Consider the following 71786-nt stretch of genomic DNA (forward strand, 5'->3'; position numbering starts at 1 on the left):
ATTGATATTCCTGAAAATACTTTTTTCTCAGAATAAATTGTCATTTTATAAGATCAATAAAATTGATTTAGAATAATTATGAAAGAATGAAAATCAAGAGATTAATTTAGGCACATTTAAATGATTGTGTAGACATTTGGTCATAATTTTATATATCTTCTTATTCCCTTTATTTTATTTAAAATTTATAAAGTTAAAAATTAAAAATGACGTTGTGTTTGATTTAATTTTTGTAGAGTAAAAAGAATATTTCTTTTAAGACTTGTAAATATAATAAAATTGAAAAATAGATTTGAAGTATCTTTTAAATTTGAAATTCAAAATCACAATGAGTAGTTTTACATTCCGTCTTTTAGTTTTACATGTTTGAAAATGCTTTAAGATAAATATAAATTCAATCTAATTCAATTTCAAATTTTAGTATTTCTGAGCTATTTCATTTATCAGTATTATTCAGACTATCAACATAAATTCAGTTGGATGTATGTGTCACCCTATTTTCTTATTAAAATATTCCCTCTACTTCGTATTATGTGAAATTTTGAGGGTTTTCTTATTGTCCAAAAAAATTGAAATCATTCAAAGTAGATATTTAAATTCTTTTCATTATTAAAGTTTAAATTTTTTTAGTAAGTAAATTACAATATTTATAAAGTTATATTCATGATTTCAGTAAAAATAATAATAATAATATAATTTAAATTATATTTTTAAAAATTTATTTTAATAAATATATATTATCTTACGAATTCACTTAATATAAAATCGAAACTAATACGAGTAAAACGTAACAATCATCTATCCAAATAGAGTGATAGGGAAAATCAATTCCCAAGAAAGGTGCAGGGGCTCATTGTCCGAAAACAGAGCGCCCACACCACAAATCTGCCCATACATAAAGTCTTCCGTTGAACTTTGTCTCCACGTCATAGTGGCGAAGCCAGAAATATTACTGTATTTGAATTTGAATTAAAAAAAAATTATTTAAACAGACACCTATTATTATTACGTCAAAAATATAACTTTTGTAAAAGGTGTTCAACTTTAAATATATATTTTTTTAAATTTAGAATTTGACATTTATATACAACTCCATTTTCCGACGAATGACATAAAATAGGACCATTTAAGTAGCTCTAGCTACACCCCTGACTATAAGTAGGACCGTTTAAAATTGAATTGAAAAAATATATTGATTTATTTGTAATTTTGATTTTGTGATTTCGATAATAATTTTGACTTTATTATTAACGAGTTATCCAATTTTAATAGTTTTTCTTAACACATTAATCAATAGCTCATTGATAAGTTAAATAATTATATTTATACCGTGTTATCTTAGCCTTCAAATATAACACCATCACCCTTCACCTGACCACCTCATTAATGTAATTTTTTCATTACTTAACTCATGGATAAAATAATAGTCATGGGATAAAATTTTGGTTTCTTGTTTGGGATAACTTTGTAACATCTCGCACCTAGAAACGACTATAAAGAGATTAAAATATGAAAATATTGATTTTTGGAAAGAATAAGGAAATCTGGAAATTGTCTAAGTTAAAAAAGTGAGTTTTGGCCATTTTCAAATGTCCATAACTCCTAGCTCAGGAAGAGTTAGGAGCATCTATTGATATGGTTGGAAATCCCTTGGAGAGATCTTTCCAACGTCACCGAGTTTGCGAAATTCCGACATCCTATGAGTGAGATATGCCTTCCGGAAGTTGGGCTGTTGGATTGAGGAAAGGCTCAATCCGGATTTAGGGAAGGGCAAAGTAGTCTTTTCTCTAATTAATTTCCTAATTCGTTTTTAGGGATTTATTGGGGTAAAAGCTTATTTTGGTCAGATTGGAAAATTATATTCACGCTTAGGGCTTGGAGAAAAGAGCAAGGAAGAAAGAAAGGGAGAAAAACCAAGATTCAGTCAAGCTTGCGAGTGGAATTCGTCGGGGGTGATCCCTATTAAGGTATGTGAGATCTTTCTGTGTTGGGCTAGTACACCCACACACCAACTTATTTCAATCCTTTGGTTTGGAGTTGTTTACATGTTGAAAAGTGAGGTTCTGGAAGAACAAATTGTAGAATTATTGTTGGTTGAATTGTTAATGCTTGGGGGTTGATTTGATTCATGTTTTCGGGCTGTTTTTCGAGTTAGATTGATGGTGTATTGAGAGTACAATTGATCCTAAGTGTTTGAGGAAAGAACTATGGAAGATTGGAGGATTTAGAGATGAAAAACGAAGAAGAAAATCAGGAATTTTCTGGGCAAGGGCTTGGGGCGTCACGCCTGCCAGAGTGCCACAAAAGTTCCTCTGAACCTTGGCCTCTGGCGCATCGCGCCACCCAGAGCCCTCTGAAGTTTGAGGGCTGGCACCCCGCGCCTCTCAGAGAGCCAGGGACGCCAGTTCTCCCCATTCGTTTCCCACCTTTTCGTACTAGTTCCTAAGTGATGTACCTATGTTTCCTAGTCGATTCTAACACTCTAAGGTACATCTAAACATCATGAAATCATCCATAAACATGAGATCATGAACCTTGAATCCATAATCCAATTCAAAGAAAGTTAAGATCAAAGTCAAAGAAGTTAAGAGTCAAGTCGAGAAGTTAAAAAGCAAGTCAAAGTACAGTTTCTTAAAGTTTTCAAAAGTCTTTATTAAACGTTTTAACTTCGTTTTAAGGCTCAACTTTCAAGAAAAGCAAAGAGTAAGAGTTGAATTCATTTCTCATTAAAAGCTATTAAGGGACTAAGTATTCCCAAAGAGTTTATAAATGTTTTCACATTTGAGCAAGAAAGGGAACATCGATTCCAAGAGAGCCTTTAAGCTAAGTTTTGAGTAATTATCTCAATTCAAAGAAAGAGTTTTGTTTTTTACAAACATATGAGCTAAGTATATTTTGGGAGTAGTATTGAGCACCGATATGGGAATGCGAGTTCATATTAACTCAAGTCTCCATAAACCATGTAGCCATCATGAGTAGTAAAGGATCATACATTTTAGATGACTCCTTAAGATGCTTTTAGCATAGACTAGTGGATCCACTAAGTTAAGCGTTCTATATGACGACAAAGTATAGGACAGTTCTGGCAGCGTGGGCAAGACGTTGTATCACCACTTAGGCTTATAGTGGTGGTTGTCGGTTAGAGAATCTCCCACAAAAGTTAGATTACTTTTATATACAAGTAAAATTGAGTTTGTTAATGCTTATCTTTAACGAACTAAGTTGTTTACACTGTTTTACAAGCTTTTTTATATATATATATTGCATGTGTCTTATTGCTTTATATTGAGTTTAGTTATCCATGAGTTAAACAGAGCCAATGTAAGTGCTTTTTTGTACTCCTTTCAAGCGTAAGTTGTTGTTTAGCATTCCAACTCGCATACTCGTACATTCAATGTACTGATGCCAGTTGGCCTGCATCTTATTATAATGCAGACCCAGGTAACCAGGATCAGCATCCAGCATGCCGTTGATCCAGTAGAGCACTCCAGAGTCAGTGGTGAGCCTCCTTGCATTCCGGAGGACTCTTTCATTTCGCTTTCGTAATTTTCTTTATTAGGATGTTGTGGGGTCTGTCCCAACATCCATCTCAGTATTATAGAGGCTTCATAGACAGTCAGACAATTAGTATTGAGTCCCTTATCTATGTATTTACAGATACTTTGTTTTGAGACATAAGTTGTCATTTTGGCTAAGATGTTATCATTTAAACTATTGTATTGAGTTTATTCTGTTGAGTTAAGTGTTCCGTAGAGTTAAGTAAGTCAGGCCAAGGGTCCGCTTGGGGCCAACAATGGTCTCCGAGTGCCGGCCACGTCTAGGGTGTAGGCTCGGGGCGTGACAAACTTATCTCATCATTTATATCATAGTAATGAGATAAGTTATCACATATGCATGGTGAAATAAGTTATTCAAGGATAATTAATGTTAGGATAATTAATCATGGGATAACCTGTTTCCGACCAAACGAAATTTATTTAAAGACCTTAATCTAGTTTTGTACTCCCTTTGTCTCTAATTACTTGTTCACTTTTGAATAGACACCTATTAAGAAAATAAAGATTGATATGGTGACTTTACCATTTTAGCTCTATTAATTATGAAGTGAATGAATGAAAAATTTAAAATTTTCAAAAAGTTTTACCTTGTATAATAGATAAAAAGAAATATTTATTTTTAATTTGTTAAAATCAACAAGTAAAAAAGAAACATAGGATAAATAATTAAGGACGAGGGAATACTTGTTAAATAATCTAGAGAAACTAGTCAAATATCCCCTCAACCTATTATCGAATTTCCAACTACACACTTATGTTTCACGAGAGTCCTATCTCCCCCCTAGACTATTTTAAAATGGAATAATTACACCCTTAGATGCTGACATGGCACAGAGAGTGTCCTCACTCTCTTCGAGGCACGTGGAAGTCNTGTCTCTAATTACTTGTTCACTTTTGAATAGACACCTATTAAGAAAATAAAGATTGATATGGTGACTTTACCATTTTAGCTCTATTAATTATGAAGTGAATGAATTAAAAATTTAAAATTTTCAAAAAGTTTTACCTTTTTAAGAGATATTAACTAAGGGTATAATAGATAAAAGGAAATATTTATTTTTAATTTGTTAAAATCAACAAGTAAAAAAGAAACATAGGATAAATAATTAAGGACGAGGGAATACTTATTAAATAATCTAGAGAAAATAGTCAAATGTCCCCTCAACATTTTATCGAATTTCCAACTACATACTTATGTTTCATGAGAGTCCTATCACCCCCCTAGACTATTTTAAAACGGAATACTTACACCCTTAGATGTTGACATAGCACAGAGAGTGTCCTCACTCTCTTTGAGGCATGTGGAAGTCCGAAGAATTAATAAATAATATTTTTAATTTGACTTTTTGTTAATTATATTTTTTTTTTACTCTTCTCTTTAAGCTTTTTGTTTCTTTTTCTTTTTTCCCCTCTATTTCTCATTACTCAACATGCACCCCCACCACCATTTCCTCCACCTTGAACCAGCATCACTACACTAACCACATCTTTTTATCCATCTTCTAATATATATTTTTACAATTTATTTCACTATTTTCTACAACTAACACGGCAAATCATCAAATAATTATTAAAATTATTACTCATATTGCCTGAAAAATCAAATCGTCCTTAATCTCACTATTCCAAAAAAAAAATCACAAAATAAAGACTAAAAAAAAAAGCAAAAGAAGAAAGATAGGAGAAACAAAACCTTAAAAAAAAATAGAATTAGTAAACACCTTCCATCATAAAAATTCATTCTATTATTGAGTTTTTTTAATTATTGAAGAAATTCAGTGAATTAAAACAATTATGACTATAAAATAATTTTTTTCGATTATGAATTCCATAAAGCAAACTAAACATGAGTTTTAGGTGTCTAATCTGGGTCATCCATCTTTTTTCATTTTTATCAATCTCAAATTAGTTCAAAATATCAACATCATTAATCTACCTTTTCACCGATTTTAGGTCAGTAAAATACATCATCAGATCTTATCTTCAATCTCTATTGTTGTTTGGTGAAGACCCAAGAATTTAACCATCAACAACCCGTAAATAAAATATTACAAATTTGGTGTCATGAAGACAAAGAAACAACATAATAAAAAAATGCAAAAAAAAAAGAAAGATGAGTAATCAAGCTCGTCAAGGTGCCTGAAGGATGATTTAAAGTGATGAAAAAATGATAATAAACATAGCTTTGACTTTTTTCATGGATGACTAATTTGGAAGAAGTAAATGAAAAACAAAAGAGAAAAGAAGAAGAAGGAGGAATAAAAGAGTAAAGATATTTTTGTAATTAATGAAAAAGGGGATAAAAAGGAAAAAATAAATATAAATAATAAAAATAACAGCTGGGCAGCGAGTGGGCATCACTACATGTTGAGAATGTGGTTGTCTAGTTTTAGGGTGGTATATATTTTATNAAAAAAAAAATAGAATTAGTAAACACCTTCCATCATAAAAATTCATTCTATTATTGAGTTTTTTTAATTATTGAAGAAATTCAGTGAATTAAAACAATTATAACTATAAAATAATTTTTTTCGATCATGAATTTCATAAAGCAAACTAAACATGAGTTTTAGGTGTATGATCTGGGTCATCCATCTTTTTTCATTTTTATCAATCTCAAATTAGTTCAAAATATCAACATAATTAATCTACCTTTTCACCGATTTTAGGTCAGTAAAATACATCAACCATCAGATCTTATCTTCAATCTCTATTATTGTTTGGTGAAGACCCAAGAATTTAACCATTGACAACCCGTAAATAAAATATTAAAAATTTGGTGTCATGAAAACAAAGAAACAACATAATAAAAAAATTCAAAAAAAAAAAAGAAGAGATTAGTAATCAAGCTCGTCAAGGTGCCTGAAGGATGATTTAAAGTGATGAAAAAATGATAATAAATATAGCTTCGACTTTTTTCATGGATGACTAATTTGGAAGAAGTAAATGAAAAACAAAAGAGAAAAGAAGAAGAAGGAGGAATAAAAGAGTAAAGATATTTTTGTAATTAATGAAAAAGGGGATAAAAAGAAAAATAATAAATATCAATAATAAAAATAACAGTTGGGCAGTGAGTGGGCATCACTACATGTTGAGAATGTGGTTGTCTAGTTTTAGGGTAGTATATATTTTATTATTGAAAAATTCAGGAAGATAATAAAACCCTCGCAAAGTGTAAATGTATAGTTAAAAATTTGATAATAGATTAGGGAGACATTTGTTTTTCTCAATAATCTATTATGTTATATTTGAACAACTTAAACGTTTTGGGCAGACGTGACACGAAAAGTATGATTCACATTTTGTTGACGTGTGAATCAATGTTTTAATAGTATCTCTCCTCTTTTTTTTTCTACCTAACTTTTCATTCTTTAAAAAGTAAATTGTTCATTAGACAAACTTTCAAGAAAAAAAAAAAAATCATTACAGAAGAAAAAGATGAGAAAATCAAAAAGCTTCACTGACAAAGTGGATGAATGATGGTGGAGAGTCTGGAACCTAAATAATGAAAAAAAGGTGGGGAAAATGACCAAAATAACGTGGACAAACAAATTTACATTTTCTATCAATAATAACACACTATATGTGATATAAAAATAGGAAATATTTTATAAAAGTATAATTAACCAATTTACATTGATATATAATAAACATACGTCCGACATACAATAATATACAAAACTTTCATATTAAAGTACAAAAACATACTTTAATTATTCTATTTTATTGAGTTTTATATCTGAAGTATTGAGAGTATTTAGTGAAACACACCTAGACATTGACTAGACAAAAAGTGTTTGTCTAGAAATGCTTCTAGGTGTGTTTGTCCATAAAATCTTCATTTATCTGTTATATATAATGCCTCTATTTGCTGACATTTTAATTGAATTTTTTAAAATCCTAAACTCTCCCCTTTCAAGTCGGAGATATCGATACCACTGCAAAAACAAGACCACAACTAAGGAGGTGAAAAAGAAGAATTTATATGGTGAATTGATGATAATTTTAACCTTTAACCTGATATTAACCTACTTAGATTTACCACGGTAGAACAATTTCCCACGTGGAGTGCCACATGACAGAATGTTTAAACAAAGAAGTGAGTGTATACACATCAAAAATTAGTCGAGGCATGTTTCACTAACTATTGGGTGATACTTCAAGTATGAAACTCAAAATACTGAATAGCTTAGATGTGTTTTCTACCTTTAACTCTATATATTTTTATAAAAATGCTTAATAACTTTATATACAATATTATACACTCAATATACAAAGATTATACAAAATTATAATAGGTATTTATACATTCATATATAATAATATGAATTTAGTAAAACTTCACCAACTGATTTCTCTCAAACGACAAGATGGAATCTCCTAAAAAGTTTATGGAACGATAAATCTAATGATGACCTATCATCTCCAATTAGTGAGACATCATGAATCACAACATAATTTGATTGAGAAAGATTTTGAAAATTGTTGTCAGTTTGCTCTTTAGATTTTATTACAGTAATTACATCTGTAATTTGTAATTTTTTCAAGCTGTGGGTGAAATTTTGAGAAGATTATTGTTGTGTTGAATTTGTCTCAATAAGATCTATCACTTTGGCTTTGAATTTAAATTGAAAGTATCATTTTAACGTGCGACCGTTATAATCAAATTATTTACTCCCTACATTTTATTTGTCACTTTTAACATATCAAGTTGATCCCTTTTAATTTTTATTTTCTTTCTCTTTTTGTAAAATGACAAAATAGTCCCTTAGTTAGGTATTTCACAATTGTGAAATCTGAAGAAGTTGTGATGCTTCAATATTTTTTTAAAAAAACTTAGTGTAGTTACAAAGCTAATCGTGTTATATTAGTGCTTTCTAAGTTTTTATGGTTATATATATTGTTAGAGAGGCACATATAGCTTTATGTCTTTGCAAGATACAAAAAGCAAAAGGAAGAGAATAATCCCCTCTCATAATCGACCCGATTGCTCCTAAATCGGATAAATCTTCTACTAAGTCAAAATCGTTAACTAAGATCAGAAAATTCAACCAAAGAAGAGGAAGTTGAAACGGAAAAAGAAGAATTTGGAAAACTTGATTATGGAAGAACATTCTTTTGTTTTGGACTGATTACAAATGCCTAACGTCCTCTCTATTTATAGTTATGTTGACTATTCGAATTTCTTCTACAAATATCTCACTCGATTATTTAATACTCGAGACTATCTAGATTTTTTCCAAGTACAAATAATAAAAGAAACTCTCTTACAAAATTTTAATAAATGCTACTACATATCTAAGTTTTTTTGTAACTCCAAAATATCAACTTTAATTCTTTTTTAAAAAAAATCTGAAGACTTAAATCATTTACTTTTACAAATGAGTTTGTTATTTCAATTGCTTCGCCTAAAGGAAATAGTCCAATTTGTGATTTTTCAATTATTTGAAAATTAAAGGCATTCAGTTGATTTGTATCTGATGATGATGTTAACACTATTATCACTATTATATTCTGTTTTACTTATAGAAATATGTTAGACATTTTATTTTCTATGAATTTCTTTAATTTTCTTAAATCATTTAATGTAATGTCTACATCTTTCTGTGTTTTTTTTAAAAAATTAAAAATTAAAAATTTATGAAACTTCCGTCTTATCCCTTATTTAATACTTTTCTATCTATTTTTAATTGTCATGATTTTTTTAGAGTCAAACAATAAGAACTTTGACCAATATTTTACGATGTATTTTTTCATTATATTGATATGCAAAAAGTTGCAATTTATAGTACTTTTCATATCGTTTTTGAGTATCTAAATTTTCTGTAACAACTTGTTCCCGTCGTTATAGAAAAACCAACGGGAAAAAATTTTGGGCCGGAAAACTTTTTCGTATTAACTTGAAATTTCCCAACCTAATCCAGATTTGGACAAAATCGGAGTCAGTGAGGTCTAGGGAAATCCGGTAACAGATGGGAGATCTAATTATGAATTTGATCACATGATAGCTAAGATGCTAAGGAACCCGTACGCTTTACGGAATTGAATTCGGGCGAGTAGAACTAACGAAACTCATCTTAGCGTGATAGGGTAGTTCCTGAGTGTCATGGGATGAAGGTGTGTTGTGAAATGGAGGTTTGAAACTCTTAAATTAGCTCACTGTTTCCGTGCAAGCCGCCAAGGTGGGATTTTTCCCGCCAAGGATGGGCCGATGTAGCGGGATAGGATCCGTCACAACGAGCCAGTCGCGAATTAAGTCGAAAATAAATTTCAAAAACGCCATTATTCTGCAATTTTCGTTTTTGAGAGCTAGGAGACGACCCCAAGCGAGTTCTTGACAGTTTTCCACGAATTTTGGTGCTAAAAGTAAGGTTTTTGCTCCCCAATTTCGTTTTTCGATCCGTAGAACATAAAATCTTGATTGTATATCGTTGGAGGGGGGGGGGGGGTGAACGGTTTTGGATGGAGGGAAAACCCCTAATTGCACCTTAGGATCATAATTTGGGTTTTGGTTATTAGGTTTATCATAATTCGGGTAAATTAGACCTTAATTATTGATCCCCGTATTGAATTGTTTGTTTGTAGACCTAGAGCAAACGGAAAGAATCCGAAAAGGGAAGAATCAAGTTTCTTAGGAGGATTCAAGCTTTGTTCGAGATAAGTGATGGTTGTGATTTCATGTTGGTGTGATGTATGTTAATAATTACTTCATTTTAATGCATGTATGTATGCGAATGTTGCATTATTGATCACACTAATCGTAAATGAGTATGATTGAATAATTGTATGTCATGAATCAACACTTGATTGTATGAATATGAAAATGTACATTGTGATTGTGATTGTGGCATGTTGAATGGATCGGGTGTTACGTTCCAACACACTAACTTGGATTAGGTGCCACGTTCCGGCGCATATATGGGATCGGGTGTCACGCCCGACACACTAACTTGGATCGGGTACCACGTATCGGTACACTAACAGTTTGGGTGTGGGTTCCATGAGAGGACCATTGACTTGTTGTATTAATGTATTTAAGAATGTGGAATTGTTCGTTGATCCTGATAAGATGACTGGTATTGTACATGCTCGGTATATGCCTATTTTATTATTATGTTGTGATTATTTGCATATGTTTCACTTATTGGGATAGCTGCATGATCCTACCAATACATTGTGATTGTGTACTGATATTGCACTTACTCTTTCTTTGTTGAGTACAGGGAATCTTCAGACGGTTACTGACAGACCTCGTTTAGAAGACCAGTGATCGATTCGAATTCAAGGGTGAGCCAGTTCTTTCAGGCTGCCATGAGTTCTCGTTATGTTTAGTCCATTACTATTCAGACTTAGACTAGTACTTTAGATATTCGTATGTTTAATTGGGTTGTACCCATTTTCTTTAGACTTAGGGTTCCTTGTTAGAGTTTTGGTACATTGACTTTCATGTTCTAGGGAATATTTCCACAATGTTTTGTTAGTCGTTGTTAGATCTTTTGGAGTTTATGGGAACTCTACTTGACTCATGTGTTTAAACCTGCTTCCGTACCTTTAAATGCCTTAGTTTTTTATTAAGTTGTATAGTTCTTTGGTTGGCTACTTAGTATTAATGGTTCTCCCATCAGAGGGTTAGTGTGGGTGCAATCACGACGATCTGGGTCGTGACATTTTCTGTTCAAAATATCAAATTAATATAATAATTTAACTTTGAAAATTAATTAAATTAACTTTCAAAAAGTGTAATATGACAATTAAAAGTAGACGAAGGAGTACAATATCTTATCTCACACTTTCATCTTTTAAAACGTTGCTTAAACTACAAAACAATCTTTTAGATTTTATATATTTCAAACTAATTAATAATTGGAAGAAAAAAAAAGGTATTCAATATTCAAAGTTTCAAACTAATGTACATATTCTTTCTGTTCCTCAATCAAGTCTAAGACGTTAAATCCGTACATTTTTAAATTATTAGTAAAAGTAAGCCAAACTTTTAGAGGAGAAATAATAAATATAAATTATAAAAATATTTTCCCACGTTTGAATTTTTAATTACATGTATTTCCTTAAAATTAAATTATACATTAAAATGTTGTCGTCAAGTGGGACCTAGTGTTCCATGTGAACGCCACGTAAGTCGTTGGGGAGTCTATCAGACGGCAATAAAGAAGAGTCAAAAGTTCATCACTAAGGACCTCTTTGACTAATAAAAGAAAATTAAATATTCTTTCCGTTCATTTTTACTTGTTATTTTTAAAAATATACTATATATATTACCCGCCGTTCATATAACCTTTGCCCTTCGGATGAACAGTCTATGAGGAACATTTTGTGCACACGCGATAAATCCCTCACTATATAATAAACTGTAAATTATATTGTATTAGATAAATCTTATGCGACAGACTCGAATAAGAAGATATCAATTATTATTTCATAAGAATAATATAAAATTTAAAGTAAACAAGTAAAAATTGACGGAGCAAATACTAAAAGGGTCATTTTCTCAACAATCAAAGTAAACAAAAGAAAATACTCCGATGCTGGTACAAGTAGTACTACTAACTTTTTCCGATACTTTGACTGAACTGCCCCCACATTGATTTCAAGGCCCCTCTTTGTTGATTTTCGAGCTTTGTTTAATTAATTAAGTACTTACTACCACTAATTAGCACCATGAATTGACTATAATACCCTTACCTTTTCTATTTTTATTTTCTTTCAATTTCTTTTATTTTCTTCTCAATATCCAAATTTTAATTCTATTACTCTCTTCATCTCAATTTATAGACATATTTTCATTTTCAGTCTCAGTTAACAAAATATCACATATAATTAAAAACAAGTATAATAGATAAATGTGTCAGTTAACTTGACTTCGGCTTATATTTATATTCTTCAATTTTAATTGTGCATAAGTAGAAAATTAAACTTGTATAATGTTGAATAAATCGATATATTAATCCTTTTGTAGCGTCTTGCATGACCAATTTGCATCCTACGTGGAGTCTTATGTGTATTATGTCACATAGAACACATATATCTGTTTTTTCAATTTTTATACAAGTTTAAGTAACTACTTGTGTACATCTAAAGTTGGAGGGTATAGATTTCAACTGAGATCAAGTTAAAAAACATATTTATGCATTATGCCTTAAACATAACTTTACTTTAAAATATTATTATTTTTACGCTTAAAGAAATGATTTATAGCTACATGAGTGGTCAAGGAGTGTTTAAGATCACAAATTTTAACAAAGGAAAAAATTCTTAAATTTTGTGTCAATTCAAATAGTGACACATAAATTAAAATAAAGGAAGTGCTAATTTGCTTGCCCGATTTATGTTACAATACAACTTTTTTTTAATAATATTTGAGAAATGAAAAACCAGGAGATAAATTAGCTATTATTTAGTAAGTATATACTGTAATGGTACCACTATAAGAGAAAATCTATTTTATAGTGTTTGGTTTTTCCCACAAGTATTGTTTGATAAGTAAGTACAACTTAATCTAGTTTAATACAACTTCTCTCAAATTTTTCCTACTTTAAAATCAAAACCTATAAATTTAATCATATTTTGCTAAGTGAGGTCAAATGTCAATAGTGTGTGATTGTATTTTATTATATTATTTAAATTCATATTCAAAATTGTGTTTAATTGAATGTTGGTATTTTTTTAGTATATATTTGGCAGATAATCTTGCCAAACCCTACAAAACAAAAAGGGTCAGTAAACAACTTTGCTCAAACCATATGTATAATTATTTGAGAATAAAGTGTGTGATGTATTCTTTCTAGTAGTTTGAATTTTTAAATGAGCTAATTAAACACTTAAACATAATTATAGTGAGAGTACTTTCATCTCCAAACATTATCAAAAAGGCATAAGGCATAATACATATATATCATTTAAACTTGTATAAAATTGAATGAATAGACACATGCATCCTACATGGTGTTATATATGACATTTTACGTCCTATGTGGTGTTCTACTTATATTATATCACGTACTATGTACGATGAGTCTGTCTACTTATACAATTTTATACGTGTGTGTCTATTTACACATCCATAATTAAAGGACATAAATATTAACTAAAATCAAATTAAATGACACATTTAATTTATATATTGTGTGAGGGCAAAAATGTCATAAGGGTGAGATTTGCATTGATGCAAGTAGATGATACCAATGGTATATTTTCTTAATCTAAAAGTATATAATAATAGAAAATTGAGATTTTTAATAATAATTGTGTGGATTTTTGTTGGTTTGAGTTTGACTAATATTTCTTTCCTCTTTCCTTGAAACCACGTTCCCCCCCCCCCCCCCCCCCCCCCCCCCNGAAACCACGTTCCCCCCCCATCCCCCACCCCCTACCCCACAACCAACAAACTCCAGTCTTCTTTTTCCTACTTTCTTTTGCCTTTTTACTCTTAAAAGTCTCATCTTTTTGCCTTTCCACATTTATATTTCTACAACTTCTTGTTAGGGTTTCTTTCCTCACCCAAAATTTACCCATTCATTCAACAGATTTGATTGAAAATTCATTATCCGGGTTGTTTTCAAATCCCAAGAAATCAGTAAAGATCCAAACTTTGAGCTAAAAAAAAGTGTCCCAGGTTGGTTTTTTAGCTTTTCTTGATCTTACTTTTGTTCAGCTGAAATTTTTGGATTTGGGGTCTTGTTAAGGGAATCTATTGTTGTTGGTAGTTTAGATTAGAATGGTTTTATCAGTCCCACATTCATTTATTAGTGATTCTTGAAAAATTGCCTTTCTTGAAGTTAGTGTCCAATTTAGAGAAACTTTTGTGTATTTTGTGCTTTGAAAATTCAAGAACTTATAAATTAATTGAACTATGAAGGCATGTATTGACAATTATTGATGACATCACTTTTAATGGAAATGTACCAAAACATTTGAATTGTTTTCATTGATCCTCTTGTTGAGTTGAACCTATCTTTAGCAAACAAGAGACTTGATTGATTTCTGATTCTTTATTGATGAATATTGATTGATTGCTTTAACATCTAACCTATCTGCCTCAGGGTCTAAAAATCACTTGGTTTAACGGGTAAAGTTGTTGTCATGTGATAAGGAGGTCTTGGGTTTGAGTCTCTTGTCGAAATGCTGTAGTTTTAATCATTTGAAGTACTTACAGTGAATATAAGTTGATGGCAGCATTGCAATTGAAAATTGCCTATGTTTTAGGTCTATTTGGAAAGTGGAACCGAAGTAATTCAAATTCTGTTTTAAGCAATAGTAGGAAATCATTCAATATCTTAGGTTCCCAAACTAGCTTGGTTGGTGAAGCCAAGTGGTGGTATAATTTCTTGATTGCAACTTCGCCAATGATTGATTTTACTCTGTGATCTTATATAATGTTAGTGATTTGATTCCCTGATAAACCCATGTTGCTCAATACTTTAGGTTGTAAAGTGTTTCAGAATGGTTGTCATGTGTTTATGTCTTACTATTGATTTGGCAGGACGATATAAACCTGATAAGGCCGGATTATTTAGACATCAAGATGGGATGTTTCACGGTTTCAAAGAGTAAGAAGAAAAAATCTGAGCATAGCATCCACATCAAACGTGTGAACCCTCAGGAGCAGTCACCTACTGCACTGCCTGAACCCCAGAGGCAAACAAGATCATTGCAGTCAGCACCACCAAGTTTTAGAACAAGAGTGAAACCTGTGCAGTCAAACAATGGAGTAACAACGAGTAGGGCACGAACTCTATCCGCCCCATCAAGTCTAGACACAGCAGATCAAGATGCTCTAGCGTCAAATGAATGTGAGGAACATGAAGAGCTGACTAGTCGTGCTGGATCAATAAAGGAATACAGGTCATCAGTTCCTCAGCCTCTACCACTTCCATCACCTCAGAATGCCGCTGCTCTCAGGACTACGAAAAGCTTCAAAGTGGGGAATACAAGTAGCCCTCTCAATGCCTCTGGACCATTGCCACTGCCTCCTGTGCTGCCTCCTACTTTGCCTTCTACTGGAACGCTTCGGAACTTTGCTTTTGATGAAATTTCTGCTGCATGCCACCATTTTTCTCCAGAACGTTGTGTGTCAGAAGGTCTCTCTTCTGTCATCTACAGAGCTTCTTTTGGGGATGATGCCTCTGGTGCAAAGAAGCTTGAAGCCACTATAACTCGCCTTCACCCTTCTTCACAGGTAATGTTCAATTGCATTGGCATGTTTTGACTTTATATTATCCTAGCGGTGTGTCATCTGCTGATTAGTCCCTCTCTTATCTGTCCTATATCTGATGATGCAGTAATATTGTAATGCCATTCTAGTTTGGTGTCTAGGCTTGGCAGGGTTCATATTTGGCTAGATTTAGCAGCACTGTTTCTCTGTACTTGTTACCCTTTCTTTTCTGCAGTGATAAAGAATGGATATTGTCCAAATCAGGAATTTGCATGACAAGCCTGCATCAACTTTGTGGTTTATGAGGTTTTAACAAGTCCATGATATTTAGAAACCAATCTCACCATCTTTTTGGCTTTTTCAGGGTCTGAAGGAATTTGTCAACGAGGTGAACACCCTGGCTTCTTTGCAACATTCTTCACTTTGTAAACTGATTGGTTTTCATGCACGCGAAGGTTCTGAGCACAGGATGTTGGTTTTTGAGAGACTTTTCCATGGAAGCTTAGACAGACTTTTGTTCGGAAGATCAGATGGCCCCTCTATAGATTGGAATGCGAGAACCAAAATTGCCTTGTGTGCTGCACAAGGTCTTACATTTCTACATGAGGAGGGACCTTTTCAGGTATCAACACTATTATCTGCTCTATGTAGCCTGAGCTGTGTGGCCTTTTTTCCCGTCACATAAACTTGTAGTTTTTGGCATCATCTTTGTGTTCTATAACGGAAGTTCGTAATTTTTCATGTTGAGACTTGGCCTATAGTCATTTTTTGCTGAATTTCTTATCTCCACCAACAGGCAATGTTCCAAGAATTTTCAACCGGAAATATACAAATCGACAAAGATTTTAGTGCAAAGCTCTCAGGGTATGGATGCATTACGAATATACAAGAGGCAGAGATATCTTGCAATTCAATCGTAAGTTCTCTTATTTACTGTTGCAGTCACTCAGCATTTATTTTATCTCTGGGAAATGTTGGTCTTAAAATTTAAATATTTACCCTATGTTTTGGGAGGACTGGCCGAGATGGCTGTATTGTATAGTTTGATCATTAGCAAGCTGTCTGGCATGTAGTTAAGATGTATGTGAATAGAGTCTTAGTTTTGGAGCATGTCATGATAGAAATTGTGACCCAGAATTTCAGAGGATGTGGCTCTTAAGAGAAGAGACGTCAATGCATCATAGATTACTATTTATTGAGAAGCATTTTGCTTTCTAATTACTCTTGAGTCTAATAATGAGTTATGTTACATTATTTGCACTTTCTAACTTCTTGGGAGGTTTTAATTCAGGCCCTCGCAAATCTCTCACAGGAGACACTGGAGAGAGGGTTGATAACTCCTAAGAGCAATGTTTGGAGTTTTGGGATTGTTCTTCTAGAACTGCTCACTGGCCGGAAGAATCTCGATGGTCGGTACTCAAAGGAAGAGAGGAATTTAGTCAAGTGGACTAGGCCTTTCCTTGCTGATGATGGTAGATTATCGCTTATCATGGATCCTCAGCTTAAAGGACGGTTTCCCGCAAAAGCAGCCCGGACAGTGGCTGATATTGCCCAAAGATGCCTGCAAAAGGATCCATCTGAAAGGCCCACCATGAGAACTATCTTTGACCAACTCAAAACCGTACAAGTGATGAAGTGCCCTTCACGATTTCCTCTGCAAGAACCAGCGGTAGTTGGTGGTAAACACATGTCAAAGTCTCCAAGCATGAATGGAATCATCACTCCTGTGCCAAGGTTGAGTTTCTCCCCTTCCTTACCACTCACCCGAACATCGGCTTCTCCCTCAAAGGTTGCTACCCAACCCTCGGCTCGTCCTTCATTAACATGTTCCTACTCTTTCTCTTTGGAGGACCTTGATAGACTTGAAAGCCGAAGGTCATCAACTTCATCTTTTCGCAGGTCTAGTGTTGAAGGATTTTGATTGTTTATTCTTTAATTGGTTACTTCTAGCCCTCTCCTTTGACAAGTGATTACATGAAAATATATGAAGGATAAAGATGTGGTTTTCCAGCTCTTCCCATTCCTCAAGGAAGAAGACATGGGAAATAACATTTTGTAGATAAGGTTTGTCCTTTCGTTTGATTAGTGTTCTGTGAATCAAGATGTGTGGGCAGATGTAGATTTTCTTTAATATGTTATTCGTCAACCTCCAGCCCCTTCCAAGACGAAAAAACAATCCCCAGATTGCTGGAAAGCAATAAAAAGAGAAAGGAAAGGGATGATAAAGAAGAAAGAAAATTCTATTTTGTAATGATGTATATGTGTACAAGTATTCTTTTTTTAGTGTATCAAGAAATGTTGTATTTTGGGAACTTTGGCTTGGTGAGAAATATGGTTTCAGTAGTGAGGGTGATGCAACCTTACTCTTTTGATAGAGAAGTAAATTTCAGTATTCCATATTACCTGGAAAGTTTTGTAATCTAATGGTGAATGAAATACAAGGTTGAAAAGTGTCAGCTACAAAATCTCGCATATATTTGCATTAGTACAGGCTGCCTGCTCTTGATTTGTACACTATTTTTCAGACATTTCAAGCTTCTTTAAGCAATAGTTAAAAGTAATCTTAGCATTTGATGTAGATGATTAAGTTGTCAAATGTTCATTATCAGCTGTCTACTGGCTGCTATCTTCCAGGTGCAGATTCTTTTTCTTCCTCCTTTTCATATCAGCCGCTACACTTTCATCAAATTTATGGATCACATAGCAAAAATACATAAAACCAGAAACAATTTTTTTTAAAGCCACAAAACCAATTGAGGGGGTGGGATTCCCTTTAAATTACTTCAAGAGCAAAGAAATTGTTGAAACAATTCCAAATTTTTATATACATATTAGCGACTTTCTTTTCAACTCCTTTGTCCACCATGAGTGTATCTCATCAAAAGATCTCAAGCAAATACATCATGGGCGATTGCAAATTATATGACATTTAAAAGTTGTTACTCATGAGGGAAAGCATCTAAATATATTTTTCAGGACACGTGGTACAACCTATAAACACAAATATTTTAACATCCAATTGCTTGACACTCCTAATAACTACAAGATATCAACAAGGTAGTGGAAATCTCCTGTATTGTTGGTCCATCAAGAAAAAGAATAGAAAGGAGCAATTGCAAGCAAAAGGATTTCATGTCTCATCATTGGTCTTTTCCACTTTGATCTGGTTCAGAGCTTTCCTTAGCGACATCCTTTTCTTGCTCTTGAGCAGTAGAAGCAAGGCACAGATCCTCTTGGACGCGTAGGTCACTTTCTCTGGTGTCTTGGGGAAACCCTTGGGACCCTGAGCTCCCTTGTTGCTCAGAAACTAAGCTTGTTAGACCATTCTGCCTCAGATATGTCTCTAGCGGCAGACATGCTTGCTGAAGAAGAGACATCATGCTAATATGAGATGAACCTGTATCTTCACGATTTGGGTGACAGTTTAAGTCTAATTGCGACTTACTTATTTCAGGAAGCTTCTGCAATTGATTGCTGCTATGGCCCCTCGCCAGTGTCTCGCTTCCAGATCTTTCTTTGTCTGATGGATCAACTTCTGGTTTCACTTGTCTAGAGAAGCTGTCCACTTCAGTCTCTTCCTTGGAACTCCACATAAGCTGATTCCTCTGGCCAAGTTCCGCTTCACGTTCTGATTGACGCTTCTTTTTGCGCATCATAAGTGTCTTGAAACGACGTTTCACTGTCATGCAGACATTGCAAGTACATGTCGGATTATGCTTACCCTTCCCACTGGGAGGCTGGATGCACACAATGCAAGAACATCCAGGTCGATGCCTTGGGTGTTTAGTTGTTGTTGCAACTGATGCGGGACCAGGCTCTCTTAGGTCACCAGCAATGCTTATCCCATTTGCTTGAGAATCTAAATCAGAAGAATCATGGGCCTGTGTTATCCTTTGGCCTGCTGCACTTCTTTGTTTCTTGAAATCTGTACAACAACGCCAACAAAACTAAGAACCATAGTATTTTTGTAAAACTAAAAAAGTGTCCCCAACCAAACCAAGCATACAGTTAAAATGACTGCAAGTGGAATGACTGTCAGGCATGCAACATTGTAGCTAGAACGGATGGGAGGTAATTCGTACTATATTTTCATATCATATGTGCACAACTGGCTACTTGTTAATTATGTGACTGGTAAATGACATTTAGTTTAGCACAACTACAGGCTTACAAATAATGAAGGCATTACATAAGTATATTAAATCAAGAGTTCGTGAATTTTAGGACGTTATCATATAAGAACCAGCTGGTGCATGACCGAAATATACACTGAAACTAAAGCAACAAGTTATTTCACCCTTGTCCATTTTGAGAAGATTTTCAAGCTCTCTGGGTGTTAAATCGTCTGGGACGGAACAAGAGGACCTGAGAACATGAGCATGATTAGTGTAATTTTAAGTCACATAAGTGCTGTTGAGCAAAATTCCTTGAATTGCCAAGTCCTGACCTGCTATGATCTGAAATGTTGTCCTGACATGTCCACTGAGGAGGTAGAAGATAATCAGCTGGCAACTTTCGCCACTTAAAGCAATTATCACATTGAGCCCACTGCTCCTGCTCCCTGGGATCAGTGATATACCAGTAAAACTTCCAATTTGAGCAGTCTAGGGATTATCAAATGTCAATGATGGACATGAAAAAGAATCTTTAGAAAAAAAAATATATGTTTTGTAAAAGTATTTGTTGCAGTTGAATAGAACAAATTACAGTCTATAGTTCAAACTTCAATGGTGAATTGGTGATGTCATCCTATTCGGTGCCAAATTTAAAGCAGCATTCTGTGTCTATGCCCGCTCCAATTTCTTCCCATTATTTTGTCATATACTCTCTCTTTTCTGTTTTCTTAACCATTGGAAAAATAAACAGGTCAAAGAATGCCAAGGGAAGAGACATCACCACTAGAACTCTCAGCTTCCAAAATTAAGGTCTGAATAAAGGAAAAGCATAGTAGGAATATGACAGAAGAAAGGAGTCTCTCGGAGGAAACAGCCACTGTACAGAGAGCTATGTCTTAGGACCAAACTTTTGGGAAAGCGGAAAGCTCTTCTTGTAGCAGCAGAATCAGTTAGAATTTACAAATTTTAGGGACATTCTTCACGGTTTCATGCTGACCAAACCAGTTATTAACATAATATTGTTTCCTATCAGCCTTATAACTAGGTCGCCCGGTGCGTCTTAGATCGTGCAAAAGTTAAGCTTTTTTGGAGGATTCGACACGGTTGTGGCAGCTGTTTTGGAGTCTAAGCAACATAGGCCATGGACTCCTAGTTAGTGAAAAATATTCAGAAAAGGTAACTTATGACGGTCTTTTATTGCTGATGTCCTTTTTCACAATTTTTTAAGCAACACGTTGGAGTAGTGGAATACATTCTGATAAGATATTCTTTCTTACCCAGATAAGCGGACAGTAAATATACTCCTCTTCCCAAGAACAGGTGGTTGCTGCATTTTGAAGAACAAAGTTACAAACCAAAGCCAGAGTTTTTTAGCGGACTGATTAAATCTTAATAGCAATTCTCGTCGATTAAGATAATGTCAAATTCATCTAGTTCAGCCATAAAGCATGAGAAGCACAAATTAATTCAAAGATAAAGCTACATACTTCGTATTCTTCAAATTCTTGGTCCTCAATGGTGACAGTTGTTCGCTGGACACTCAGTGGTGGTCGGAGCATATCCTGTAACTCCTCCCATGAAAGCTTCAACTCCAAAGCATCATGGGCATCAATGAGCAGTCTCTTACTTTTTGACCCAATATTACGACTTCTTTTACGCTCTGAAACAGGCATTGAAGGGGAGAAGGCACCATCTGCATTCCTGCCTCCGTTCTTCTCGGTTAAGTACCAGCTAAAATCACCACTATTGAAATGCTTTGAGGACAAATTCACAGAAGACTCCCTGCTTCCTTTAAATGACTGAAGAAGGCCAGAGTAACCACTCATTAAAGGTAGATTCTCAGGCATTGCTGAGAAGGAGGTGGGTTCAGTAGAGAAAACACTCTTGGGTATGGCTGACAGACGATTTTCCTGTTTAGGCAATATAATCAATATTATATCCCATAAGCCACTAAAGTGAGCTCAGATGAAACCCCTATGTGGAATAGTTACCTGAGTTGAATTAACAGTTGATGCTTTACGAAACCCCATTAAAAGCTTTCCTTCTGGATCCATGCGGCTGAAAGTTACTGCAATGAAATGTTCTTATAGGATGAGAAATGAGTAGTAGAATCCTAAGTCTGAATAGAGAGCACAAAAACGAACAAGGAACAAAAACATAAAATGACAGGTATTAAAGAAATGGACCTTGCGCCTAACTCAACCCCAAAAGCTAGCTCAAGAGGTGAGGATTGCCCAAGATCATTTAAAGAGTCTAAATTCCCTTTCCATTGCCGATGTGGGACTCTTCACAACACGAAAATTTTGGAATTCATTCACTAGAGAAAAACATGTGTTTCTCCCGCTTTCTATCCATTTCTTGAGCATGTGGAGCTTATCAGGAGCTGGACCGACTCATGAGCAAGATCAATGCAAGAATATGAGCACAGAAGTCAGCAAGACTACACAGGTGAAACTCATGTTCTGTTTTGTTATCTTGATTTGGGAATACAAAATATTTTTGTTAGTAGTTGAAGGACTCTTATAAATATATTGAATCATCGAGCCAGTACACCAGACATTTTCAGTAAAAACCTAAAAGAAAACTAAATTCTTTCATATTAGATACCTAGAAGACAGGAAAAAGATATTCCATACGATATTTGCTTCTTCACTCTATTCGCTTCCTGGCATAACTTTCTTATATTCGAACCTGTTAGGAACCATACTAGAGGAGCAAATTTACTATCTATGTTAATACTATAAGTACTCAATGTGACTATCCTCCCTCTGATAGTGTATGAATTGGAAAATAGTTGGTTGTTACAAGGAGTAAATATAATTGAGGATCATCCTGTCAGACCAACTTGGAAGGTACAGTAGTTAACAATGAACTCATTGTTGTTTTATAGCTAATAAAATCTAAACTTGGAAAAGTGAAAGAAGTATTGGCCCTATTACCGTCATTCTAATTCCAGAATAGCTGACTGGCTTTAACAAAGAGTGATGGGCAAAAGCATGTATTTGGAGTGTCAAAAATTCAAATCTCATAGACACTATGTCTAACCTGACCCCCTTTATCTCAAATAGAGGTGGGTAATGAGTATTGACCTGCCAGCATCATTGTTTCAATGTTGAGTTAAAGCTAAGGCTGGCAAACGGACCGGTTTTTGTCAGGTCCAGTCCGGTTCCCGTACCGGTAAGACCGGTACCGGTTGAACCGGTAAGGAACCGGTCTTATAGGTACCGGAACCGGTACCGAAACGGAACCCGGATTTTTATCCGGTTGATCCGGTTCGGTAAGAACCGGTTCCGGTCCGGTAAAACTGGTTCCGGTCCGGTTCAACGGTCAATTTAATTTTTTTTTTTAAAAAATGTNAAAACCTGCCCAAAACTTATCAGGTTGGGCATGAGATATTTCAGAGTCCGGAGCCAAAAGGGTAAGAAAATTTGTCAAAAATTCCAAAAGGGCAACAAAATTAATTATAGAACCAAAAGGGCAAATTTCTGACGGAGAACTTGACGACGTTCAAATCAGGGCAGCCGCCGCAAGGCGCGGAATTCCATGCGCCTTGCAAGGCGCAGCCGTCATGAGCCTTGTAAGTCTCAGCCGTCATGAGCCTTGCAAGGCGCACAAACTTCAACGCCTTGCGGCGGTTTTTTGTTTAAAAAAAAGTTTTTGTTTAGTTGATATAAATTGATTATTTTTTAAAAGTATACTATTGGGCTTAATTTTAGGATATTCATAAAACCTTTTAATTATAGATAGAGTTTAAATATATTATAATTACTAGTAAAATAACCCGCGCTTCGCGTAGGAATTTAATATCACAGAATTTATAAAATAATACTTAAAACCTATCAGTCATTAAAACTAAAACACTATATTATCTTACATACAAGATTACGTAGTAACAAACATTAATAATGTAAAGGAAAATGATAATTATAGCATCTTATCATTTATCCTTCAATCCATCATCTTAAATTTGATTTTATAATTTATCATTTTTCCTCTAGGAAGTGTTACTATTTGATATTTTTGGGAAATTAGGTGAACATCAACATAAGATATTAAATTTTTTATAAATAAATAATCTTTATTTGTACTAACAAAATACTTATAACAATAACTTTGCAAAAACTTAAACAACAAAGTTTAAAACATGTACTAAAAAACAACAATTAATATCATAAGCATAAATAATGACTCTAAAAAAATATATGTACTAACAAATACTTATAACAATAACTTTGTAGAAACATAAACAACAAAGTTTAAACCATGTACTCAAAAACAACAATTAATATCATAAGCATAAATTAATGAATGTAAAAAGATATACCACGATCTATAACAATAAAATAAAACAGAAAGGAAAAAATTGAGCCAACTGAATGTACAATATCCCCTTAAGAAAACTATTCCCCTCTAGTACCTGAGGTTTAAAGGAATAAATCCTCTCAGGATGAAACGATTCTATTCACAAGTGTATTGATACAAAAACAATAATGTCAATGAGCCATTCAACAGGAGCAAAGTACACGAATATTTAATTGTGTTGAAGAAGAAATTCAGAATTCTCATTATTTTAAAATGAGAGGAAATCCCTCTATTTACGGACTAAAAAGAGTAGTGTGAACAAATGTTTATTGGGCCTTATCGGAAATGTCATAACTCTTTAGAAAAGTTGCAACCTTTCGGAATGGTCACTACATTTCATAAAAGTCACAATTTTTCATAAAAGTCACATTTTTTCATGAAAGGGGAAGGCTATTTTTGGAAATAAATAAAATTTAAAAAATTCTAGCTAGTGGTGGTGCCACGTAGGCGGGCCTAGGCTTCTCTTTTATATAAATATATGATTATTATTATTATTATTATATTATTATTATTAATATTTAATATTTACATCTTTATATTTTAAAACTAATTAATTTCTAAATTCAACATTTAAATAATTCTATAAAAAAAATTAAAATAGATTTTTATTATTATTCAAATAAAATTAAAAATATGACAACTTCCCACAAAAAAATAAGGAATCACACACCGTATTAATGTGAATGAAAATAATTAAAATATATATATATTAAAATCACAAACAAATAAAATTTGAAAAAAAAAAGATTAAAAAACTATATATATATACAAATGACAAACAAAGAAAATTTGAAACAAAAAATTGAATTGTAACAAGGCGCAGGGCACCTTAGCCTTGTAAGGCGCAGGGCGCAGGGCACCTTAGCCTTGTAAGGCGCAGGGCGCACGCACCTTGCATTTCATTCTATAAATTCCCCGTAAAGCTTTTACAGTGTTGAATTATTCAACACTGTAAAAGTTTCACGTGGTATATGTTTCAACAAAAATAAAAAATAAAAATCAATTAATACTGAAAAATTATTAGATAAAGTGATAAAAAAAAATATTCTCTTCATAATTTATTCATATTAAAGTGAATAAAAATAATTAAAAATATATATATATATATATATATATTAAAATCACAAGCAAATAAAATTTGAAAAAATAATAATTAAACTACTATATATATAAAAATGACAAACAAATAAAATTTGAAAAAAATAATAATTAAAAAACTATATATGTAAAAATGACGAAAAAATCAAAAAATGCATGCATTTGATAAGTGGTCCTTGATGTGCAAAATTTTCTTGATTCATCTATATATCAAAACGAAAAAAAAAAATTACATCATTATCAGTACTATAACTTAAAATGAAATAATTAATTAAAAATATAAATGATAAAAAATTTACCATTAAATTACCGTATATTGTCTTGATTCTTCAAAAGTTTGAAAAGTTTGATAACTTTAACAACTTTGGTAACTTTGTTTGAGAAAAAGAATTTGAATGAAATTATTATAACTTTGAAGTGATATATATATATATATATATACACTAGAAAAAATGGCCCGTGCTGATATAGAGCAACTTTCACATATAGCAAACATAAAAATCATATTTGTATGCTATAGCTATAGTTTGCATAATTGCGCTCCATAACAAATTTTATGTTTGCTATGGAGCTTATGATTTGTATAATTCGCTAGAAACATCCAATTTTATATAAATTGTTCAGTTTTGTATATATTCATTTATACATTGTAATTTGTATAATAAGATCTGTATTTGTATAACTATAAGTGTATAAGACGAAAATATATGTATTTGTATTTGTATATACACTTTTCTCTCACTTTATACAAACACAAACGCATTTTATACCGAAATGTATAAAATGGTTAATTGTATACCGAAAATGGCTAATTGTATACCGAATCAGATGGCAAAAAAATGAAATGTTTGCTGTGAATTGCAATTAAAATAAACTACGGCTATAGCATTTAATTTAAATTAACAGTTTGTTATTTCATACAATTTTCTCTAATATATATTACTAATGTTCTAAATAAATCTAAATTCCTAATTATTTAGGAGTATAGTATGCATTTGCGAAAGATGTTTTTCAAATAGTCAAATTCCAGAAACTAAAATAATGACCACATTGAATTGAACCAGATCAATTATTAGGTTTCTTTCATTAAAACTATAGGTTAGATTTGTATTTTATAAAAATAAATTATAAAATATTAATAAAATTGACCATTAGTATTTCATATAACTATTTAATAAAAATTATACGAAAATATTTTTTTACTTAATTTGCTAAAATGAACAAGTGTAAGAGCAAATATTTTAATATAAGATTTAAATTAAAAAACAATTATATATGTTATTAATTATAATTAATTGATATGAATTGATTTCACAAAAAATCCCAACAAATTGGAGAATAACATTTTCATTGTATTACTGGTTCTCCTCATTATTTATTTATTTCCACAAATTACTTTCTCAATATAACTTTGAAGTATATATTCTCTTGTTCAATTTTATTAGTCACATTTATCTATTAAGAATAAGAAAATAATAATTAACATGACTATTTTTTTCACAAAATACTCCTATTAATTAATATTTAATATTAGGAGTTGAAAAATATTTTTTTTTAAAAGTAATTAATATTAAAAATAAAATATAAGAAAATTATTGTCCTCACTTTGCATTTTAATAATAACTAGTTAAAATAAAATCTATCTTTTAATAATGAATAAATAAAATTAACACACAAAATAATATTTAACTTATGCCCAATACATAAAAATAGTGTGCTTCTATTCACCAAACAAATTTAAAAATACTCTATAAAGACAAATGGGACCCATCCTATCTTCAGCTTCCATGGAATTATAGGGGCATGCTTTGTAATTAAATGATAAAAGGATGGGCTTTTTTTAGAGCTCTTGATGGAGTCCAATTAATAAAGCATAAAAGATAACTTTACTAAGCAACTTTATTTAATAAAACTTTGTAAAGACTTTAATACCCTCAAACTTTTATTTAATACCCAAAAACTGGCATGTTGAAAAACTTGAAACTCTCTCTTCTACTATATAGAAATATATATATAGGAGTAGGATGATTTTCAGGTGTAAACATATATTCACACTTGTCAAATGCATGCATTGACATGACCACCACTTATCAAATGCATGCATTTTTTGATTTTTTTCGTCATTTTTACATATATAGATTTTTAATTTTTTTTTTCAAATTATATTTGTTTGTGATTTTAATATATTTTTTTTTTAATTTTTTTTTATTCACTTTAATATGAATAAATTATGAAGAAAATATTTTTTTGTCACTTTATCTAATAATTTTTTACTATTAATTGAATTATTTTTATTTTTTATTTTTGTTGAAACATATACCACGTGAAACTTTTCCAGTGTTGATTTGATTCAACACTGTAAAAGTGTTGATTTGATTCAACACTGTAAAAGTTTCACGGGGAATTTACAGAATGAAATGCAAGGCGCTGGGCCCTGCGCCTTGTTATAATTCACTTATTTTTTTTTCAAATTTTCTTTGTTTGTCATTTTTATATATATAGTTTTTAATTATTAAATATTGACAATAATAATAATTATAATATATTTAAACTCTATCTATAATTAAAAGGTTTTACGAATATCCTAAAATTAAGCCCACTAGTATACTTTTAAAAAATAATCAATTTATATCAACTGAACAAAAAAAATTTTAAAAAAAAAACGCCGCAAGCCGCATGACGGCTGAGCCTTACAAGGCTCATGACGGTTGCCCTTGCAAGGCGCATGGAATTCCGCGCCTTGCGGCGGCTGCCCTGATTTAAACGTCATCAAATTCTCCGTCAGAAAGTTGTCCTTTTGGTTCTATAATTAATTTTGTTGCCCTTTTGGAATTTTTGACAAATTTTCTTACCCTTTGGCTCTAGACTCGGATATTTCACTGATGAACTAATTTGAGCTATGCCCAACTTAACCTGTCTTAGACAAGCTGCCCAAACACAACCCGTATAGATGTCTACCATAACCCACAGGAATGGAGAAAGACTTAATTCAAGGTTAAGAATGTAAGCTAAAAATATCAAACATCTATTTCAAGAAAAAAAACTAAAAATATCAAACATGTCAGAATAACGGAACTTACTACAAAAACTGTTTCTTACTAGAATGTAAACTTATTTATTGGAAAGAAAAAAGGATGGGTCAAGTTCGTTTATTTTATTTTGGGGAGGGGGAGGGGGGCTTATGACCTACTATTTAGCCCATCTTAGTCCAAGTTAATATTGGGCAGGTTGGGACTTGGGTAATGACCTATTTATTGACTCAACCCATTTGCTACCCCTACTTGTAAAAGAAGTAAAATGTCTTAATCATNAGTTTCAATTGTTAGTACAATAATTAATATTCAATACCTAGATTATGTACTCTTTGTCTCTTTCTAATATTTGTATTGTACAATTTATTTATTTGAATAAATATACGGCTATTCGCCTTGATTTTCTTTTAAAATAGTCTCTTATATTTAATCCAAGTCATTTTAGAAATTTAATTTTCAACTATTTTAATATTAGTTTAAAGTTTAAACTTTAATATAAAATTGAATTTTAAGATTTAAACTTTAAATTCAATATAAACTTTAAACTTTAAACTATAAAGTCAATTTTAAACTTTAAAATTTAAATTCAATATAAAGTTATAAACTTTAAAATTTAAAGTCAATTTTAAACTTTAAAGTTTAAAGTTTAAACTTAAATTCAATTGAAACTTTAAAGTAACTTTAAAGTTTAAAGTTTTAAATTGAAGTTTTTTAATAATATAATTTTACTAATTAATAATATAATATTATATAATAATTAAAGTTAATAAAAAAATAAAAAAAAATTACCGGTACAAAATGATCCGGTAAGAACCGGTTCCGGTCCGGTCCAAACCGGTTCCAATCCGGTAACTAAGGGACCGGACGGAACCTTTGAAAATTTCCGGTAAAACCGGTTCCGGTAACGAAATCCAGTAACAAGGACCGGTTCCAGTAAAACCGGTCCTGTCCGTTTGCCAGCCTTAGTTAAAGCAAAGAACTAGGGGTAGCAAAATTGACCCAATTATTTAAAACCTGCCCAAAACTTATCAGGTTGGGCATGAGATATTTCAGAGTCCGGAGCCAAAAGGGTAAGAAAGTTTGTCAAAAATTTCAAAACGGCAACAAAATTAATTATAGAACCAAAAGGACAACTTTCTAACGGAGAACTTGACGACATTTAAATCAAGGCAGCCGCCGCAAGGCGCGGAATTCCATGCGCCTTGCAAGGCGCAGCCGTCATGAGCCTTGTAAGGCTCAGCCATCATGCGCCTTGCAAGGTGCACAGAATTCAGTGCCTTGTGGCGGTTTTTCTTTAAAAACAAAAAATGCATGCATTTGATAAGTGGTGTAGTCATGTCAATGCATGCATTTGACAAGTGTGAATATATGGTTACACTTGAAAATCATCCTACTCCTATATATATATATATATATCACTTCAAAGTTATAATAATTTCATTCAAATTCTTATTCTCAAGCAAAGTTACCAAAGTTGTTAAAGTTATCAAATTTTTCAAACTTTTGAAGAATCAAGACAATATACGGTAATTTAATTGTAAACTTTTTATCATTTATATTTTTAATTAATTATTTCATTTTAAGTTATAGTACTGATAATGATTTCATTTTGATATATAGATGAATCAAGAAAATTTTGCACATCAAGGACCACTTATCAAATGCATGCATTTTTTTATTTTTTCGTCATTTTTACATATATAGTTTTTTAATAATTATTTTTTTCAAATTTTATTTGTTTGTCATTTATATATATATATATATATATATATATATTATTTTATTTTATTTTTTCAAATTTTATTTGTTTATGATTTTAATATATATTTTTTAAAATTATTTTTATTCACTTTAATATGAATTAATTATGAAGAAAATAATTTTTTTATCACTTTATCTAATAATTTTCTACTATTAATTGAATTATTATTTTTTATTTTTGTTGAAACATATACCACGTGAAACTTTTACCGTGATTTGATTCAACACAGTAAAAGTGTTGATTTGATTCAACACTGTATAAGTTTCACGGGGAATTTACAGAATGAAATGCAAGGCACATGGGCCCTGCACCTTGTTACAATTCAAATTTTTTTTTCAAATTTTCTTTGTTTGTCATTTTTATATCTATAAGTTTTAATTTTCATTTTTTTCAAATTTTATTTGTTTGTGATTTTAATATATATTTTTTTTAATTATTTTCATTCACTTTAATACGGTGTGTGATTCCTTTTTTTTGTGGGAAGTTATCATATTTTTAATTTTATTTGAATAATAACAATAATAAAAATCTTTTTAAATTTTTTTATAGAATTATTTAAATGTTGAATTTGGAAATTAATTATTTTTAAAAGGGAAAAAGGACAAATATACCCCCGAACTATCGTTAATGGTATATAAATACCCTCCGTTATACTTTCCGTTCATTAGTGCCCCTGCCGTCCATAAATCAGTGCACATTTGCCCCTCACACTAACGAAAGAATTATTTGATACACGTGGCGCAATCCTACGGCTCAACCCGATTTGACCAATTATTTAACCCAAAATTTGAATACCCACCCATTACCCATTTAACCCACCCGATACACCCATTACCCACACAAATAACCTATCTAAAAACGTAAAAAACAATCCGGCTGTCCACGACGATAGAGCTCTCTCTACCATCCATAGATCCGGCAGAAGAGTAAAAATCCACATCATTTTCAGCAGTACCGGAGAAAAACATGATATTCCCACAACTCTCTCAAATTTCATCCATGTAACGGCGGCAATGTACGGAGCTCCGGCGAGTCCATTTTTCTCGAAGAAGGAGCATAGCTAGAGAAACTCTGAACTAGTTTGAGACGATCTTTAAAGCATATGAATATCACTATTAGCATCATTTTTAGCACCATCCCGACTCAACCCATTGCTATTACTATCAGATCTTTGAATTTTCCGGTCACTTTGTTTCCTTCGCTTTCGTATATGCAAAAAGATAGCAATAGATAGAACAATGACAGCAACAACAACAGAGATAACAACAGTGACAATGAGTTTAGTTGAAACAGGGTTAGATTTGGAGGTATTTGAGAGGATAATAGAAGAGACATTTTTAGGAACAAAATCAGCAAGGGAAATAGGGGAAGGTGGAAGAGAAGGATAAGTAGGGAAAAATGGATTATTATAACTGTTATCAGGAGTAGTAGAACCTTGAAATGGGTACTCTGTATGGCCCAGAGGAGAAGGTATAAGTGGTTGAGAAGAAGGTGGTGGTGAGTCTAATAGGAAAAAGGGTTCACGGTGAACACGACGGTTGTTGCCTTAGACGCCGGCGGTGGTGATGGCAAATGATAAGTAGTAGGATTGAGGTGAAAAACAGAGGAAGAAGATGAAGAAAAAAGAAATCACCATTGTTAACAAATATGGGTAATGGGTGTATCGGGTGGGTCAAATGGGTAATGGGCGGGTATTCAGATTTTGGGTTAAATAATTGGTCAAATCGGGTTGAGCCGTGGGATTACGCCACGTGTATCAAATAATTCTTCTGTTAGTGTGAGGGGCAAATGTGCACTGATTTTTGGACGGCAGGGGCACTAATGAACGGAAAGTATAACGGAGGGTATTTATATACCATTAACGATAGTTCGGGGGTATATTTGTCCTTTTTCCCTTTTTAAAATATAAAGATGTAAAAATTAAATATTAAATATTAACAATAATAATAATAATTATAATATATCTAAACTCTATCTATAATTAAAAGGTTTTATGAATATCCTAAAATTAAGCCCAATAGTATACTTTTAAAAAATAATCAATTTATATCAACTGAACAAAAATTATTTAAAAAGGAAAAAAAACCGCCGCAAGCCTTATGACGGCTGCGCCTTGCAAGGCGCATGGAATTCCGCGCCTTGCGGCGGCTGCCCTGATTTAAACGTCGTCAAATTCTCCGTCAGAAAGTTGCCCTTTTGGTTCTATAATTAATTTTGTTGCCCTTTTGAATTTTTGACAAATTTTCTTACCCTTTTGGCTCTGGAGTCAGATATTTCACTGATGAACTAATTTGAGCTATGCCCAACTTAATCTGTCTTAGATAAGCTGACCAAACATAAGCGTATAGATGTCTACCATAACCCACAGGAATGGAGAAAGACTTAATTCAAGGTTAAGAATGTAAGCTAAAAATATCAAACATGTCAGAATAACGGAACTTACTACAAAAACTGTTTCTTACTAGAATGTAAACTTATTTATTGGAAAGAAAAAAGGATGGGTCAAGTTCGTTTATTTTATTTTGGGGAGGGGGAGGGGGGCTTATGACCTACTATTTAGCCCATCTTAGTCCAAGTTAATATTGGGCAGGTTGGGACTTGGGTAATGACCTATTTATTGACTCAACCCATTTGCTACCCCTACTTGTAAAAGAAGTAAAATGTCTTAATCATAAGGTGAATCTTAGAATGTCATGAACAGGAGATTTCATCTCATGAATAAAAAGACAATCTTGTCAAGCCTAGGAAAATGATTACTGCTTAATGTTAACAAGGTAATCCGAATATAACAGGCATTATGGCTGACTACAAAAAGATGAAACTTCATTACCTGTATCTCCGGCTTGTAATTGCATAGATTGTATGCAAGGGGTCACACCCTCGAGAACATACATCCTGCTGTTGTTGTTTGGCCAAAATCTGAACTGGAATACCCATTCTTTGCCCTTCACATCTTGAATCCGCAGAGGAAGGCCTTCTGGTTGAGAAATTGGTGGGAAATATGCCTGAACAATAAAAATAGTTAAATTTAAATAAATTGCTGGTGTCACCACGAGGACAAGGGTAAAGGAAGACTAGGCCTCTACTTTGGTGGGCAAAAAAGTCGGTAGAGAGGAATGTGTAAAAATGAGGAGGATGAAACAAATGTGAAAGTTGGAAACTTACTTCAGCACACGCTTTAGGAAGCACCAAACGGCCAATTCGACCTGCATCACTTGCACTCAGGACCTTCTCAAATAATGGTATGATGGTGGAATTTGAGCTTGAAAAGACATTGTCAAGGAAATCATGTATGAAATAGGTCAACAACAATGAATCTAATTTAAGAACTCATGATGGATACTCTCCAGATATTTGCTGCAACTCCTGGTCTGTTATCCTTGGCCAATAGCGTGGAAGCAGCTGATTCTTAATCCGACCTTCAACCGGTGGTCTGGCAACACGAATCTGTGAAATTATGCCAGCATTCATCTCCGGTCCCAAAGCAGAGGTAGATTTTGGGGGTTTGGGCAATAGATTTCGAGATCTAGACCCTTGCTGCAAGGAAGAAATTGTCTTGTTCAGGTCCCCCTCATCCAATGTAGTAGGAAAGAGCTTTGAGTTCGGTGAAGGTGCAGACAGAGCTATGCTTAAATTTGTTTGCACCGTTGATCCATGAATCTCCATAACTCCTTTGTATCCGTTATATGAATCCAGTTTGGCATTTTTAGAGGACTCCGCCGAAGCCTGACACAAATTTGATGAAAAAGTGCTTCCAGATTCTCCAGCAGGATGGAAGGTTTCTTCCATTTTTATTTGGCCTATAGGCCTATTGGTGTTGTCATTCTGGTGTAGGAGCAGAAGTGCTGGATCAATACTGTCAGAACCCTCTCTTTTATTTGGTTCTGAACCATTTATCTGACTGCCCAGAGAAGTGGAAGCTGTTTCACCAACACTGTTTGAGATAGAAGTTCCAAAAGCTTTGGGCTTCTCATGATTTGGGGTCTGCAGGAAAAAGGAAGAACATGATGCAGGATGCAATTATAGTTCCTAAATTTCTAATAGCGAAAACCCTAAGAAACAATGTCAAGTCTAGCAACTTCAATCTGTCACTTTCAATGTAAAAAATACTTGCTTATTAAAAACTAGACTTGCTTAACTACATTACAAATAGAAATAGGGCATCCTACTCCAGAACAATCAGGAAATAGAACAGATAAACAGATGGCAAGCACGAGTGCAATTTGCTGGGTTTTTTCCATAGATGTGATTTTTTTGGATAAAATCAATAGGAGCAATGTCCACGAGTTATTAGAGTTTACTATGTTATTCAAATGTTTTATGGACTACTACTTAAATAGTTAAATTACAATCCAAGGAGAGCTAGCAAGCCAACTTCAGTAATTACAATACATTTGTGTGTCACAGTACAAAAGTTCACATGAATGCATAAAATTTATCTCACAGCATGTTGCTGACAGCTCCTCACACAGCTGATACAATTAATGCCCCCGCTATCGAGCAGCTCTAGCAAAGAGCTAGAAGCAATACATCCGCAATGAAGACGCTGCGAATACCAAAATTAGTTTAAAAGGTAAGTGGCTCTGCAGAGAATTAGATTGTACTATGAAACAGAAATACTATTCTGGAGCTAACCTTGCCACATGAAATACACTCCCTCCAACCAGTGTCCTCCGAGTGGAATAAATCACAGAAGAGTAGTTGTTCATAAGCAGTCCTGGAGTAAATCCAAATTCCATGTTATGACATCGAGAGTTAGTGATCTTATTCACAGGAAAATCTGAGTGAAGTTAGGTCACAACTGACAAGATGGTAAATACAAACTTCACATGACAAATTGTAGACCTATATATATATTTCATTTTACGAGATATATTAACCCTTCATAAAAATAATTGATGAGAAGTCCTACACCTAACTTGAGGCAATTAATACGTGTTTAAATTCATCCCACTTTTAGCAGACACCAATATTTCTAAGTATAATGTTGAGAAATCTATCCTTTCACCAATTTGACAGTACTCGGCTTGCCAGAATTTTGTATTAAAACTTAAGGTAAATTCTTTTATTCCTCCAAGTTTCCAAATTCAATTACTTTCAACGTACTTATTTCTAAGTATTTAGTTAGTATGATTCTGGCGTTCATCAGCATGAAGGACTATTTTGTTAAATGCTATACTCTCAACCATTCAAGCAAAGAGAACTTGGTCAATAGACCTTTTAGGCGTAAGAGTTAATCTACCATTGCATTTGAGATAACTCAGTACACTCAGAGAAAGGCATCCAGAGATTGCTAAATGATGGTCATCTACTCTAAGTGGGTTGACATTTGGGAAGAAAAACTGGTCTCGTATTAACAAGAATAGAATGTACAAATTAAGTCACGAAACTATAGTAACCCAGTGCCTGCATGAATTGGGCAAGAAAAGAGTGAACACTATAGAAGGCTGACAAGGGGGAGGCCTACCAGTCGAAGAGTTAGACTGAAAACCTTAGGAATCAAAGCTTGCTCCCCAGTAGGTGCACTAGGTCAATCCATCCCATCTGCAGTCTGCCTAAGCCATGATGGTCAGAATTACCGAGAACTATGTGATATATGTGCTGATGGATTAGTTAACATATGCTAGCGCAAGTTGATTCTCGAACCATCTTAACTATTTTAAGAAAAAAGGGCTCAGAAGTTTCCATTCGACCCACCAATGGCTGTGGTTTGTGATTTCGCCACTAAATATTGAAGAGAATCTTACTCATTAATGGACAGGTAGGCTCCTGAGTCAGTGGTACGACTGTACAACCATGTGGTCTTCAATTCTAATTGGTTACCACCATATTCCAATATATCGCCATTGAATTTTTTTAATAATAGCGAGTGCTCACATCAACTATACCAGGAATTGCTTTGGCATCAATAATTTTTATTCAAATGTGTCTATTTTGGGGTCGTTTGGTTGGGAACAAGTTATCCCAGGCTAACTAATCCTGCGATAACTTATCCCACCATGCATATGGGATAACTTATCCCATAACTATGGTATAAATGATGGGATAAGTTATCCCAAACATGGCAACCAAACAAGACACAAAAATTTTATCTCATCACTATCTATTTTTATCCCTCACACACCCGAAGTGTTCTCCGGTTATAATTTCTCAAACTGGATGCCCTAAGACTCTGCATCAGTTTTTTAGTTTTCAGTTTATGGTGAAACTTCTGTTAGCTACATTTTATACCAAAGTTAAAGTGAATATTTTTCCTTTGGACAATGCAGGTGGTAGATTGCAAAATATACAAGTTTATCATGAATTTAACTACCAGTCATCTATCCTGACCAAGAAACACAAGACAAACAGAAAAATAACAGAAGAAGTAAAACAAACAAACAAAAAGAAACATAAGGAAAAAAAAATACAAAATATTAATAATAAAATAGTTTCATTCCATCAGCACTGAATTATTTACTGTAAGTTTAAATCACTGCATGCAATCTCTATTTCATATAAAGGCCAAAAGAGCAAAAAAAGACAAAGTTGCTCCACAGTAACTTAACATGGAACCAAATAGACAATTCTGGAAAGAAAAAAAAAGTTATCCCCTCACTATTTTTTTCCTCAGCACTTCAACCGCCTCAATTAGATCACAAGCCCATGCTACTGATCTCAGCCAAAAAAACCTCACTATGTCACAGCAAGAACCACAGATAATGCAAATCCTTAAAAGAAGGCAAGAAGGTTAATCTGCACCGACTTCCTAAAAGACAACAAGTGAAACAGAAAGTAGAAGGATTATCTTTCCTACATTATGATCTTGCAGGATTCTTAATCTTTCCAGAACAAAAGTCAGTTTGAGCAACCATTACTTGGTGCATATTATCCCAATATAATTAATTCTCTCAAATTGAATATGCAATCTCTAATTTGAAAAGGTAAAGTAATTGTTTTGTCGAATTAACTAACAGTCAGAAAAAAGAACATGATTTAGCGAATATCTTTCAGCAAAACAAAAAGGATAATTCTCTGAGCTGCTACAGTATTCACCAACACAATAACCTTAACATAAACACAGAAACTGTTCAGATTCTACATACTCCTTCCGTTTCAAAAAGAATAACCAGCTCAGTAAAAAATTTTCAAACCATCTGATATTCCATCTCAATTAGTAGGAGTTACGACATTGGTTCCTTAATCTTTTCTCGAATAAAATTAACAAATTCAAAATCTACACAAAGTCACAACATTTTTACAATAAAAATATCTAGAAATCACTGTTTGACATCCTAAATGGTAATGTTATCATATAAAACGACCAAACAGAGCGAGTAATAGACAAAACAGTTTCTAGAAATATAAAAAACAACAAAACTGAATTTACAAACATATAGCAATTCAGTATAAAGGAAGAGATCTGAATTGAATTACCCGCACTTATCACAGAGGATGGCAAATTCACCAGATCGCAAAGGCCACCCTTTTTTCCACTCAATTAAAGAAGTTGCTCCACACAGTCCATTCATGCAAATCTTCGACTCCATTCCTAAACCCCTTACTTCTAATCAAGCCCTAATACAGCATATTCTTCCTCTTAACACTTCATACACAAAACCCAAAAAAGTTTTTTTTAAAGCTAAAAATGAAGTCTTTAGAAAAACCCAAGTATGAAAAAGCTCAATAGTAAGAGTAAAGGAAGAATCTTGAAAATATGAGTTAAAAGACATAAACTGAAGCTAGTAAGCAGCAGTGTTTGTGGGTCTGTTTTCAAATTTGTGATAGAGAAATATTAGGGAAGTTTGTTGAATTTTCCGGTACCGGAAAGTTGTATCACCGGTGGAGTTGGGGAGAGAGAAGCGTAAAGTGTAAAACAGTTAAAAAATGGAAAAGGGGACATGAAGGGAGGGAGAGACTTGAAGGGTCAGCAAAGGTCGCCCGCCTTTCCCTTTCAGTTCCTCTTCCACTAACGTCTCTCTGCTCTTCTCTCTGTTTCTTTTTCAATTAATCATATGAGCTTTTCATAAAGGGGAAAATGCGAAGCTAGATTGAAATGATTTTGGACATATGGAGAGGATATATTTTAATGTCTTATTGTGAAGGTGTGAGAGGTTGGCTATGAATCTCGAGAGATAAAATAGATAAAAGAAGTACTCGGAGACATGTGATTAGATAAGATATAAGTCATTCTAACATATAAGGGTATGATTTTAGATAAAATATTGTGGAGGATACAAATTATAGTAGAAAGTTATTCTCTCCATTTACTTTTAATTGTCATAGTTTTTTTTTTTTAGAGTTAAACTATAAGAACTTTGATTAACATTGTATTTTCATCATATTAATATGCCAAAAATTGCAAATTATAGTACTTTTCATATAGTTTTTGAATAACTAAATTTTTTATTTAAAATATCAAATTAATGTTATCTAATTTAACTTTGAAAATTAATCAAATTGACTCTTTCTAGATTATTTTGGACTATTCTGAAAATCTATCAAAAAAATAGTCTCTACTTCTAAAATAAAAATAAAAATAAAATTTATATGCATTTCATCCTCTTCAGACCCTATTTTAAAAAATTACATTGAGTATATTATAATTATTATAAAAAAGTAGTCAAAAATCAACTTTTCAATCTTAAAATTTATCTAAAACTTGTATTGTACTTGAAAGATTTACAGAAGTGTCTTAAACCTGTTTTTAAATTAAAAAATAGTGTTGTATAATACTCTTTTTCTTTTAAAAAAGAATGACATAGTTTGACTTGGCAGGAAGTTCAAAAAAATAAAGAAGATTTTTCAATTTTGTGGTCCTAAATTAAAATTAAGAAAAATGTATCAAAATGTTCTTTAATCTTGTAGTGTTAAACATGACATACGGAAAACTAAAATTAAAATATTACTAGAAAAGATTTGAGTCATTTTTTTTAAAAACAAACTAGATAGAAAAAAGATTTTCTTTTTTTTTAAAACGGAGGGAGTATAAAACAAATGGCTCATATAGGAAGTGGGAGTCCTAATCAAAAGAACAAAAATGCACTTAGCTTTTCAACTATGGTTCTTTTGGCTTAGTGTGTAAGATAAGATTGGAACTAAGATAGATGTGTGTCAATCATCATTGCGTAATTAAACGGATAAGTAAGCAAATCAAAACTAGTTTAGTTTATTCAATCCCCTAATTGATTACTTCTTCTACGCGTGCTTATGCTAATACTATAATGACATCATGCTTATCAAATCTTTAACCAAAGAGCATCAACTACAAAATTAGGTGGTGAGGAGTGGTGGGTGAGTGACATTACTTTTTTTTTTCTTTCTATATATAACAAACATGAGAGATTTTTGAAATTGTCTCATGTGTTTTATTTTTGATGTATGGTTTAATTTTAACTTTTTAAATGCTATCGAATGACTATTGCAATCGATAAAATTTGATAAAACTAAGTATTTGAAAGTTATGATAACATAAAATGAAAATGGTTTTTCTTTATAATATCTTGTATGTCAATTAACAAAAGTAATATACTCATTATTTTTAGTATAACTTACATAAATCATATAGTGTAAAGGGTAAATTACATCATATTCCTACTATTTTTCTAATTATAATAATCCCTTAAAATTTGTACCTTCCGGATACATAAGTCACCATCTAGATACATTAATTCTCCATCTGGATACATAAGTCACCATCCAAATACACTAATTCTGATACAAGAAAAATCCTTTTGTCGCGCTAAAAAGGGGAACAAAATCTTTTTTGCTGCACTTAAAAAGGAAAAGAAACGTAAAATTAAAGATCAAATCCATAAATCACGCAATGCGCTGCACAATGTATCATAAAAATTGAAATATAAGAGTAAAAAAGATAAATGTCATAATTTGATACATAATAAAGTAGTCAACTTTGTATCTGCTTTGTATCATATACCTATTATTGGAGCTGATACATAGTGTTCTAATTATAGAATATTATGATTTATGTATCAAGATTATTATTGGATAATATATACATATACATAACCTTCTAAGTTGGATAAGACTGAAAAAACACTAAAGATTGTAAATACATAACACACAATTGATTTGTTACTGTCTATATAGCCTTTTAAATTTGAATAGGATTGAAGATACATTGTAGAACTTGATACATATAAATGATACATTAGGTAGTGTTTATGTATCAAGTACATTTATATTGAGCAGGATAAACACTACTCAAAGATTCAACAATATTGTGGTCATGTATCAATACCTTAAATGTGAACATGATACATTATATAAAACAAAGGTTGTTATAGCCGTGATGTATCAGAGTAGTGATAACACCAACAAAGTCTAATTTAAGAATCAAAATAAATGAGATACATTGAAAATCTTCAAGTTTGATAGTGATGTTTTCCCTCCTTTATGGGCGTTTTTCCAACAATAGATTTAGAACTCGAGCATGCATCATTTTTCGACCTTTTCGCTCTCAAATTTCATGATTAATGAGTCGTTTCGTTGTTTATATATATTTTCATGAAAGTTTTCATCATCAGAATTCATATGTATCAGAAAATTATAGATGAAAAAGGCTAAAAAGTTTTTTTTTAAAAAACGATAATTCAAGAACTGGAAGGAAAAAAATGATGAGGAAATAGTTCTACCTCTTTAGGAACTAGAAATCGATGAACTGGAGAGAGAATATATTTGAAATTAAAAAATGGAGTGATGAAGGCAACTGTTGATCTATGGGAGTGATTTCAGGCATGAAAATAGGAACAAAAATCGCTGAGTTAGAGAGCTGTGAGTTATGTATCTGGAAAAGAAGAGAAGAAAAGGAAAATAGGGATTTTTGTAATATTTTGAAATAGTAGGGAATTTTAGAGAATATGAAAAGAAAGATTGCGTAGTAAGGTAATTTTTCCTTATTTGTATCATATATTATGAAGAAGTGTATGGAATTTTTTATTAGATTAAATTGGAACCTTTTAACACCTCGCAAGATTCTATGTTAAAGATCTTAATCATTTGTTGTAAGTGTATCAACTTCAATCAGGTGATGTCCTACTTGATCATGTTTATTAAGGTCCATTTTCAAGTGTAGGAAGTAGATCTCATGTGGTTTAAGATTATAAGGGACCTCTAGTACTAAGTTAAGTTCAAAGTCTTCCTATTGATGAAGTTTTTTCATGAGATCATACAAGGGATGATTTCATGGATAGTTTTTGAGTACTTGTTTAGATAGTTTTTGAGTACGTGCTTTCTACCAATAAATTAATAGTATACTTATATAGTTATTTGCATGAGCCCTCAAAATTAAAAATTGAATATTCAAAATTCTATATTAAAATTACTATAAGTTGCACTTTTCTAATATCGATATGATGCAAAAATACATCTTAAAATGTTGATCAAAATTCTTTTATTACTCTTTCAACTAAATCATTACATATCATTACGATGAATAACTATCACCTTATCCCAAGACTTTCAATTTTTTATAATCTCCTCTCATCCATCTAGTAATCATCATATACTATTAACATATTTTGAAGACATAATAAACAAAAGCTCTTACCAGCTGAGCTATTGGAATAAACCAACACTCCCCAAGTGTATACTCCCAAAACAACCCCCAAATCCCAGTTTAACTAAGGTGCAACTATTTTAAGACTTTTAAAGATGGGACTATTTTATATATTTTCAAAACTTTGGAGCTAAAATTAAATATTTTTAAACTGCATAATTTTAATATTGAAAACACCTTAAACCTTTGTTTGGATCATTGTTACTCATTGTATTGTATCGTTACTATACCTATAATGCTTGTTTTGATTGTAACTTAAAATGTATTGTATTGTTAAATTTCGTTGTTATGTAACAATGAAAACCCCTATTTTATGGAACAACCGATTTGGTGTGTTCCCATTGTTATTTAATTTCTTTTTCCAATTATATCTTTACATAATATTTCAAAATACTATTTTACCCTTTACCTTATATTATTTAATTCTAGTCAAACCTCCTATCCTAGAATAATTAAAGATATTTTAGTAAATTTATAAATTATAATACAGTACGATACAATCAAACCAAACAATTAAAATGTTATTAAACAACAACAAACAATACAGTCTAGCTAAACATTGTATCTATCATACAATACAATACAATAGAGTACAATACATTACAATACATTATGAAACAATGAATAACAATGATCCAAACATAGTAGTGTAAGTTATTAGTTTTGTCTTCAAACTATGGATATGTATTAAAAACGCTTATGTACTTGATCAACTCAATTTAGATACCTCCTCAATTTGGCGATATGTGGCGAGAATTTAGAAGCATATTTTCCTCATATTACAATATTAAGAGTATATTTAAATTTAATTAGTCAAATAAAATACTAATATTTTAAAACTGTCAGAAATAAACTAATAATTCAGACTGAGTTTATTTTCCAATTGAGTGAATCCAAGAAGTAATAGATAATTTACTTCCTTATCTATAGACAGGAATTTTATAGTCCATTTCAGTCTCTTGAGGAGCAACAATGGCGGGACTCGCTAATCTCAAGCTATCTCTGTTTCCCAATTCTTGTTCACTCTCCTCTTCTTCCTCTCTTTCCTCAAACCCATTTCTTGTTTCTACCTCCATTTTCCGCAGAACATCCCACAGCTTCCCAAGTAAGTAACTTTTAGCTTCCCCTAATTCTTCTCGGAGTAGTATTATTTAGTTGACTATGGCAATGTTCTTGTTTTTTTCTACTCAAAACTTTTTGTGGGTGTTTTTAATTTTCATTTTTGGTCATTTTTTTCAGAGATATTCGCGTTTTCGAGCAATGATATTAAAGTGGGCAGCAACATTGAAGTAGATGGATCTCCTTGCAAGGTTATAGGTGATTAATGAACACTCCCCATATCTTATTATCTTTGTTAATAACCCAACATGATAATTATAATTTTTTTTCTGCCTGAAAATTGAGGGTGTAGGGGAAGGGGAAATGGGGGAGGGGTGAAAATTCTGGTAGCTAACCAACTGTACTACTAAGATTCCCTTCCTCATAGTGCATTGTTGCTAATGTGATTTTAGCTTTTTTATTGTTTGGTTATGCTAAGTATCTGTTTGTTTTTCACAAGTAAAGGAAAGGGGTTGTGAATTAGCTCTATTAATCTATGTAGTTTATGAAAAATCGGGGTTTAGAAAGTCAAGTAATTAGTATTCAAAGAAGTAAAATTTGCTATACTTTTTACAGTTATGGAAGTTGCTAAATTTTGGTGTGTTTGAAAGTTTATAGCCATGTATTATTGACAACCATATTTATCCTACTGATCCCAAGTAACAGGATGATTACTACTGAAAATACACAAACTAGAGTAAGACTAGATGATTCCGAGTGAAGTGTAAGGTTTCATGATTACAATGAATCTAAGGTTTCATGATTACAATGAACGAACGAATAAATGGATTATGCTAAAAAAAAAATTAATGGCAAGGGAAACCCGCAGCCGCTACCCTTTGGGTGCGCACAGGGTAAAACCCCGTTCCTATGCAGTGGCTCGCAAACCAGATAGGAGAGGTAACCCGCATTAGGTATGCCCGGTGTGACGAGCTTGACCTAGAAGGCAAATCCCTTGCTTTTGTTGGCAAGGGGTTTCGAACTTGAGACCTCCAACATGGAAGTCCCAAGCCCAAACCACTGGACCACCCCGAAGGGTTGGATTATGCTAAATTTGCTTAGAGCATTGTTGGTCCACTCACATTCTAGGGTATGCTAGCTGTTATAAACTGTTTGTTTTGCTGTTCAGATTTCTATATAGGCTACCAAGCCAATGCTTTGGGTCTGTGATAAGCTCACACTTTTGTATCGTTGTACAATAGACTGTTATTTTACTTGTAGTCCATAAAGCAGAAGTAAAAAACAGATGATTTTTTGAATACAAATACATATATATGAATAGTTTGGTATTGAGTACACCTAAAATTTGGTTGACTCTTTTTACTGTTTGATAATACTTATCATTTGGATGTGTTTAGAGTTTCTTCATGTAAAGCCTGGGAAAGGGGCTGCATTCGTGAGGACCACATTGCGCAACTATGTAACAGGGAACAGCGTTGAGAAAACTTTCCGAGCTGGAAGTAAGGTAATATCTGTGGAACCACTATGCTTTTTCTCTTACTCTATATGTTTATATGCTCCAGTGGATTTTATTGCCAAGGTCACACCACAATGTCACATTCATGTCATCTACAACAAGAACTTGTTATGTAGCACGAGCCATTCATTTTTAATCAACCAATTGAAGTTGTCGAGTACCTTCGAACAAACTGAGAAACTATGAATGGGCCATATATTTAGAAATGAAATAGTTGGTAACCTTTTGAAAATCACTTTAGTTTGAGTCTTCTCTTTTGAGTGTTAAGATGATTGCGGAAATTATCCAGAAAACCTTCTATAAGTGATAAAGAGTCTTCTTTTGAGTGTTAGCTGAATCTTGGTAAATTTTTTGTTAGGGGTAGCAGTTCCATCTCTGAGCTTTAGTGATGCAACAGATGAATTGCCATCTTATGGCTAGATATTAGCTTAACTCCACAAACTTTTCCATCCAGTTATCTTTAGCAACCTGTTTGTATTAAATTTTCTGAGAATTTCTTAAGAAAAGTGTCAAACTTTATATTTTCCTTTTATTATCATTGTAGTCGCACGAGGTAGTGGCAAGGTCTGCGTACACTTTACCCTCCCCAGACCCCACCTAGTGGGATTTCACTGGGCATGTTGTTGTTGTTGTTGTTGTAGTCGCACCTGAAATTATAGAAGTAACTTTTAATACAAATGAAAGATGAAAGGATTTCCAGCCACTATGGATACGTAGGTATTCAAATTTTCTTTCATTGATGTTCTTATTTTGTTGAGTATCTTTGGAAGTTGGTGGTGAAGAGTTGGACCGTCGATCTCCCGAAGGGTGTCTGCTTGATAGATTAGATGTCAAAATACATGTCATGGTATTTATTTCTACACTCAAAATTTCTTGATTAGATATCATACCAGAGAGAAAGAAAATGTTTGAGAAGATTCTGTATGTACAATGGCTGGAAGTTGATGGATTTTGAATTGATGAAAGTTTCATGTTGACAACCCTCAGGGGTTGGCCTGCTGGCAATTGACTTGAGCCTTGGGGTTTGCTCCCTTTCAAGGTCTCAAGTTCGAAACCCACTAGGTGCAAACAATTTCTGAGGGCCATCGGACTGGGTAAAACCTGAATTAACCGTGGTGCACTTGCGGGAAACTCCTTGCCGAGGGCCTGTGCACCCCCGGGATTAGTCGGGGCTCAAAGAGACTCGGATACCCAGTGCAAATCAAAAAAAAAAAAAAAAAGTTTCATGTTGACGGCATGGCTGATGATACTGGTGTCTGACCAATCTGTGAAGATGCTGTGTTGAGACTACTATGATTGTGAATACTGAATATTACTTTTAAGGCTTTCACTTTTGGTGTATATAAGAAAAACAATTAGTATATACAACCAGTTGACCAGTCGTTGAGATGTTCTGGAGCTTGTGGTGAACAAATGGCATTGGCTTGTGTTCATGATGATGCTGATGGTAGCATGAGCAGGGACAAATTGAGTTTTAAATGTCGTGATGAAGTTGGTGATCATAGGGCTCTTTGAGAAGGAGAAAATAAGTATTTCTGGCGCTGATGCTGGTTACTAGAGGAACTTTGACAAAGTAATGCAGCTGCTGTAGTCATCATATTAGCATATAGCTTTTTCCTGGTGAGCAAATATCTTGCTCATCATGTAGTCTCTCGTCCGAGTAAGCAGTGGCGGATCCAGGATTTAGAGTCCGTGGGTGCCAAATAGACTTATCGATTAAATTAATTTTATATTTGATTAAATTATTCGTCTTTTCGATATATATCATAAATCAATCAATAAAATATAAATAATAAGATATTACACTTTTATTGAGTATTTAAGCAAATAAAAGAAAAGTCAAAAGAGTAATAATGTAATTAATTTAATTTAAGTCAATAACAACTATAAAAAATAAAATAAAAATTGTGCCAGCTGTTTTTCCTTAAAAAAACGTGCTTGGAGCTTTTTTTTTTTAAAAAAACGTATGCATCAAATTTCTCAAAAAAATAGGTACAATTGGGATTCAAACCCGCAACATCAGCCTTCTAAAGTTGCCCTGCTACCGTGGCACCACAAGCCAATTTTGTTCTGTGGGTGGCACGCTTTATATTTATATAAATATTATATATATATATATACCTATGTATATATAGAGTTTCCGTCGAAGTTCGGGGGGTGGCGTGGCACCCCCACAGCCCTTCATCGCCACTGCGAGTAAGTGGCTCATTAAGTTGGAGATGGATTAGTTATTCTGAGGAGAAAAAATAATGCACATTATGAATTGACTAAAGAAATAATATTAAATGAATCCCCTGCTTTTGTTGTCAAGGGGCATCGGATGCTATAGAATGAAGAATCACATAAGAACCACAGTCGGGTTATGCAAAATTATAGAATGGTACTGAAGCAAGATATGTATCATGAGTCATGAGAGGTTATTAGTTTGCTTTCCGCCCTACAAGGTGGAAATCAACTTATGACATTGGGGAAAGTGTCATTTACCTTTTCTCAATGTGGGGATTACTACGAACTCTAGGACTGAGAATGAAAGATACAAAGCAAGAATGTACAACCTCAAACTTCATTCATACAATTCAAATAATTGTTATATTTACATTGTGTGTATGGCTTAATACTCTTATCTCTTTTTTGTTGACTGAAAGAAACGGTAGCATTAAATCATGAATTATACAACCATACTACAGAAAATAAAGGCAGAAATTCTTAACTTTGTGGTGTAAGCTCCTTTTAATAGGAATGCCATAACTAATCTTGTTGTTCGACTTTTACCAGGCAATAGAAAGTCTGTCGAAGGCAGTGTGGAAGTTCCTTTCCTTCCTGTTTTAGAACATAAAATACATTACAATCTACTGAAAGACTGTCAGATCTATTACATTGATAATGGACCTGCAACTTTGACGTCAGTTCTTTTTCTCAACCAAGTTGTCATTGCTCATGTGATTTGAAATTTCAGTTGACATTCAAATATCTCTGCAGATAGAAGAGGCAAATATCTACAAGGAGACAAAGCAATTCACCTACAAGGATGGTGCCCAGTATGTCTTCATGGATCTGGTAAAGTACAGTAACTTTTAATAGAGTGCACAAGCTTATGCAAGTTACTTTTATAGAGCTCCCATATCCCAATCTGTTGAAGTGACACTCTGCTATCTTTCTCCCTCCGTCCTTCCAAAAAGAAAAAAAGAAAATGAACTAGCATAAACCTGGCAGCAATTATCTAGTCGATGAACTTGGTTACTTGAGGGATTATACCTAACTGTAGCAGCAATTCTCTTTTTCCTACTATTAGCCTTTGAAGTGTAAGATGCTACTTTTATATTCATTAATCTTTAGCATGTATAGTATTATGGAGATTTTGTATTTCATCTCACCCTTTTGGCACATAAAACTAGACCCAAATTCCAGGCGCTTTAGCATGTACAAGTGTGGGCATCAAGGTTCGGTTAATTTATTTGGTTTTGGTAAAGTTCTAAATATCTGATCTATAGTTGCACCTAATAAGTCCCTTAAGTTGTCGGCTCTGCCCTTTCTTATCCCAATTGAGCTAATGCTAGTCTGACAGGTTAAAATGGTTCATGCAGATACTTAAGAATAGAAGTATAGCTGCGCATTTCACAGATACTTAAGACTAGAAGTTTTACTCTTTTGTATGCTTGGTGTAATCTGAAACAGGAAAATGATTTAAATACTTTTGTTAACTTGGTGGTCTCCCTTCATGGTTAAAGGGATCTGAAAGTCCTTTTTTCTGCAAGTATCTGTACCTTCTTGGTGCATATGGGCAAAATACCTATAAAAATATAAAAGAAGAAGTTTAATGTGGCTCTCTAATGTCTTAATTGGTTACATTGCTCGTGTGGAATGTGGATCAAGTTCCCTCCAATTTTCCTTGTCCTTAACCACTTTTAGGAAGGATGAACTAGAATTTGGTTGTTTCTGTTCCCCCTTATATACTCACTGTATATTCTATGGGAACTTTGGGCAATTTCGTTGCAGACTTCTTATGAAGAATATCGTCTAAATGAAAAAGATGTTGGAGATAAAGCAAAGTTTCTAAAAGAGGGCATGGACTGCACTTTGCTTTTCTGGAACGGGAAGGTATTTTCCAATGCTGAACTTATTTCAAGTGTTTGCAGTTTCTGTTTTGCTACTTTATAAGTGTCAATTGGGAATCTCAGTCTCTCACATTGATCCTATATCTTGTCTTGTAGAAGCAATCTCTTTCATATATTTTTTACTCGTAATCAGTAAACTAAGGTTAATATTTCTGTAGGTGATCGACTTTGAATTGCCTATAACAGTAAAGTTGACAGTGGTGGACGTTGATCCAGGCGTCAAAGGTGACACTGCCCAAGGTAATCATTTACTGTTTACTAGCTTGAACCATTGAACTTGAAGTCCTAGAAGGAGATTTCAGAGGCATATACGCTTCATGTCCCTATGATTCGATTCTAATAGGGGTATAGCATTATAAATTATCCATGTCTTTCGGTTCGTCTCAGTGTCAACTATTGATATTCTTGACACTCTTCTTCCTAACGTATAGCTACTATGATGCCAAATATAAGTATCTGGTTGTCAATATGATCTGTATTTTGTGGCAGGTGGATCAAAGCCAGCAACCCTCGACACCGGTGCAATTGTTAGTGTTCCATTATTCATAAATAGAGGGGAGGAAATTATGGTTGATACTAGAAATGGACAATACATGAGCCGTGCTTAGGTTGCTTCAGATACAATTTTGTAACAACTGAAACTTTTTGTATCTATATGTATTAGAACCTAGTATTTGCAGGAGTAACATTAGAGAATCCCATTGAGAATGCTATTGGAAACGTTTTGTTTTAGTGTACAAATGGGAAAGAAAAGTAATCCTTGTTTTACTGCCAGTTTACCTTCCAAACATAACTCTAAAAATATTGTGATTAGTGAAACATTGGGTGAAGTTTTAAAATGTGTTTAGTTATAATTTTTGGCTTGAATTACTAGTCAACTTTCTTGTTTTTGCATTTACATTATAGTTTTTTTCTTTTTGTTTTTTGTGATTTGTCTGTTCTTGGGCTTACAAAATAAAGTCTTTGTTTCAGTTTCTTTTTTTTTTGTCTTGTTCTTCTGGCAAAATAAAGAAAAAGTCTTTGATACAAAAAAGTTAGATTAGAAGCACTAATATTTTGGCATTTATGTAGTTCATGTAACGTATCTTAGTAAAATTTTAATATTTTAGATTTTAAGAATATTTACGCATTTTTTTTTCTGAATAACTTAATGGTGTAATAAATTATTTATAAGGACGTCGTATAAATCTTAAACTCATATAATATAACACTAGTAATAATATGTAAGTCTTCAATTTTTGAGCTCGAGTCAAAATAGTTTCCTAATATTACATGATTGGTTGTACATTTAAATTACCCCCCATCCAATTTACATAGCCTTTTGAGTTGTAATATTGAACATATTTTCTTGTATTAACCTTTTACATTATTGATCTATATATTATAACTGATATTTTTTATCTTACTTTTAAAAATATAAATTATTATTATTGTTATTATATTAAAAGGCCATTTAATATCAAATCAATCAAATAATCTAAAATCGACATCATACATAGTAACTACTGAAAGAAATAAAAAGAACTTCATGACATGGATATTGTTGATAAGGAAAAATTGGAGTGCTTTAGTTTTATAATTGTACTTCTAGTTTGGCTTAAACTTTATATGTGTTTTATCTGTCAACAGTTTTGTTAATTTTATATAAATTATAATTCATGGTATTTGATACTTCCACTCATACAAGTACCTAATAAGTTTATATATCCACCTACACTTTCTTTATCAACTCCAACATTTTCTTTTTAATATGCTTTTATTTTATCAGCTCAAATGACTAAATTAAAGTGAAAATCATTAAAAGAAAAGGGTGTAAATTGTAAACATCAAAGAATTTTAGGGTGCTCAATGCAAATAACTTATTAATTCACTGTATACACACTAATTTTAATGCTAGCAAGAGACGTATCTTCATTTTCACTTCACTTCAAATGACACATTTACCCTTATGTAACTGATATTATAAATCTAGGAAGGATTTTCTTCTCATTCTCACTTCAATCTAAAAAAAGTAGAAAAAATGTTGATTTGCTTTTTTTATTTACTAGCTCTAACATTTTCAAAAATTATGAGTAAAATGTTGTTTGCAAGAAAATTCAATGGAGAAAATTTAGTATCTGATGAAGCGTTCCATCAAAATTCAAATCGGAGCAACCCCGCAAACCCTTCTATGCCTACTGAAATTATTATTGAAATCCTCTCGAGGGTTCCAGTGAAATCTCTCTTGAAATTTAGGTGTGTTTCTAAATATTGGCTTGCTTTGATCTCTAGCCCCGACTTTATCAAGTCTCATTTGAGTTTATCAGCTAATAATAACATACACCTTAGGAATATAGAGGAATCTAACTTGGATTATCTCATGAAAAATCTTGATATATCTTTTTTGTTTGAGGGTTCAGTGAATGGATTGATTTGTCTTGTAAATAGGGCAAAAGACATATACTTATGGAACCCAACTATAAGAAAGTACAAGAAATTGCCTGATCATAAAATTGAACCGAAGCCTCTTAGTCGTTTCATATATGGTTTTGGATATGATAAAATCCATGATGATTATAAGGTGGTGTTATATAATTTTGATAAGGTCGCTATGTATAGTCTAAAGAATGATTCTTGGAGAAGAATTGATTATCCTCGAAATGAGGGGCGATTAATGAATACAGGTAAGTTTGTGAATGGAAAACTTTATTGGGCTACTACTAATGATCTTGATTTAAGGGTTTGGAGCATAACCTCTTTTGACTTGACTGATGAGAAATGGAGAAAGGTGGAGCGACCATGTGGAAATGATATTCTCGTGCTGGGAGTGTTGGAAAGTAATCTTTCTATCATGATTCGTAGTAATGCGACAACTAACATAGAGGTGTGGGTAATGAAAGAGTATGAGAATAAAGTATCTTGGATGAAGATGTTTACTATCAATTATACTTTAGATCGTATAGAATATTTTATTGCTCAATCCTTTTATTTGACAAAAAGAGGTGAATTTTTGGTTATGTTTAGACCATATCACATGATATACAATTTAAATGATAATTCAATAGGATGTGTAGATCTTAGAACATTTGATTTTGGTCTTCTTACTGATTTCTACATTCAAAGCCTAGTTTGTCCTTTTTCACAAAATTAATCAAGGACACAAAAGGAGACAAGTCAACAAAAGTTCTGATGATTGCAATTGTGGAAGTCATTTGTAAGAGTTCAACTTTATACGTTGATGCAAAGAATTGTTATATTGTCTCTATTTATCTTGTAAGAGTGGAGCTTGATATTATGCAAAGTTATTTGTAAGAAATTTACCCCACATCTTTATGAAGATCTTATTTAATCTTTTCTTTTTGTATATTTTCATGAATTTTTTTTCTCATTATTGTTAATAGCTTATTGAACTTTTTCAGACATATCTTTTCATTAATTTAGATATTTGGTCAATCAAAAATTGATTCTTTTCCACTTAAATGATAACAACAAGGTGGGCGAAAATCAAAAGTTAAAAAATATTATTCGATATATATGTTGAATTTCCAACCCTTTCTAAAGAAGAAATTAATTAGTTAACTACTTAAGTGTATAGACTCATGAAAAAACTTTTTTTTTTGTATAACTAGAAAAATCCCATATAACTGGTAACACAAATACAAGAGTGAGTCAGGACAAAATATAAGTCTGAATACTAGAAATTGTCTAGAAAAAAAGAAAAGAAAGTCAACAAACAATAGAAACTAGAATCTATAATTGCTGAACAAAGCAGTTCACTCTAAACTCTGGCAAGTCTCTTCAAGTCCAATGACTCAATCTCCACACGAACCTATAGTTGTACATGTAAACAAAAGGTGTAGCAAATATAGAGTGAGTATAAAAAATTACCACGATCCAATGGTTCATGAGTGACACCCATACTTAACCTTTTAGGTGGGCGAATGTCACGCTCCAAGCCTACACCTTGGACGTGATCGGCACTCGAGAACCATTTCTGATCCCCAAGCGAATCCTTGATTTGTCTGACTATTTAGCGGAAATTTAGCGGAAGACTCACTCAAGTAGAAAGAATCTTTATATGCAGAGTTTAACTCATATATTTCAAATAGATCCAACTCAATGACCGAAAGTACTCAATGTTATAAATAAAACAATTTGCAAAATATCTCTAAATAAAAAGGAAATATTGAGAGACTCCTCAACTCTAACTGTCTATGAAACCTCTAATACTATGATAGATGTCGGGACAAGACGACAACTCAACAATAACATGAAAATAAATGTGAATTCCTCAGGAAAGCAAGGAAGCTCACTAAAACTATCTGAAGCACAAAGTGATCTCACCGAAATGCATGTTGATGATCTTGAACACTTGTATCTACATCATAAAAGATGCAGATCGTATGACATCAGTACATTAAATGCACGAGTATGTAATAGAGCCAAGGCAAAATAACTGGATGAAAGGACTGCAATAGATATAGCATAAACTCAACTGAATGTAAAAAATTAAAGGAATGAAATCATTTAACTTTACAAAATACTTTCTCATCTCTGGACTTCAACATAATAAGTGATATATTTAAAATACACTTTAACTCTATTGGGAGATTCTCTAACCGACAACCGTCACTATGAGCTACTGATGATACATCATCTTGTCCACACTATCAAAACTGTCCTATATTGTGCCGGGATATAGAACCTCTCAACTAAGTGGATCCACTAAGATCTGCCCCGAAGGCACTAAGGATTCATCTAAAAATTATGATCATGTACCCATGTTGGCAAGACATGATTTATAGGGGCTGTGAGTTGTCTGAACTCTCCCCCATATCGGTGCTCAATACAACTCCAATAATATATACTCTTGCTCAAATGTATAAAAGCATACTCTTTCTCTTGTTTGAGATAATTGCTCAAATTATCCTCTTAAAAAAGGCAACTGCATTGAAATATCTCTGAGACTCATTGCTCATTTAGAAAACAAGGTTTCTATTTGCTCAATATAAATATACATTTTGGGTTGAGATAATTACTCAAAAGGGGCCTCTTTAAGAGGTAATTGCTTTGTACTTAATCTTTTTGAAAACTCTTTTAACTTTTCTATAAAAAAAAGTCTACTTTTTTTTTTCATGTAAAAAAACATTTGGGAAATACTTAGTTTTCTTATACTCTTTCTCAAATTCCTCTTTACTTCCTTAAAACTCAATTTAAACAATAAAGACTCTCAATAAGAATTCAATGAATACTCAAGAATAGGGTTCATGCTGAAAAATAGACATGAACAATCAATTCAATAATCACAATACACAATTTACGATAATTTAATAATTAGAAATAAGAATTCAATAATCAGCAACTCAGGAACTCATAACTCAATAGCAACTTATCTCAAGGATACTCAAATCTAAGGATAGAACGCTAGATTACTCTTTTACTGATTTGAAAGTAGATGTAGGGCGTGAGGATGAATTAGTCAAATACTATGATAGTCTTACATACCTGAAAAAATGAAGTTCTTGGGGAAATCGACGAAACTCGAAGAACGCTCGAACCCTAGCTTTCTCCTCTTTGAACCTTGCTCTTATGACTTGAAGTGTTAATAAGCGTAAAATAACCGATTAACGCTTTCTAAGACCTTAATTAGGTGTAAAATGTTATGGTTTAAGCTTAGAATATGAGTTAAAATGATGTAGTTTAAGTACCAAATGCGCATGGAAAATACCAAAACTTAATTGCTGATAAAGTCCCTTTCACGTATGACTTCACAGTCCGTACAAAGCTTCACGGATCGTTCAAGTGTCTGTGAACCTTCATGAGTTTTGGGGTTCAACTTCACGGTTTGGGAGACAGGCTATGGACCTCTTCACGACCCGTGAACCTCATCACGGCCCGTGAACCTCATCACGGCCCGTGAACCTTTCGTAAAAAGACCTTCAAGTTCACCATTCACCATGGTTCGTTTTATGGTCCATGACACCCTATACAGACCGTACAACCTTCCGTACACATGCACTTATACTCAATTGAAACATTTTCTCTTTTCTATTTCAAATTTCAATTTTTGAGGTGTTACAGCGAACCAACGAATGCAAACCCCAGCTTATATTAGCTATTCAACTTATGAAATACAACAATGATGTGGAAACTCAAATATTATTTAAGTAAGAAATAAAATCAACTAGAGTTTATTACATATTGTTTTTCGAAACTTGAAGTCATCACACCATGGACTTCTAATCCCCCAATATTAAGTCTCAAAACATCAAGACACTATAATAGATAAATAAAATAGTTTGTGTCCGAATACTAAGGACATCAGGCCATGATCAAGAGAATCCTACACAAGCTAGAAGGAATAACTCACCATAGAATCTGATATGTTGGAGACTGGCTAGAGCTGAGGGTGAGTCGAAGTCTCTTCTAGACTTGCTGAACTCGACAAAAAGAAAAAGAAATAAAATACAAGTAGGGGTCAGTAGAGAGCAACATATACTGAACAAATATCATCGGCAGACTAAAAATAGAACTAATATGCATAAAGTAATAACATAAAATCAAATATAGCACTTAGTAGGTGGAAAACAACAAACAATATGAACAAGTGGCATTAGTAATGAAGCAAGTATGTAATTAGTCAACAATATAAGGAATACACATAAGGACTCAGGCCTCCATACCACACTCTTTTATTGGGAAATGAGTTCTTTGAGATTTAGTATATTAAGTTATTTTAATATATTTTTCTTTAATGTTACCGTGTCGGAACTTGACACCCGATTCCATAATATCTGTCGGCTCGTGGCACCCGATCCAAATATATCGTGCTAGTTTGCGGCACCCGATCAAATAAAATATAGTTAATTTATCATTTCTTATCATCACTTTTCACTTCATTAACAATATTTTATCAATCCTTGTTTATTCAAGACATCACTGTGATGGAGCAAGGTCAAGATTATGAATTTCGCGATCTTGAGATTATAGACCAATCACAACATAATAATCATAAAAAATATAACAATTAAGTATATAGAATAATTCACAATATTACTCAATGACTATTAATCACTATTAAGAGTCTCTCTATCACACAGAACAAACCATAATCTACCTCCACTAAAGAATCAAAGTCAAGCAAACTAATTCATCAATGCTTTTCCTTTATTCAATGCCTCAGAACATTTCGAATCTATCAAGTATGCATAATTCATAAGTTAACGAGTCTATAGACACTTGTATTACTATATGTCTAGCCTAGATCCAAAAACTCACCCAAATCTATAATCAATTTCCTAAAGTTCAAGCCTAAGGGTAAGTCTCAATTCCTCCAATTATCATAACTTTATGGTATTCAAATAATACAATACACCTAATATTTAATTACCTATCTCAATATATCAAAACTTAATTTATAATATGATAACAAAATAATAATATTAAAAATTGAAGCCACTGGGTAAATACTTATAAATTGAGTTTGAATTAGAATACATTCGTTTTGTTTTCTTTTCTGAAGCAATAGTGTTGCTACTTAGGTTGTCGTCGCACTGTGTGGTCCTCTTTTTAGGAAGTTATTTTTGTTCCTCGTTAATTTATGATTTACCAATATTAAATCCCTTTTAGCTTAAATTCAATTTTTACACGTGAGCCAAGTGATATAAGGTATTAAATAAATTTCAGATTTAGCTCATTAACTACCAACAAAACATTAATTATTTAATATTATCCATCAATTAAATAACTATTCATAAGTCTAAAATATCTATTTAGAATCTACTGAAAGTATTTTTTATGAAATAAAAAACTCTAGTATCCAAAACGAAGTAGCAGATCGTTACAAAAATAGGGGTGCTCAACAGTATAGCCTATTGACAATAAATAGATAGTAAGCCTATACTTCCCTATTCTGCACTTACTCACAAATAAAAACTCATCTTTATAAAATGCCAAGAGTCCCAGACTAGCATCTAAAGACAAAAATAACAATAGTCATAACAAGTATTTGAATCTAGTTAACATCATAAAGGAATAACTATAAAAGACTTAACCAACATGGTGTCACGATCCAGGGGTACACCTACTACTAAAAAATTGCCAAAAAGAGATGGATTGCGTTGTTTGTCGCTTTTTTGGCCAAAAGCGACGCATTCAATCTCGTCGCTTTTTGGCTCTACGCTTTTCATTGCATTGCCAAAAAGTGACGGACTGCGTTGCTTTTGTTTTTTTTTTTTTAAGAATGCAACGCCGTCTATCGCTTTTTTTTTTGTTTTAATTTTAAAAAAGAGACGAAGTCGGTCTCTTTAATTAATTTTTTATTTTTTTAGAATCGTGAAAAGTGACGGACAATGAGACGCCGTCCGTCACTTTTTTGGAAATAAAAATTTGAAAAATCCAAAAAATCGATGAACTAAAGGACCCTGTCCGTCACTTTTCTGGGTTTTTTTTAAAAATAAAATTAAAAAAAGCGATGGAATAAAGGACCCTGTACGTCGCTTTTCTGGGTTTAAAAAAATAAATTCCAGAAAAGTGATGGACAAAACCACCCTGTCCGTCGCTTTTTCTGCAATTTTTTTGACAGCAGAAACTGCCCACCTGCAAAAACAATTCAATTCAATTCAATACAGTTCAGCCCCAATCAAACACAAAACATTATAAAGAAGCTACACAAAATATAAAACAACAAACTTAAATTAACATTCAAAAATATCTAAATCACAATTTAAAGACTTATAAAGTCTTTCTAAATTCGTTTCAAAATTACAAATAGTTCATAAAGACTATATTTTATCAAGATTTCTAAAGTTCAACCTAATAATTAGTTCATAAATTCTATAAATCAAGATTTCTAAAGTTCACAACCTAAAGTTTAAAATCCTACAATAATTCAAGATTTCTAAAGTTCACAACTTAAAGTTCTAAAATCCCATAATAATTCAATATTTCTAAAGTTCTAAAATCCTAAAATAATTCAAGATTTCTAAAGTTCACAACCTAAAATTCTAAAATCCTACAATAATTCAAGATTTCTAAAGTTCACAACCTAAAGTTCTAAAATCTTACAATAATTCAAGATTTCTAAAGTCACAACTTAAAGTTCTAAAATCCTACAATAATTCAAGATTTCTAACACTCACAATCTTATAAAGTTCTAAAATCCTACAAAAATTCAAGCTCTCTAAAGTTCACAACTTTAAGTTCTAAAATCCTACAATAATTCAAGATTTCTAAAGTTCACAACCTAAAGTTCTAAAATCCTACAATAATTCAAGATTTCTAAACTTCACAATCTAAAGTTCTAAAACCCTACAAAAATTCAAGTTCTCTAAAGTTCACAACCTAAAGTTCTAAAATCCTACAAAAATTCAAGTGCACTCACAATTTAAAGTTTTAAAATCCTACAAAAATTCAAGTTCTCTAAAATTCACAACTTAAAGTTCTAAAATTCTAGAATAATTCAAGATATCTAACGTTTCACAACCTAAAGTTCTAAAATCCTACAAAAATCAAGTTCTCTAAGGTTCACAACTTAAAGTTCTAAAATCCTAGAATAATTCAAGATTCCTAACGTTCACAACCTTATGAAGTTCTAAAATCCTACAAAAATTCAAGTTCTCTAAAGTTCACACCTTTAAGTTCTAAAATCCTACAATAATTTAAGATTTCTAAAGTTCACAACTTGAAGTTCTGAAATCCTACAATAATTCAAGATTTCTAAAGTTCACAACCTAAAGTTTAAAATCCTACAATAATTCAAGACTTCTAAAGTTCACAACTTAAAGTTCTAAAATCCCACAATAATTCAAGATTTCTAAAGTTCACAACCTAAAGTTCTAAAATCCTACAATAATTCAAGATTTCTAAAGTTCACAACCTAGCTAATTAAAGTCCTAAAATCCTACAAAAATTCAAGTTCATATCTAATTTCTAGAATTTCTAAGTTCAAGAATATAATTCAAGTAACCCAATTTTCAACAACAATATAATACATATAAGCACAAATACAATGGCAAACTGAAAAATTCAACTAATCTCTAACCTCTACCTTCTAATTATTTGTTAGTTCTAACTTCTAATACTTAATTTACAATCATATTTAAAAATCCCCATTTTTTCTAACTTCAACTTTCAAACTTACTAAATTCAAGAACTTCTAAGTTGGAAATTCAACTAATCTAATTTCAACTTTCATATACTATTTAATATTTTTCTAACTTNGTACTTTTTTTTTTTTTGAATAAATACGTATATGAAGTGTATTTATATTTTAGGCCACGAATTGAAATTTCGCTTTAGGCCCCCTATTACGTTGAGCCGCCCCTGTTCTATGTTCTAATACTCAATTCACAATCATATTTAAAAAAACTCAATTTAGAAGAAATCCCTAAAATAAAAAATCTCCAATTCTCTACCTAACTAACAATAATCAAATATACAAATTAACAATTGAATAACACAATTCATCAAACTAAAACAATATACTAATTTATAACAAATCAAATATTTCTAGAATTGAAAAAACTAAAATTAAACCCTAACTTAACAAGCTAAGGAAAAGAGGCAGTGGGGACGACGGGTGGCGGCGCCGCCGGGGCAAGGCAGCAATGGGACTAATGCTCAAGGAGAGAAGGGAGACGGCGGCGTGGGGTGGCGTGGGGCAGCGGCGGCGACGGTGGTGCAACATTTAGGTTTTAGAGAGAAGGGAGAGAAGAGAGAAGAGAGATGGGAAAATGTGGGGAAAACCCATTTTTTGGTTCAACTTAATTTAAAAAAAGCGACGGACAACGTCTCTTTGTCCGTCACTTTTTTAAAAATATTTTACCAAAATTTTGACTAAAAAGCGACGGACTAAGAGACATTGTCCATCGCTTTTTAAAAATATTTGACTAGATATTTTGACCAAAAGCGACGGACTAAGAGATGCCGTCCGTCGCTTTTTAAAAAAACTAATTAATAAAATAAAATAAATTTAAAATGACGGACAGTGCCTCTATATATATTAAATAAATAATTATTAATTATCTATATATTTAGCGCAAAAATTCGTGAAAAAAAGCGACGGACTAAGAGATGCCGTCCGTCGCTTTTTTAAAAATAATTTTTAGAATAATTATTTTTATTAAAAAGCGATGGGCAGTGTGGCAAATGACGTCGCTTTTTGGAGCGACGCAGTCCGTCGCTTTTCTGTCCGTCGTTTTTGGCAGTTTTTTAGTAGTGACCCTAGAAGTAACACGGTGTACTTGATCCCGAAGGGGTCTCATACAAGCCCTCTTAGCAATCACAACATAAAATAATAGAAAAGTACGGAAATTTTAAAAACTTTATCCATACAATCAAAGTCTTTCATAAAAGCAAACGGAAGTCTTTACTACACTTTTGTCTCAAACTATCAACTTGAATTAAAACCTTTGGGACACAGCCTATACAATAGTCTCAACATGAAAATAAAAGACATAAATAAAATAGTGGGTTTGTCCTCGAAGCTATGAGGACTCACCAAATCTTCACTCCATTTCTCCTTAGAAAACCTAGCTTCAAGATTGGGACTCAAATCTCCGAACCCTACATTTGATGAGAATGTAGGCAAAGTATGCGTTAGTACAAAATGTACTAAATATGTTAGCTAGCATAACATCATAAGAACATGAGATAAGGGTTAGTCAACATAAGACATAATCCAATACTTCAAGAAACATCAATTATAAGCATAAGAGACAATATCATAATAATAACACAAACATCATATAAGCATTATTCAACTCTTAGTCATTCACATCATAATAAGACCAGTCTCAAGTAACCTCAAAGCATACTTGTGCAATGCATGATAGCATCCCATAATACCATCCAAGCTAAGTATCCCTTTTTGGTCATCTTACTCACACTTCTTGGTTGGAAACTAGTTCCTCTCTTTAAACCTTAGAACACTATGAGGTACTTCCTTAAGCACATCTAAGTTCATTATTAATATGGATCCTATGAGATACTTCTTTAAGCATGTCTAAGTCCATTTATGCTTTTGAACACTATGAGGTACTTCTTTAAGTAAGTCTTAGTTCATTGGATACGGAGATTGCTTCTAGAAATCTTAACTCAACTATGTGAAGGCTTCTATCTCATGAGACCTAACTGTGGAAAAATCCACACTCTACTACGTAAGAGTTCCCCCTTTAACTTGGATAATCCTCACATCAACTAGGTGTGGTTCTCCTTTCAACTTGGAACCCCGACCCTATCTTGTGTAACACCCCATCTCATTGTCAATATCCACTTGAGGCCAAGCATACACCCTAAGATTCGCTATTAAGCCTTGCTTAACATTCATGTCTCATGGAAGGATGTCCTTGACAATCAAACCATGTTCAAGTGATTCTATCACTTTATACAATCAATCATTTATAAGGTAGGTTAAGTGAGTATAGTCCTTTCACCACAATTCTACCAATTAGACTTCTATTCATCACATTAATTTTACTCTCAAAGCCCTAGTGATTCAACATTCATGACTACAAGCCTTACTCTCAAAGCTTTACTTCTCACAACCATCATTCATAACTAGATTTCAAGGCATTCTAATCACATTCTTCATTACCAAGTGACTCTAGTCACAATTCATCATAAAGGTTCAATTTCAACTTTACTAGTCATGATCCATCATATATTCTAAAATCTAATTCAATTCATGCCTATATGTTTATTCTTGAACAATTACTATAAACATCATCAATTTTAGAAGATCAATTCTAAGTCTTCAATTTCACCTTTCATGGCATAAACCCACATAATATCAATTTCATCAATTAGACTAGGGTTAACCATGAAAATCACATAAATTCATCATAATATCATAATTCAATGCTAAATAAATCATAATTAAGTATTATCCACTCAATTGGAATCATACTTCAACACTACCCACAATGTAGGAAGAGACCCTAGCTAGAATTGAGTTTTTGTCTTCATAATTGGGGGAAATCTAGGAGGCTCTATGGGTGGAAGAACCCATAGATGGATAATCTAACATACCTTGATTCAAAGCCCTAACCAAGCTTGCATCAATGGAAGAAATCTGCCCTAGATTCCTTCTCTTCTTTTTTTTCTTTACTTCTAGAGAGAGAATTATTTGAGAGGGAACAAGTTTATTTTAAGGTCTTGGAAAAATGATTTAATTGGCCTAGTTTAGGGGCCTATTAGGATTATATAGGTAGTTTAATAACTAACTAACCGACCTCACTTAACCCATAACTAATTATCAATTAACCCCGAAACCCATAATTTAAAAACTAAAAACTAAAAGTTGCCTCCACCCACAAGACCCCCACCCACGGACTGTGGGTGGGTCTACGAACCGTGCTGCACCTTCGTAGGTGGGGTACTGGAGCTCAACATGCAGGGGAACTAGGGACCCTGACCCACGACCCCTTTCCACGGGGCGTGGGTCCATCTACTGTTCATAGATGCCCTTCGTGGGAGGGCTATTTTTTTTTACAGCTTTTTGGTCTGTTTTGGGGTCCTCCTCAAGGACCCCTGGGGGGGTATCTGGGGGGTCGTACCTTGACGCCCTAACCCTAAAACCCTCATTCTAAGTACGGGATATCATTTTTACGATTTAACCCTTATCTCAAACTCTAAAACCCTAACACAAGGCTCTAGAACTCTCTAGTCTAACTTACTAGTTTCTGGAATATTACACATGGGTTGTGGTGCAGTGATGAAACTGTTTCACCCTTAACCAGAGGTTCGAGTTCGAGCCCAGGATATGGAAAAAATCCTGTTTGAAGCTAAAGGCAACAACAATTCCTTCAATATACTACCGGTAAAATGAGCCCATATTTTGTTGACTCGCTTAACTTGTTCATATTTTAAAATTAATTGTTCCTCTCCTTAACTAAAAATGTGAAGTCTTTGGCCTTGCAAACAATTAGTTCTTCAGTACAACTAATTGTTCCTTTTTATCACTCTATTCTCGTTTTTCAACTTTAATTTGTCATCTATATCAACACTTCAAAACAGTTTGATATACAACTTGCACAACAATCATATGAAGTATTACTCTAATCCAACTCTAAATTTGTAAGGAGGAGTAAAATCATCAACTAGCATGTATATGAGCCAAAATAAGCCACATATTTCATAAATCATGTTCATGATTTTGTGAACACCTAATTTTTTACCAAACATAAAGTTTTACGCCTTTTAGTGTTTAAATATTCATTTTAAATCTAAATTAGATATTTTATTTTTAGTAAATTTATTTTAAAAGATTGGAGAGCTACAAATAAAATAGTGGTTTGGTTCAACTTGAAGGTATATGAGCCAAAATATATTTTTAACTTCTACTTTTAGGACCCATTTAAATATTAAAAATATTTATTTTTTTAAAAATAATTTTTCACTTTATTTGAAAATTGATGTTTGACTTTGTTCAAGGTATATTTCCAATTTGAAAAACATGTTACTCGGTCCATCTTTACTTGTAGCATACATTGTCTCACTTCCTTCCTTGAATCAAATGTTGAGTGTTAGTGCTACATTAAAAACACTTTTTAAACTTGGCATAAATTATTAGGTCCATCTCCAATTAAAAATTATTTATCTATTTAACTAATTGAACTTAAATATATTCCGTCACATGACATATTTAGTGATCTCAAACTCTTGTATGAGAGTGAGACTCTTATTTTTATTTTTTTATACCTTATTTTATTTCATATTTCAATTTTTTATCTTAAGAGCTAACTTATATCACATCTTCGGATTAGGCTAACAGAACTCCGTTCTTGCAAAACAAAAATGATGGAATAAAAAATATAACTAAGAATATTTTTAAAATTATTTATTTGGAAGCTACATAAAATGTACTTCTTAGTTCTTTCTTCAATTTGTTAGGCCTATTTTGCTTTGACATGGAGTTTAGAAAATAAAGAAGAATTTTAAATCTTATGATTGTTGACACTCTTATCTAACATTTTTAAAATTCATAACTTTTAAGTTTTATTCCTCAATAGGTCAAAGTATATTTTTTTTATAATTTTAAATAAGTTTATTGATACTTGTTCTTATTTCTCAAACTTTTAAAAATTTTATCAATTAATTTTAATTACATTATTTTTGTCATGTTTAGTTGAATTTGGATATGTTGACAATATTATCTCTTTCCGATTAAATCATTATTTTTTTTGTTAAATTGTATGTTTTTTTTTTTACATATCATTAATTACACTTTGTTAAATTATATGTTAAGTCCTTATTTGATCTAAAATAAAGTTGAGGTGGATAAAAGCTTAAAAAAAGTTTTTTCTCTCATTTACCCTTAAAGCAGCCGCCACCATCCACCTCTCTTCTCCGGCCAAAATACAACTTGAAACCACCAGAACCCCACCAGTAACAACCCAAAACGATCCCATTTCCCACGAAACCAGACCCACCAGAAAACAACCGAGCCCTCACTTCTCCTTCTCCATCACAACCTAACACAGCCGCCACCACCACCGGAGTAACCACACAACCCCTCCTTCTCCAATTATCCAGCAACCAACAACAAATCCAGCTAACGAACTCCACCAAAACCTCTTTCTTCTCCTTCTCCAGCGAGTTTTTGGCTCCAGTGAACAGTCGACAACAACAACAACGCCACGAGCTCCGGTGAGCTCGTGAGCAACCAAACAGACCCCAGTGAAATCGCGACAAGCAGCCGGCGAAACCCAACTGCCGCGACGTCGTCTCCGGTGAACCAACGAGCTCCGATGAACTCGTGATCCAACCACCCACGTCGAAAATAAGACGACCAGCAAGCTCCAAACTCAAGCAACACATTACAACAGACAGTAAGCTAGATCACTTTTTCCATTCTTTTTGTTTAATAAATCCTTATTTTGGGTTTGTTTTGCATAATCTACTGTATTTTGATCATTGTTGATAATTCTCATTATCATCTATTTCACTGTATTATTATTAAATTTTGTGTTTAAATCGATTTTGCACTTTTTGGTGAGTTGTGTTTCTTTGGCAGAACTTCAATTAAATTGGCCAAGTTATCTGTTATTGGTGGACTCTTGGGTTGTTTTTGTTTATTGTATTTTATTTTTGCTGGCCATTATTGTTTGTGGGGTGATATAGATTATTATCTTGACTTGCTTAACATTGATTTGCATTATTTTAAAAAAAAAAATTCCAGCTTTTTTGTGCAAATTTTGTCACTGCATTATGTTAGATCAAGATAGGTTTTGACGAACGACAAATCACAACAAACCTGTTCCACAAACATGATCTTAAAAGGCCTAATCCAACTGGAACTGGGAAAAAGAATTATGTTGAGGCAGAAAATAAATACAATATTGTTAGGTGTTCAAGTTGCACACGGAAAGAGAAGTCCGAGTCATACAAGGAGAAGAAGTCACTAAAAGTTTACCAAGTTGGAGTCAACGAAGGAAAGATTTTTTTGTCTATAAAAGAAGAAGGGCTCTCTCAAAGAAAGGTGTGCACTTACAAAGAGAGATCCAAGCTGAATTGATTTACAAAGTGAGAGAAATCTGATTGTCAAGTTGTGAGTTATTGACGAGAACAAAATTGAAGGGCTTATTCTGTTTTGTTTAAGTCGACTAGTAATCTGTAGGTATTAGTCACTAGGGGTTTCCTACTATTGTTGGTCTGTTGGTTGGGGAACCTTAAGATCTGGGTAAATACAAAACTTAGGGGTTTTGTGTTTTTGAGTTTGGAATTAGAGCTTATAATTTCATAGGCTACATAGGTGTGTAATCTTTTGTAGTTTGAAGTTGTGAATTAATAATTAATCGAGTTAATTATTACTGAGCTATTGTGTTATGTACATATTTAACTTGAAACTACAAGCGAACTAAGGAACAAGTAACTCCTACGTATTCCTTAGAAGAATTAAGGAGGGCATAATTCCAACACGTTATTTGGTCATTTTTACTTTTGTTATTGAGTTTTTTTCCCCACTATTTAAACTTTAGGTTGACTTATGTCAATGCCTTTTGCATTACTTCTTAAGTTAATTTCTCACTATTCGCTTTGTCATGAGATTTTCTTCAAATAGTTTCGGTTTTATCATCTTGCACTTTTAATATTTTTGACTTGGATATTATAAAATTGACCAATGAAAAAATCCCTAATCTCTCTGTCGGTTTTCAAGGCCTCCTCATTTTAAATGACGGAAATTTAGTTTAAGTTCATGTACTTTGTATGTTACAATTGGCTGATGAAGAAATTACCATCGATTTTGAAGGCCTTCCATGTTAATAATACGAGTTTTATCTTAAGTTATTGTATTTTATTTATCTTGATTCATATTTATTCATTACTAACACTTTACTAAGTGTATTTACATGTACCCTAGAGTTGCTTTCCGAGGAAGCTATACGAATGAAGTTCGAATATTATATTCATTATTGTGTATATTATTGACGTTAGGCAAACCTTAGATCCTTTCTTATATTATTCTTTTATTTTATTATTTGTGTATATCACATGTTTATTATACTTGTATATTGCTTTTATCTCCTCAATTTGAAATAATGAATTCATTCGGGACCCATAATTGTGGATTTTGAAGGGTGTTTAATACCTTCTCTTCGGAATCACTTGAACCCTTACCTAATCTATTGGTTTCATAGATATTTTTTGTTAATTAATTGATTGGTTTCCTAGTTTTCCTAAAATTAGGTGGCGAGTCATAAATTTTTTTTCTTAAAATTCTTTTAAATTTAATTGAATTGAATTAATTGATTATATTTTTAGTCACCACGACGTTTCGCCTTATTTGAGTTAAGTAAGGATGTAAACAACAACTTTTGTTGAGTAGAATCACTAGGTTGCTGCATTTGAAGACCATCACTCTGTTGTTGAGCAATCAGTCTGATTCTGCTGAGGACTAAGCAACATCTGTCGAAGAGAACTCTGTGTTACTAGGATGACTTGTAACCTGTTGTGCAGATGCTACCAGAGCTTCTTGAACTGACACAACCTGGACTGTACCCTTGTTCTTCATTTCCTGAACCACTCTCCCTGGTTCCTGCCTGTGTTTAAGTTGTTCATTTGGTGCTTTAGCTTCCTCCCTTCCCTTAGGAGGGCAACTATGTCCATAAACATGTAGGGCAGAATTTAGGTTCCCAATCATAGATGACTGGTTACTGAAATTTCTTACCATTTGGATCCAATACAAGTAATCTCATTAGGTAGGGACTTGGTAACATTAACCTCAATTAGTATTCTTGCAAATGAGATTCTTGTCTTCTTGGCTGTGGCAATGTTCATATTTTTGCAATGTGCTCCAATAACTTTTTATTTATTTTTGGATATGTATTGAATATCAGTCCTAGTGAAATTCCAAACTCACTGTGTTTACATTTAGGATTATCTCAAATTTGTGAGCATCTTTGATCTGTTTATGGGTAAGTTGATAATGTTATCCTTCAAGAGTTCACAAAAATGCCCAAGTGAAGGTGTAGTGATCTTCCTATGCTAATTGGTTGCAGTGTTGATGCATTATGCCTCCAATATGAAACAAATTTTCTTGAATCCAAAGTAAGTGTTTCACAAATTAAATGATTGGTTGGTACTTTTGTAGATGAGGTATTTGAAGCCATCCAACTTGTTTCATGAATTACTGAAGTCAAATGCACTTGCAAGTGGCCGTATTCTTGGGTTGGATGTGGGTGATAAGTACGTTGGTCTAGCTGTTTCGGACACAACAAATAAAGTTGCATCACCTCTCGCGTAATGTAGCTTCTCTGTGACATCTTAAATTTTGATTATGTTGAAAGTTGAAACAATTATGCCCCATGTTCATTTTTATTACATTGTTGTGTCAGAAGAAATGACATTAATGTTGGGTATATGCAGTGTTCTCCTCCGCAAGAAAACAAATATTGACTTGATGGCCAAAGATTTACAGGGTCTGGTAAGGTTCATTATATAGTTAACCCACAATTTCTGACGATTGTGGTTTCTTAGGTACCTAAATAGTTTTGTTGCTTGACTTCTGCTACTTATAATCTAATTCAGCATGAGCAGTTACATGTTGAGAGATTCTAATTTCGAACAATTGTTTTGCAAAAGACGACCGTTTATTATAAACCCTGCTCCCTTCCATTCAGTTTCTCTCTTTTCTCCACATTTTACTATTGCGGTACTATAAAGAAGTTTAAAGTCAGTTGCGTTCTAAGTTACTTGAATATGCATGGTAGATACATCTAATTTAGATGAAAATAAAACTTGCTTTCAAAAATAGTAATGAATGGTGCTGCAAAATGCAAACTTTCATCATCCCTTTCCCCTTTTCCTTTCACGTAATTCTTGTCTTCCTTTTTCTAAGTGCAGGTTTCTGAACTCAACTTGGGGGCCTTTGTTTTCGGCTATCCATTTGATAGACAAAAAATTAGTCGAGATGTATGTTTTCCACTTTGATAATGATTAGCGTATGTTTTCCACTTTGATAATGATTAGCTTACTTTGTTAGTGTCATTTGAAATAAACATTTGTCTGTCTTTGTCAGGCTGTGCAGGTGAAGTTATTCATTGACGACCTTTGTCGGACAGGGGAACTTAGAGGTGTAAACTACACCTTTAGGGATGAATGCTTCACATCTAAGGTATGTGCTCTTAACTTTTTAACTTTGTAAAAAGTATCGCGAATTAGTCATATCTTGATATCAAAGATAATACTACACAATTCTTGGTATCGAAAGGTTCCGACTAGGTTATTTTAACACTCACACCACAAAATAACATCAGATGACGGACTTATGGAGGATGATTGAGCTTACAACAACAACAAACCCAGTGAAATCTCACCAAGTGGGGGGTCTGGGTTGACTTATAATTGCATGTAAACGAACGATTTAGGCCATCACTGTTTGACTCCTTAAATAACTATAAAAGACATGCTTTTGCTTCTGTAAAGAATTTTGAACCTCTTCTGTAATTTGCCTTTAGTTTTTATTAGTTGACGTTAGATTGATCTCATTGTTCCCCACCCCCGACCCCCATAACTGTTTTGTCTTTGATCATTTAATATTATCTATTGATATGCAAAATGACCAACAATTATATGTATTGTCTTGATTTCAGAATGTCGAGTTCTTACTACAAGATTTAAAGTTTCACCCAACACAGTCGAAGACCATGTTAGACAAATTTGCAGCAGTTGGAATACTTCAGGTAATAAAAGATCTTACCTTATTTCTGCACTTAGAGTAGACCCTTATTAATCAGCAAACATTCAGTTAAATAGAATTCAAGCTGAAATATTCTGAAAAACTTCTCATCTGAGAAAAAATAGTTTTGTTTGAACAAAAAGAAAATTATCTTGCAATGCTTAGCTGAAATAATCTCTACTTATTTTCAACTAAAAAACTCGAGTAACGGAGGCAGCTCTTTGCCCATAATTGTTTGCTAGGTTCCTTTTCTTGTTTTTTTTTTTTTTTCTTATTTGGGCTAGTTGAATTGTGGTTTGGTTAGGATATCATTTGTTCAAAGTTCAGACTAGAGGAACAATATATTTTCACTATTCCGATTTCAGTTAAATTCATTTTAGGATTAGCTTTGCCTCTTATCTGGGAAAAAAAAAGGAAGCCGAAAATATGGTTTTACTTGAGGCTTGTTATATTCTGTAATACAATAACTATGGTGGTTTGTGGCAGGGGTACCTCGACTTTGTTAACAGGAAACACGCCTGAGAAGACTCCTATTAGCTTGGTGCCTAACTCAACCTATGTCTTATTAAGTTAATTTCTTCGAAAAATGGACATGTATCTAACATTATATGTTCATATACTAAACATTGAAGCTAGGAGTAGTATGTGTCGCTGTAGTTTGTTGGTTCAGTGTATTTTGTTACTCTCTATGTTTACCCCATGTATAAATTGTCACGTTGTATTCAAGGACAAGACTGTAATGTTATGGACCACAGTTTGGGGTTCTTTGTTGGTCAGATCTTTTGACATCTTGACCACATTTTCATCAACTTGAGATTAGCTACTATTTCTTAGTTTTAGTTGAAATTTCCTTGCAGTGCTAGCTTGAAGAAATATGAAAACTTGACTCCTTGGTCTTTCCTTTTTGTTTCTCTTTTCTTTCTCAGGTATACATTATTAGTAAAAATATTTACATGTACATGACGTTTACAACAAATCAATCAATAAATGCATGATATGTGTTTTGTGCATGAATTTGTCTTTACTTAATGATACATATTCTCACCCTATTATTCATGGTAAATTGATGAGTATAATTTTATATAAACACCAGGTACACATAAGTATTCTAATTATATTAAGAGGTCCATGCATGAGAGGGTGATGGGCAAAATCGAGGCTAATCACCCTACAAGGTGGCTTAGTGTTTAGGCTTGGGACTTCTTTGATGAGGTCTCAAGTTTAAAACCCCACTGAATCTTCTTTGTTATAAGTAAACTTCCATTGAAGTGAAAAACTAAAAATTATAAACCTCATGTGCTGTTAACAACATGCTATATACTAATGTGTATATGCTAATGTGAAGAAACGTTAAAATAGTCGCTATAATGACACCACATGATATATGTATATCTCATTTTGTACATTTATATAGTTTAAGGAAATCACATTTGAGATTTGTGGAGAGGGATTAGTGTAATTAATTCCAACACATAATCAAGTGTTTGGTCAACCACATAAAAAATAAAAATTATAAATCGCCGCATAAGAAAGAGTAATCTCCATTTAACTAACGTAATTTTTCTATTTACGGCATCCATCGTGTTCATGCTGCAAACATTATCTATGGTGGCACAAAGTTTGTTCCTAAGAAATTTCCCTTTCATTAAGCTCAGGACCATAGTGCATGTTTGGAAAATTCCCCCTATCATAATTGGGAGTTTATGTGTGTACTGTTATGATGAACATATACATAAATAGGACTTCACCGGACAGTGAGAGTTTGCACTAGAATCACACAAGCATAAAGAAACTCGTGACAACTGGGAAAAGAGCTGATCGCGATATCACTTGATGTTACATTCTATCCGCGCAATCATTCTTCACCAATGGAATAGTATCAGACATTTCCGTGGGATATGTGATTAGGCACCTCTCCCTGATTATCCAAAGGCATGTACTGTGCCATGATGGCACGGATCTCTGAATCCATGTATCTCTGCATATAAAAAGGTTTTCGGATTATATACATCAGGAAAGGTAAAAATAACATCAAATACATGTTTCATGATTAAAATTCCACATAAAACTGCATCAAAGGCAATGGCCGCGTATCTGTGCATACTAGTTTCATGATTAAAATTCCAGGAGGATAAAAAACTAGGTGAGAAAAGAGGAATATGAACACTCGGATCAATAACTGATAAACATGCCAAAATATGGCTGTTGCAGAGCACAGGATGAGACCAGAATGAACCTGAACGACTTTTTGCTATGAGGAACAAATACATAACAACATTTCTAAGTTGTTTCCTACAGCGTCTCTAAAAGAAGTTAATTCATTTCTTTCCTGAGATTTCTTCATAGAAACTCAGGTGTTCCATTTATTCTAAGACGGCACAATAGCTGGAAGCTTGTACAAAGCGAGCACAGATTATTCTTAAGATTTCTTTTGAGGGAACTACTTGCCCTTCTCATCAAACTACTGAGGAGCTTTGAGCAAAACATAATAGACTACTGCTCAAGGGATTATAGCTGCAATAGGTAGACTCGAATGATTAGATTTTCACATTTCAAGCTCTTAAGAAACACCTGCCCTCTTTGATAAGAAGTGAAGTTGTTTTTATTTGAGTATCCAAATCATAGGTTATTTTGGCATTTGCAGTATTGTAAGTCTCTTCTGGAAGGCCATTTTCTTTCCACGTCACTTTGAAAAGTTTCATTAATGAATAACTGCGGTAACCTAACTCACATTACTGCTAGATTTCCAATTTCTGGTGGTGTACCCAAACCCAAAGGTCACAAGTGACAAAAGATGATGAAATAAGAACATATAACAAAAAACATACCCGGATCCTATACTTGTACACGGCATATGCTCCAACTCCTGCAACTGCCAAACCCAAGATGATAACCCAAACAAGACCCCAGCTAAATGCTGCTTTTCCATCATTGCCTGCAGCTTTTGAAAATTATTTACAGATTAAAATACAACAGATTTTGAAATCACAGTAGCTCAAAGCTGCTCGTGAAATTCAAATTCTGTTATAGATAAAAGCATCTAAATGAGCATCACAACCATCATATCAACATTTAACTAGCTTCATCCATATTTTAATCTATTAGAAACATGTATGAGAAGTTAATACTTACCTATACATGTGTCATGTTCTTGCATGTACAATAAATTGCCACTGCAACTGCATTGATAACCACCCCAGGTATTCTTGCATTTGCAATCTGGACACTGGCATGCCAGCCTTTCTTTGCATTCATCAATATCTGAAAAAAGGGAAATAGTACAATT

At 32.9% G+C, this 71786-nt stretch overlaps 6 protein-coding genes across 11 annotated transcripts in view; 4 read left to right on the forward strand and 2 right to left on the reverse strand.

Moving 5' to 3' along the window:
• Window positions 1–13969: 13969 nt before the first annotated feature.
• Window positions 13970–18182, forward strand: LOC125864955 (probable serine/threonine-protein kinase PBL11). Its single transcript, XM_049545102.1, has 5 exons — window positions 13970–14187; window positions 15055–15750; window positions 16091–16348; window positions 16523–16642; window positions 17018–18182. Exons 2-5 carry the CDS (start codon window positions 15097–15099, stop codon window positions 17645–17647), a joined length of 1662 nt encoding a protein of 553 aa, XP_049401059.1. The 5' UTR covers window positions 13970–14187; window positions 15055–15096; the 3' UTR covers window positions 17648–18182.
• Window positions 18183–18641: 459 nt separating this feature from the next.
• Window positions 18642–38095, reverse strand: LOC125864489 (B3 domain-containing transcription repressor VAL2). 3 transcript variants are annotated; one of them, XM_049544508.1, is made up of 13 exons: window positions 37512–38095; window positions 34731–34812; window positions 34540–34641; window positions 33439–34079; window positions 33261–33357; window positions 32926–33100; window positions 21833–21909; window positions 21329–21751; window positions 21119–21168; window positions 20174–20287; window positions 20024–20091; window positions 19172–19651; window positions 18642–19088 (listed from the first exon to the last, which is right to left on the reverse strand). In XM_049544508.1, exons 1-13 carry the CDS (start codon window positions 37622–37624, stop codon window positions 19027–19029), a joined length of 2484 nt encoding a protein of 827 aa, XP_049400465.1. In that variant the 5' UTR covers window positions 37625–38095; the 3' UTR covers window positions 18642–19026. The 3 variants fall into 3 exon arrangements, with proteins under 3 accessions (XP_049400465.1, XP_049400464.1, XP_049400466.1); XM_049544507.1 differs by having other exon boundaries at window positions 18642–19651; XM_049544509.1 differs by lacking the exons at window positions 34540–34641; window positions 34731–34812 and having other exon boundaries at window positions 18642–19651.
• Window positions 38096–42559: 4464 nt separating this feature from the next.
• On the forward strand, window positions 42560–49236 carry LOC125865880 (uncharacterized). Its single transcript, XM_049546148.1, has 7 exons — window positions 42560–42757; window positions 42892–42969; window positions 44109–44215; window positions 47207–47284; window positions 48224–48325; window positions 48501–48582; window positions 48832–49236. The coding sequence occupies exons 1-7, from the start codon at window positions 42625–42627 to the stop codon at window positions 48948–48950; spliced, it is 699 nt and encodes a 232-aa protein (XP_049402105.1). The 5' UTR covers window positions 42560–42624; the 3' UTR covers window positions 48951–49236.
• A 1126-nt stretch (window positions 49237–50362) lies between these two features.
• LOC125865914 (F-box/kelch-repeat protein At3g06240-like) lies at window positions 50363–51525 on the forward strand. The gene has a single exon (XM_049546174.1). It carries the CDS (start codon window positions 50363–50365, stop codon window positions 51470–51472), a length of 1110 nt encoding a protein of 369 aa, XP_049402131.1. The 3' UTR covers window positions 51473–51525.
• Window positions 51526–64015: 12490 nt separating this feature from the next.
• Window positions 64016–69309, forward strand: LOC125866216 (uncharacterized). Of its 3 annotated transcripts, XM_049546534.1 has the most exons (8): window positions 64016–64151; window positions 66914–67062; window positions 67189–67246; window positions 67666–67734; window positions 67841–67936; window positions 68415–68504; window positions 68987–69024; window positions 69073–69309. In XM_049546534.1, the coding sequence occupies exons 2-7, from the start codon at window positions 66914–66916 to the stop codon at window positions 69020–69022; spliced, it is 498 nt and encodes a 165-aa protein (XP_049402491.1). In that variant the 5' UTR covers window positions 64016–64151; the 3' UTR covers window positions 69023–69024; window positions 69073–69309. The 3 variants fall into 3 exon arrangements, with proteins under 3 accessions (XP_049402491.1, XP_049402490.1, XP_049402492.1); XM_049546533.1 differs by having other exon boundaries at window positions 68987–69309; XM_049546535.1 differs by lacking the exon at window positions 67666–67734 and having other exon boundaries at window positions 68987–69309.
• Window positions 69310–70025: 716 nt separating this feature from the next.
• Window positions 70026–71786, reverse strand: part of LOC125864327 (vacuolar-sorting receptor 1) — a 6911-nt gene continuing 5150 nt past the window's right edge. The window contains exons 10-12 of one of the 2 annotated variants that reach the window (XM_049544260.1): window positions 71633–71761; window positions 71329–71435; window positions 70026–70478 (exon numbers count right to left, since the gene is read on the reverse strand). In XM_049544260.1, coding sequence (XP_049400217.1) covers window positions 70380–70478; window positions 71329–71435; window positions 71633–71761 — 335 coding nt within the window. In that variant the 3' untranslated portion in view covers window positions 70026–70379. Of the gene's footprint in view, window positions 70479–71328; window positions 71442–71632; window positions 71762–71786 lie in introns of both variants that reach the window. The other variant, XM_049544259.1, reaches the window with a different exon arrangement.

The sequence above is a fragment of the Solanum stenotomum genome, chromosome 5 (assembly GCF_019186545.1).
Source record: "Solanum stenotomum isolate F172 chromosome 5, ASM1918654v1, whole genome shotgun sequence".
Classification (NCBI taxonomy): domain Eukaryota; kingdom Viridiplantae; phylum Streptophyta; class Magnoliopsida; order Solanales; family Solanaceae; genus Solanum; species Solanum stenotomum.

Excerpts from the sequence above, each read along its gene's own strand:
- LOC125864955 (XM_049545102.1), top strand. The coding sequence starts at position 15,097 with ATGGGATGTTTCACGGTTTCAAAGAGTAAGAAGAAAAAATCTGAGCAT. Across the intron at positions 15,751-16,090 it reads GCCTTCACCCTTCTTCACAG|GGTCTGAAGGAATTTGTCAA; the intron begins GTAATGTTCAAT and ends TGGCTTTTTCAG. Across the intron at positions 16,349-16,522 it reads ATGAGGAGGGACCTTTTCAG|GCAATGTTCCAAGAATTTTC; the intron begins GTATCAACACTA and ends CTCCACCAACAG.
- LOC125864489 (XM_049544507.1), bottom strand. The coding sequence starts at position 37,624 with ATGGAGTCGAAGATTTGCATGAATGGACTGTGTGGAGCAACTTCTTTA. Across the intron at positions 33,101-33,260 it reads TTCCTAAAGCGTGTGCTGAA|GCATATTTCCCACCAATTTC; the intron begins GTAAGTTTCCAA and ends TTTATTGTTCAG. Across the intron at positions 21,752-21,832 it reads CAACTGTTAATTCAACTCAG|GAAAATCGTCTGTCAGCCAT; the intron begins GTAACTATTCCA and ends TTGCCTAAACAG.
- LOC125865880 (XM_049546148.1), top strand. The coding sequence starts at position 42,625 with ATGGCGGGACTCGCTAATCTCAAGCTATCTCTGTTTCCCAATTCTTGT. Across the intron at positions 42,970-44,108 it reads ATCTCCTTGCAAGGTTATAG|AGTTTCTTCATGTAAAGCCT; the intron begins GTGATTAATGAA and ends GGATGTGTTTAG. Across the intron at positions 47,285-48,223 it reads AGTATGTCTTCATGGATCTG|ACTTCTTATGAAGAATATCG; the intron begins GTAAAGTACAGT and ends ATTTCGTTGCAG.
- LOC125865914 (XM_049546174.1), top strand. The coding sequence starts at position 50,363 with ATGTTGATTTGCTTTTTTTATTTACTAGCTCTAACATTTTCAAAAATT.
- LOC125866216 (XM_049546533.1), top strand. The coding sequence starts at position 66,914 with ATGAGGTATTTGAAGCCATCCAACTTGTTTCATGAATTACTGAAGTCA. Across the intron at positions 67,247-67,665 it reads CCAAAGATTTACAGGGTCTG|GTTTCTGAACTCAACTTGGG; the intron begins GTAAGGTTCATT and ends TTCTAAGTGCAG. Across the intron at positions 67,937-68,414 it reads ATGAATGCTTCACATCTAAG|AATGTCGAGTTCTTACTACA; the intron begins GTATGTGCTCTT and ends TCTTGATTTCAG.